The sequence below is a fragment of the Hemiscyllium ocellatum genome, chromosome 8 (genome assembly GCF_020745735.1).
Source record: "Hemiscyllium ocellatum isolate sHemOce1 chromosome 8, sHemOce1.pat.X.cur, whole genome shotgun sequence".
NCBI lineage: Eukaryota > Metazoa > Chordata > Chondrichthyes > Orectolobiformes > Hemiscylliidae > Hemiscyllium > Hemiscyllium ocellatum.
This window is the reverse complement of record NC_083408.1, coordinates 2,255,544-2,327,632: the sequence shown is the minus strand read 5'-3', so window position 1 is coordinate 2,327,632 and position 72,089 is coordinate 2,255,544.

Genomic DNA, 72,089 nt, shown 5'->3' with positions numbered 1-72,089 from the left:
GGTCTAATGCAGCTGCAACATCACTTCACGACTCTTGAATTCAATCCTTCTGTTAATGAACGCTAATACACCATAGGGCTTCTTACAAGCTCTATCCACTTGAGTGGCAACTTTCAAAGAGCTATGAACATCGACCCCAAGATCCCTCTGCTCCTCCAACTTACTATGTGTAATGTGTACTGTTGATGATTCAGGCCGGTCACTATCACATCCTCGCTACTGTTAGTCTTCCTGGTGAGTCTATCTTGTCCATTTATCATTTCTGTAAACCCACTGCAAACGCCATCACTATTTCTGTTGTCTATATTTGCAATGGTATAAATTATTGCATTCACTTTCAATCACAAATTCAATTCATATTCCATGAAAGTCATACTGCTCACTTACAACTATCTGAGAAGGAAAAGAAGTGTTCATAACCAAGACTACCCCATATTGTCCTGAGCTGAACTATATCTCAGTAATACCTCCATCACCAAATCTGTCCACTAAAACCTCCATAATATTCTCCGTCTTCAATTCTGCCTCAGTGTATCTTCTAAATTATCCATGGTACATGCCTTTCCAATTGCAGTTCTCTTCTGGCCTGCCTTCCAGTTACAAATATTTTGATCAAAATCTTATACCTACCTCTTCTTGGATGTATGCCATGTGTAAAGTGAAAACTCAGTTTGAGTCTAAACTGCAGTGATGATGTCTTTGTGTCATATCTTTCAGTATAACCTGCAACCTCACACTAGGAAGAGCATTATGTTCTCAGTGACCATGGACTGACAGTTCCATTCAACTATTTTGATTCTCGGCCTTTCCAACCAGGAATGGGTCCCAGGCTCTTCATCTCCCAAGTGCAGTGCTCCGCTGTTTTCACTCAGTGATGGAGGTTGTCACTGCCCACCATAATACTCCCACAGCCCCGCCAATTGAGTGGAATACCTTCGCTCTGTGTCCACAAAGGAAGATACAGAAAATCATCCGTAAATATTACGGGACAGAGTGACTGATGAAATTGAGAACCTGTGGTGGATCAAAACCAAAAATGATAAATTACTTAATAAGCTCATTGAGCTGACGTTTGGTAAGTGCCTTCATCATGTGAGCTTCATCCCAGAGTATTCAGGCAGGTGACAATAGAGCTAGTGAAAGAGTTACATGTCATTCTGCACAGAAATAGACCCTTCTGTGCAACCAGTCTATGATTAGCATAATCGCAAACTAACGTTGCACAACCTGCCGGCGCTTGAGCCATATCCCTCCAAAACTTTCTTATTCATGCCTTCTAAATGTTGTAACCACAAACAAAGAATATCCTTCAAATCCGTCTTGACTGAAAACTGTTTCCTGCACACTACAAATTATTTTAATATCACAAAATATCGAAATCGGGAGGGAGAGGGAATTCAAATAAAGTCTAAATAAGTTTGGGAGAAGATTTCTAGCTCGGGTGCTCGTTGTTGTGGTTCTGTTCGCCGAGCTGGGAGTTTTGTTGCAAACGTTTCGTCCCCTTTCTAGGTGACATCCTCAGTGCTTGGGAGCCTCCTGTGATGCGCTTCTGTGATGTTTCCTCCGGCATTTATAGTGGCTTGTCTCTGCCGCTTCCCGTTGCCAGATGCTGTCCGCTGCAACGGCCGGTATATTGGGTCCAGGTCGATATATTTGTTGATAGAATCTGTGGATGAGTGCCATGCCTCTAGAAATTCCCTGTATGTCCAGCAGGTTGGATATTGTTTCTCTGGCTGGGGTTTTGTCGATAGAGGTGAACAGTGCCGTTACATCGAATGAGACTATGGTTTCTTCCTTGTGTATGCGTTTATTTCTGATGATGTCCAAGAATTATTGTGTTGACTGTATAGAGTGCCTGGATCCGCTGATCAGGTGTTTCAGTTTCTACTGTAGCTCTTTAGCCAGTTTGTGTGATGGTGTCCCTGGTAGGGGTGCTATGAGTCTAAGTGGAATGTCTGGTTTGTGTACTTTAGGTAGTCCATAGAATCTGGGTGTGCTATTGCTTTCGGGTTTCATTCTTTGCGCGTCACACCTGGTTCTCTGTTTGGCTTGCCCTATAGTAGTAGTGTTGTCCCAATAGAATTCATGTTGTTTGTCATTTGCGTGTGTGGCTACTCAGGATAGCTGGTCGTGTCGTTTCGTGGCTAGTTGGTGTTCATGGATGCGGGTTGTTAGCTGTCTTCCTGTTTGTCCTATGTAGTGTTTTGTGCCGTCCTTGCATGGGATTTTGTACACTACGTTGGTTTTGCTGATGCTGGGTATCGGGTCCTTTGTCCCGCTGAGAGTTGTCTGAGAGTGGCTGTTAGTTTGTGTGCTGTTTTGATTCCGAGTGGTCGCAGCAGTCTGGCTGTCAGTTCGGAAATTCTCCTGATATATGGTAGTGTGGCTAGTCCTTTGGGTTGCAGCATGTTCTCGTTCCGTTGTCTTTCCCTTAGGCATCTGTTGATGGAATTGCGCGGGTATCGGTTTTTGGTGAATACCTTGTATAGGTGTTCTTCTTTCTCTTTTTGTAGTTCTGGTGTACTGCAGTGTGTTGTGGCCCTTTTGAAAAGTGCCCTGATGCAACTTCGTTTGTAAGTGTTGGGGTGGTTGCTTTCACAGTTCAGGACTTGGTCTGTGTGTGTGGCTTTCCTGTATACCTTTGTGCTGAATTCACCGTTCGGTGTTCTCTGTACCATCACGTCTAGGAATGGGAGCTGGTTGTCCTTTTCTTCCGCTCTCGTGAATCGGATTCCTGTGAGTGTGGCGTTGATGATCCGGTCTGTGTTCTCTATTTCTGTGTTTTTAATGATTACAAAGGTGTCGTCCACATATCTGACCCAGAGTTTGGATTGTATTTGCGGTAAAACTGTTAATTCTTACCTTTGCATTACTGCTTCTGCTATGAGTACAGAGATCGGTGAGCCCATGGGTGTTCCGCTGATTTGTTCGTATATCTGGATGTTGAATGTGATGTGTGTTGTGAGGCACAGGTCCAGTAGTTAATGTATGCCGTCTTTGTTAATAGTTTCAACGTCCTGTTGTCTGTTCTGTATATCCAGCAGCTTGGATATTGTTTCTCTGGCTGGGGTTTTGTCGATAGAGGTGAACAGTGCCGTTACATCGAATGAGACCACGGTTTCTTCCTTGTGTATGTGTATATTTCTGATGATGTCCAAGAATTATTGTGTTGATTGTATAGAGTGTCTGGATCCGCTGATCAGGTGTTTCAGTTTCTACTGTAGCTCTTTAGCCAGTTTGTGTGATGGTGTCCCTGGAAGTGTTACTATGAGTCTGAGTGGGATGTCTGGTTTGTGTACTTTAGGTAGTCCATAGAATCTGGGTGTGCTGTTGCTTTCCAGTTTCATTCTCTGCAGGTCAGACCTGGTAATCTGTCCGCTTTTTTTTTGTAGATTCCTCAGTGTGTTGTTTATCCTATTGGTGGGTTGTGGAGTGGGGTCAGACTCCCTCTTTTGATAAGTGTTGGTATCTGCAAGTAGTTGTTGTGCCTTTTGGATGTTCTCTGCTTTGTCCAGCATGACCGTCATTCTGCCTTTGTCTGCTGGTAGTATGGTATGTTCTTATCGTTTCTTAGTGGTTTTAGTGCTTCTTTCTACTTGGTGTTGAGGTTGTGTGTTTGTCTTTTCCTTGTTATTCATAAGGGCCACAATATACTGCAGCACACCAGAACTGCAAAAAGAGGAAGAAGAACACCTATACATGGTATTCGTCAAAAACGGATCCCGTGCAATTTCATCAACAGATGCCTAAGGGAAAGACAACGGAACGAGGACATGCCGCAACCCAAAAGACTAGCCACACTACCATACATCAGGAGCATTTCCGAACTGACAGCCAGACTGCTGCGACCACTAGGACTCATAACAGCACACAAACCAACAGCCACTCTCAGACAACAACTCACCAGGACAAAGGACCCGATACCCAGCATGAGCAAAACCAACGTAGTGGACAAAATCCCATGCAAGAACTGCACAAAACACTACATAGAACAAAAAAGAAGACAGCTAACAACCCGCATCCATGAACACCAACTAGCCACGAAACGACACGACCAGCTATCCTTAGTAGCCACACACGCAGATGACAAACAACATGAATTCTATTGGGACAACAGTACTATTATAGGGCAAGCCAAACACAGAACAGCCAGGGAATTCCTAGAGGCATGGCACTCATCCACAGATTTTATCAACAAACACATCAACCTGGACCCAATATACCGGCCATTGCAGCGGACAGCTACTGACAACCGGAAGCGGCAGAGACAAGCCACTATAAATGCCGGAGGAAACATCACAGAAGCGTTTCACAGGAGGCTCCCAAGCACTGATGATGTCACCTAGAAAGGGGACGAAACGTTTGCAACAAAAACTCCCAGCTCGGCGAACAGAACCATAACAAAGTCTAAATATTGGACAACTTGATGTCAGGTCTGAGGAAATTATTGGAATCTATTATAAGTAATGTGATAAATAGGTACGTGTGGAATCATTATGTGACTTGAAAGAGTTAGCTCGGCTTCAGGAAAGGGATATTATCTTTATGAAACCTGTGGAATTGGTGTTACATAAGGCATTGATAAATGAGAAGCCAGCAGCAGCGGAGTATCTGTATTAACAGAATACTTTTTAACGTGGTTGTTGACAGGTGAGTGAAAGCCAATGTGGAAGAGTGAATATACTATATGGACAGCGAATTCGGCAGTGGACACAGTACAATACCCGGTTTTGGACTGAAGGATCAATATTTGTACCACAGCAATTTGCAAGTTAGACACATGAATTTGGTGTGGGGAACAAAGAGCATTGATCTCATTTTGTATTGATTAAATGGAGTGAAGATGGGAAGTGCCGTTGTCTGAAAAGCCCTGTATGTTCTTGATCATGAGTCAGCAAACAGACTATATCCATGGGCCTTGGAGTCATTGAGTCTTACAGCACGCACACTGGTCCATGTCGACCTGTTGCGAAGCTGAAAGCATGTATGGTCACATGAAGGCAGAACGTATTTTGTTGAATTTCAAGGACAGCCACAGCTGCCAGGTTGTTTGGCTGATGTCAGGCGGTTCAACCTGTAACAATTGATTGTTAAATGGATACCTGAGTTTTGGTTGCTGTTTTGACAAAACTCCCAATTTCACCAATCAATTTCAATCATGCCCAGGATACCAGATGCCAGTGGAAGCAGAGGTTTATTATTTTAACACCTGGAAACCAATCAACTAATGAGTATTTAAATTGTAATGGGGAGTATATAAAACTAATCGTTTGAAAATTAGAGACATCTGCTGAAGAGCTGAAAGCAAACTGAACAAATTTGACAAGAAAGTTTAGAAAGACAGAGGAAAGGAATACATTTAGAATTAACAAGTAGTTTAGAATTTGGTTTAACCAGGGAAAAAAGTGAAGCTGAAATTGTAATGGAGTTCGTCAAGCACTTCAGTGTATCAGAGAAACAAACAGGTGCAGTCGAGTTAGAAAAAATAATTTGCAAATGCGGCAACTGGAGTTAAAAGATAAAGAAAGAGACAGAAAGAGAGAGAGAGAAGAACGAGAAAGAGATAGAGAAGAAAGCGAAAGAGAGAGAAAAAAGATTGAGAATTTCAACTTTGGAAGGTGCAGATATGGTCTGCAAAATCAACTTAACAGGATAGAAATTGAAATAGGAAATAGGGATTATACACATATGCAAAAAAATGCCATATTTCGAAAGGAAAAATTTGGATGCCTTTATTAATTAATTTAAAAAAATTGTCTAGGCAGATGGTGTCGTCAGAGAACCTGTGGGTAACAACTAGTTCAGACTAATCTGGAAGGCACAACGAGTGAGGCATGTGCAGCGCTGTCAGATTTGGGGCCCAATAGAGCATGAGAGGACAAAGTGGCTATGTTGAATGCTTATGAAGTGATAGCAGAAGCATATAGACAGCGGTTCAGAAACGTAATGATGGAACCAGGTCACATTTATGTTCAGTTTCAAAGAATTAAACGTAGTAATTTTGATAGATGGGCATGGGCATTAAAAATACACAAGACATATGATCATAATTCCTGCGAATAAACAGAAAGTTCAAGAAGGGAGAAGAGTGGCAGAGATGGGAGGTGAATATTCATTGGTGCATGAGATGTGATTAAACCTCTGGCAGGATTTTCATCCTGTGAGGGATAGAAATGGGAGAAGGGGAAATTCTACTCTACAAAATAGAAAGTAGAATACACTGTGAATATTTTTGGATAGGTGAAAAATAGAAGCTCAAGGGTGTTGAAAGGAGGTGAAAGGCCTCATATCTTTTCACAATACCGGAATGGAACATATAAAATTACAGTGCCAATGGCTTAAGAGAGGCACTGAATAAAGGTGTTTACACTGCCACAAGTTAGGACACACAGAGTCACAGTGCTGGTCGTTGAAGAAAGGCACTGTGGGAAATGGTGTGCTGAAAGAGGTTAAACCATTGTCATTAGTGGAATGAGTGAAGGAAACCCAAGAAAAGTCGAGGATCTGCAGAAGAGTGCACAGCCTATACAGTGGCTGGGCATGGAGTTAGTGACTGATCGCTACAAATATTTCGCCTCTGTGGGTGACGTTTTCTCAGAAAGGACATGACCTTCATCAGGAATGTGGCGGGGGGAGAATGTGGATGAATAGTAAATGGGAGGGTAGGAGTGGGGTGGTTGGAAGTCACCAGTAAGGGGATGGGAAAATGAAGTTGCCGGGGTTAGTGATAGGTGGGAGGGGAGGGGAGGGTGGATAGTTGAGAAGGAAGATGGGCAGTTAGAAGAGTTCAATACGGAGATGCTTAGTTGAAGGATTGCATCCAGGAAGAGATTGACGGAGGGGAGACTTGGAAATTGGCGAAGTCGACGTTGATGACATGTAGTTGGATGATCCTAGCTGTCTTACCATCTATTCACTTCACCCTCCCCTCCAACCAATCATCATAACTTCACACTGCATCTACCTATCGCTTTTCAGGCTACCTACAGCCAAGCTCCACTCCACCCTCCTCTTTATGTCTAATCTCCCTTCCCACTCACTCAATTTCCTGATGAAGGACTATACCCCAAACATCGATTCTCCTGCTCTTGAGATGCTACCTGACAGGCTGTGATTTTCCAGCGCCACACGTTTCAACTCTGAGCACCAGCATCTGTAGTGCTAACATTCTATCAGCTTCTAATAGTAAGAGATGAAAGTATTTGTACTGTTTCTAACATGTTCCCTCAGAGAGAGATAAGTTGTGGAAAGGGGCAGAAATTAAGCCTTCCCCTGTGTAAGATCAGGGTGGAGAGCCAAATCAAGATTGGGGAAATAATACGGGTTGTCAGTGTCAGTACCATGAATACAGTTTCTTCTTGGGCACGATTTAGCAGGATCGATAACCTTTCAGTTGGAGTAGTCGAAGGAAGATCAGGGGACAAAAAGTTAAAAGAAGAATACCCAGGAATATTTCCATACTGTGAAGTAACGAAATCGCATTTTCAAAAGTTACAACAAGAAGAAAACTCTAAATATAAAGACAAAGGAATGGAAATTTAATTAGATGATAGGCTGTTTGAAGTAATGGTGCAGGAAAAATCTGAACAGGCAGAGTGTCAGGCAGAGGTGTTTAGTCCTGAAAAGCTAATGGCCTTAGAACAAAAATATATATGTATGTTGATGCATACTCAGAAAATTAATCAGAATGTATTATCGAGTGTCATTGATTTAAATGTAAAATCCTAAAATGAAAATTAAGACCACGGCAGGTCAGTGCAGAGGACAAATGGATCGATGTGCAAGAGATTGCGTTGCCACTAGCGCACAGATAGGAAATGTTCCGGATAACACATGAAGGGGGTATGGAAGACTCATACTAAGGTACACAATCATTTGTGTTAGTCTAGAATGCGCAAAGACGAGGTTATGTTTTGTTGCTCGTATCATACATGTCAAATGGTAGGCAAACCACAGGCAGTAATAAACCGAGCATATTTGTTGCTAATTACTGCATTTAAAGAACATTTCATGCGAATTTGGTTTAATTGTGTTGGAAACCCTTCCTAAAGTAAAAGTGGGAAACAACATTTGCTAACCATAATGAATGTGTCTTCCAAATTCCATTATGGAGTGTTTTAGGAGTTGGCAGCTTTCTTTACATGGTATGGGCTACCCAGAGAGATTCAGTCATACCAAGGATCTAATTTTACCGCTCGGCTGTTAAATTAAGTCATGGATAGTATCGGCATACAGCACTTCAAATCAAACACGGACCATCCAGAATCCCAGGGAGCCTTGGAAAATAGGTATCAGACCCTCAAGACCATATTAACAGTGTACTATCAAGATTTCCCGAATGATTGGTATAAAGGTATCCCATTAAACTGTTTACCGTTAGATTTTCCCCAAATGAATCTACCCCTTTTTCTCCGTTTGAGTTAATATTTGGTCATGAAGTGAGGGGCCCTTTGATGTTAATTAAAGAGAATTTGTCAGGACCGAAGTCGGAGATCTCACATTTGAATAATGCATCTAAGATAAGGGAGAGGTGGTCGATACAAAAACAAAATGGTTTCAGGCATGCCATGTGAATATAATGAAACTTAACAACAATAGAAACAGGAAAATGGAGAAACAGATTTTAGTCACCGCCCTGTAGAGTCAAGAACTAAATCCAGATGTCATATAGGTTGATGTGCTTCCGAGTAATTTAAATAACAAGGAAGTCCTTGAGGAGTGAGATAAGATAGCAAGCTATCCGTCACAGAAGCAAAGTACCCAGTAGATTGTTTGTTGCAGCCGGATGAGGGCATATGCAGAAACAAGATGGGAGGACGAATACGATTGTACATGAGGAGGAAGTAGGAAATGTTGTTCCAATAAAACAACTCCACTGCAGAATTAATCCCCTCAAAGCCACAAACGTCCAGAAGGAAGTGAGTATGATGCTCAATGAAGATATCAGCGAACGGAGTCGGAGGGAGTAGAGTTTGCCCATTGTGTTATTTCCCAAACCTGACGGGACTCCAACAATTCTGTGAGGACTGTAGGAAAATCAATGCTGTAACAAAATCGGAATCCTATCTATCACCAAAATTGGAGGACAGCATACGTAACGTTTGACAGACCACACACATCATGACTTTATGCTTACTGCATGGTCACTGGCAAGAAACTTTATCAGAGAAAGTGACAGATGTTTCTGCATTTGTATCCCCAATGGGCTATATCAATTCAAATTGATGCTCTTTGGAATTAGTAATGTACTAGCCACATTCCAAAATCTCATGAACAGAGTTGTGGCCAGATTAACAGATTGTGCAGGTTAAATATTTGTTGCCGTGATCTTTAGCAATTATTGAAAAAAATCGCGTGGTATAGTTGGCAGAGCACATTCAATGATTACAAGACGTAAAACTAGCAACATAATTAAAGAAAACAGATTTCACGAAGTCACATGTGACTTTCTTTGCACATTACATTGGACATGGTAAGTTGACTGCTTGGAACATAAAGACGAAGTGCTGAGAGGAATTTCCACGACGATGGTCGAATGAAGAGGCCGTTTGATTTTTGGGAATGAAAGGATTCAATCACAAGTTTGTTCCGAACTACAGCAGTGCAGTGGCACAGTTGATGGATTTACCAAAGAAGTAAACAAAATTTTGGTGGACACAACAATGCCAGGAGGCGTGTGACAATTTAAAAGCAGTATTTATCAGGGCAACAATTTTATCTGCAACAGAAATTTTGAAACCTTGCAAATTTGTGATTGATGCTCGCAATATAGTATTGGAGATTTATTAATGCAGGAATATGATAATGGAATTGAATTACCAATTGACTACTTGTAAAAACAAGTCAATATTCGCCAGAAAAAACCTCCACTATTGAAAAGGAATTATTGAGTTTGGCACTGGCTTGACAACATTTTAATGATTATGTAACAAAAAAAATTGTCGGAAAAATGTGTCCAAACAAATCAATCGTCTTTTGGTTTTTGTAAGATTTAAAGTCTAAAATATGAGACGTATTATTGGAGTCTTATGTTGCCGACTTTTACTGCACAAAGTGTACATTTTGCGGGTCTCAGCAGACGTGTTATTGCAGATTTAAAGGAAAAAGTGTCAATAATATTTGACTTATTCCAATGCTACGTATGTGTGCAGAATTAATATGAAATGTAAAGCTTCGATTAATGACCTATTAGATGGAATTAGAGGAAAAGAAATGAAGCCAACGTTTAATTCTGATGGTTCTTTTTTTTTCTGAAGCGGGATGTGTTATGAAGCCGACTGCATGTCCGGTCACCTTAAGACAGAACGTGCCTTTGTCAATGTAAAGTATAGCCACAACTGCCAGCTAATGATCAGACGGTACCGAATAAAAGAATTGTTTTTTTTAATGGATACCTGAGCTTTGGTTGCTGTTTTGACAACAATTCAAATATCAAAATGTAGTTTAAATAATGCAATAGTGCTCAGGATAGCAGAAGCCAGTGGAATTTGAGTTTTATTGGTTTTACACGTGGACACCGAGCAAACTATGAGAATTTAATGTATCATAAGCAGTATATAAATCTGATATTTTGAACTTTAGACAGCGAGCAACTGCCATCCAACTACACCTGCTGTGGAGCCTGAATGCTAAATGGCCATCTAAATCACTCTATTTCAAAGATACTTTTTCAGGTAAAGCACACTTGTTGTTAAACAAAAAGAAAGAGGAAGACTCATGGATATCACAACAAGTAAGGAGAATAGAGAGGATAGAGATTGTGTGTTCTTGCGATTAAGTTAATGTAATATTTAGTAAGTGGGTTATGCGAACAGCATTTTTAATACACTTGGAGTCAGATAGCAAACAGTTAAAAAAAGGGGTCTTTTATTTGTGAATAGTTGTTGATTAGTGCTCACTCTTTGAGTTCAGAAAATGTTATTTGTCATTAAGTCGTGGAGTTGTCTGTCACTCATATTATAACCTGTTGAGACGAGATTAGCTTGCCTGGGTGTTTGCTTTAACTAACAGGAGAGTTCAATCTGCACGCCGTAAATGCCCATCCACACGAACTCAATTTCCCTGCAGTTAGTCCATATCCTTCTCTTTTCCTATTCACGTCTTTGTGCAAAAGACTTTTAAATGTTTTAAAGCACCCACCTCAACTACTTCCGCTTGCAGCACATTCCATATAAGTATCAGCCTGCATGTAAAAATGCTGCCCCTCAGGTACGCATTTATTCTTACCCCAGTAAACTTAAACCGATGCTCTCTAGTCCTCGACTCTCCAAACCTTGGATAAAGGCTAAAAGCATTCATCCTATCCATGTCTCGTATGATCTCATACACACCTATAAGAATACACACCCCAACCCACCCACCCCCACCAGTCTCCAAGTTCAAAGGAAAAAGACTTAGCTTGTCCAACCTCTCCCTGTAACACAGATCATTAAGTACAGTCAACATCCGTGAAAATTTCTTCTGCACTCTTTCCATTTTAATAACATCCTTCCGACAACAAGGTGAAAAGAAGTGAAGACAATACTCCCAGTACGGCCTCGCCAAAGTCCTGTATAACAGCAAAACAAGTTCCCAACTTTTATATTCAATACCCTGATTGATGAAGGCCAGTGTGTCACAAGCACGTTTTGCTGCCTTTTCTACCTTTGACTCCACTTTCATGGAAACGTGAACCTGAAATTCAAGGCCACTCTGTTCAACTACACCTCTTACGATCCTACCATTAATCACGAAACTCCTACCTTGACTTGACTTTCAAAATTGCAAGATCTTACACTTACCTGTATTGAACTCCATTTGCCATGTCTTGGACCACTTCTCCAGGTGCAATTTCTGATAACCTTCCTCACTGTTCACATTGCCACCTAGATATACGTCATCTGCAAACTTAGTAGGCATGCCACGTACATTCTCGTTCAAATCATTGATACAGATAATAAACAGCACCGACCCCTGACGGACTCCACTCGTTGCAGGCCTCCTTTTGAACAAGCTACCTTCCACAATTACAATCTGCTTCCTGCCATGAAGCCAATTGTGTATCTAATTGGACAGCTCCTCCTGGATTTCATGCGATCTAAACTTTTAAAGCAGCCTACCATGTGGAACATTATCAGAGGCCTTCCTAAAATCGATAGAGACTACGTCAACCATTCTGCCCTGGTCAACCTTCGTTTTAACTTCATCAAAGAAATTTCACAAATTTGTGAAGCATGATCTCCCACGCACAAAACAATGCTGACTGTTCTTAATTAAACACTGTTAAAGTAATGACAGCAGGAAATGGTATGTTGTTCGTCATTGTAAGACGATACAAGTACATAAGTAAAGTCATCTTTCTGCAATTGCAAAGCCTTGCCAGGAGAGTAGTTGGACACCATGTACTGATTTGATCTCCTTTGTAATGTATCATATCCTTACCACAAACACAGTTGTTGTAAAATAAAATGAGAGAGAAGAAAATGAGTGTTTAATCTTTTGAGCTGTGAGAGAATTGTAATGGTTACGTGATCACTTATTTCCAAAAGAGACAATGATGGGATGAGAAAATTCATATTTTACCTAGGATTGATTTATTCGCTTTATTGTAATGTGTACCTCACTACAGGAAAAAACGTTATTTGTGAACACTGGAGACAGATCATAGTAAGCATGGCCAGACAGATCATAGGGTGAAAATATGCCTGGACAGAGTAAGGCTTCCAGGTTACAACGCACAGGGCGTGCACTTGACAAGTTCAGTATGAACAAGATCAGCATTATTTGAACTTAGAGAGTCCATTCGTCCGTCTAATATGGCTTTCCTAATAGTTAATATGAATAATTGACACTCTCCACCTTTATGTGAAGTCGTAATATGACCCTGCACTGAATGTCATGTCGTTCACAGTCCCTGACAGCAGCCATAATACGGTTCTGCTGAAACAGTTAGCTTTCCCCACCAGCTTCTGCCCTCCAAACAGAACACCAGTCTGTCTTCTCGGAGATGTAAGTTGCCGTCTTGAGATTTTACAGAAAACATTTGGCTTCCGTCTTCACAGCTAGAAAACCACGGTAAAGTCCGACGATGTACCATGAGCAAAGGAGCCACGATGAACAACGTGGAGCAGTCTCTTTTTGCAGCCTCTGCTCCACTTGCTTTTTTTTTCATTTTAGAGAATCAATTACCTCATCCTGTCCATGTGTAAGTGACTCGAGGGGCTGAATGGCCTCTTCTTGTTCTGTGCAACTAAGTTGAGGGGCTGAATGGCCTCCTCCTTTTCCTCTGTTAGTGACTCAAGGGGCTGAATGGCCTCCTTTTTTCCTGTGCAACTGAATTGAGGGGCTGAATGGACTCCTACTGCTCCTGTGTAAATGGCTCAAGGGACTGACTGACTTCTTCATCGTCCAATTGGACAAGGACAAGAACATGATTGGTTTACCCTTGATTCCCGATTAACAGCTCGATGTGCTGACGGGAGTAGCAATACTGTAGCTTTAAGATGTTATTTTTTGTCCTGCTTTCTTTTAAGAGAGAGATTGAAGGATAATTAACAAGCTGGTTAGTTAAGACCATTTGAGTAAACAGCTTGGGAGGCACTGGGTTTATTTTAATGCCGACTGGATGGCATGGCCAGCTATCACAGAATAGGATTTTGGGATTTTGGTTTCTCAGTAAGATCTGAAACTATTTGGATCTCAACAATGTTGGAAGTTTTAGCGAATGTCTTATGGCTGCTACTCTCTTTGAACTTTCACTTGAGGTCGTTTTTTGCCTCCTGAGTTGGAGAAATATTTGTGATAACCTGTGGCTGTATTTTCCTTTTTGCCAAAGGGTGTTTTTTCGGGGAACTTCCTGTATTGGAACAGTTAGTTAGTAAACGTTCCTGGATCTATTATTATGTTAAGTTATCTAATAGAGTTGTTATTCTAAATTCCGCTTTCTTTGGTTTTATTTGATCTATAATGTTAAAATAAATTGTGTTTAGCTTAACATCGAGTAATTTGATTAATCACATTGCGTCTGGAACAGACACTTTGCACTTCCTTTAAAATAAGAAAACGTTACACTTTAGGCTACCACTTTAAATATTTTCGACGGATTCTGGTATGGTCCAGAACTCTAGAATCCTTCTCTTCCTTTGTAATAGGCTGGGGATACTGAATGGGTATCCCTGTTCTTCTCCAATAGTGTCAATGTGCTGAATGACTGTGAAACGAACGTGAGGTGCTGAATGAACTCTTCATTTTATTGTGGTAATGTGCCCAGCCTAACAGTACTGTCACATGAATTAAACACACGCTTTCACAGCACAAGCCTGAAAGGTGTCCATGCCTTGCTGCAAGTGAACACAGATTGGTTCAAGAGCTGATGGGGTGGTGTGGGGGCAAATTATTCTGAACATTTTGGAATTTTCAGTGATCACCTCCACTTCAGATCTTATGGTGGTGAGGGCGGGGGCGGGAAGATAGCGATGAAGCAGCTGAAGATGTTTGTGAAGAGAAAGCTACCCTGTGGATCTTCCACAGACTTGAATCAAGACTGAGATGACGAACATCCACGATCCACAAATATTTTCCTTTGTGGTTTGGTGGACTCCAAACATTGGAGAGTTTACTCTCATTTCTATTAAGTGTACTTTCATTAATGTCTTTGATGTCAACCTCAGTCAACCATTGCCTTGATATTAACGACAGTCACTCTTACCTGAACCTCTTTTGTTCATATTAATATTAATAGGCCATGGCAGAGGAGCAGGAAGAAATTTCTCCCAACAGAGGGGAGTGAATGCCAGGCGCTCTCTTTTCCAGAGTTTATGGGGAGCTAGATGGCTGAAAGCATTTAAAGAAGAGGTGGATGGATATTGATCTGTCAGGCAGTTAATGGTTATGAAGAATCGGGGATTAAAGAGAATTTGAGACCAAAAGCAGATTAGCTGCGATCTTAGTGAGGCGCAAAGTAGGCTTGACGGTTGAACGGCCTGCTGCTTTCTCTAATGTTCTCACATTCTGCTATTGCAAACTTAGAGGGTGTCATTTTCATGGAAGGTCTGTTATTGAATGTTGCAGAAATGGAGACCAGAGGATTTTATGAGCCAACTCTGGATGAAGCATGGAGGCCTGTATTCATAGTTAATCTGGTTCTGTATCATGACCAAAAAATGAAGCACAAGTTGCAGAGAAGAGAAGCTCTGTAAAGAGGGATAAGTTCATCCCTTAATACCTAGTTTGGGTTTTCCAATTACATTTTCCAAATCTTGCAAACCATGTGTGACAGTCTTGAGGGGCTGATTGGTTTCCACTCTTTCAGTGCGTTGGTGATACCAGGTAGTGACCTCCAACTGCTCCTGTCCGGCAGGTTTGAGGGGCTGACTGGATCACAGAAACGTGGGACTGAGTAGCAGAAGTGGTTCCTTCGAAACTTGGGGCCTTCTCCACCTGGCACTAAGATTGTGGCTGATCAGGGTGTGGTTTCAGCGCCACTTTCCTGTGTACCCCATTATCCGTGACTCACTTTTATGTCAAGTATTTAACTAAGTCAGCTTTGAATCAATGTAAGCATAGAGGCACAATAAACTTCCGGTGAAAAGAATTATCTCTCTCAAGGTTCTTTCAGAAACTTCTCGTCATCCCTGTTTTAGAATCAGAGAGTCATACAGCATGGAAACAGACACGTTAGTCCAATCTGTCCACTCTAACCTGATAACCAAATCTGATCTCGTCTCATTTGCGAGCATTTGGATAAAATCCCTCCTCTTTCAGACATTTTTAAATTGTCCGATTGTAACCATCTTCACCACATCGTCTGGCAGGACGTTCCATACACACAATGCTCTCCTTGTGAAACATTTAATCTAAGAATCCTTCTCAATCATTTTCCTCTCGTCTTCAACCTTTGCCCTCTTGTTTTGGACTCACATATCCTGGGACACAGACTGTGGTTGTTCAGACTATCCATGTCCCTGGCTGAAGAATTATATCAACCTCCACAATGCCACCCCTCAGCCTCTGACATTCCGGCGCGAAACACCTCAACCTATTCTGCTTCTCCTTAAAGATGACGCCCTCCAGTCCTGGACCATCCTTGTCAATATTTTCTGCAGCCAACCGAATTGTATGCAGTATACTTGAAGTGGCCTCACCAACATCCTGTACAGATGCAACATGCCACCGCCTCTCCTGTACCAAGTGCTTTGATTGATTAAGGCAAATGTGCCAAATGTGTTCTGTCCCAATTTTCTACCTGCCACTCTACTTTCAATGAACTATTCAGTTGCAGGCCTAGCTCCCTGTGTACCACAGCACTCGGCAGGACCTTACAATTAAGTGGATAATTTCAGCCCTGATTTTCCTTTCTAAAATTCAAAACCTCATACTTATCTAAACTAAAGTCATCTGTCACTCCTTGCCCCATTGGCCCATCGAATTGTGGTCTTGTTGTACTCTGAGGTAATCCACTAAATTAACTTTATGATGTCATCTGTAAAGTTACTACTAAGCCTCAGATGTTCACAACTAAATCCTTGATATAAATGATGAAATGCAGTGAAATCAGTACTGATTCCTGTTCCACTGTCCACCACTTCCTCTGCCAGCATATTCCATCCATGCACCTCCCTCTGCGTGAAAGGCTGCCCCTCAGGCCTCATGGAAATCTTGCACCTCTCACTTACAACACCCGCCCTCCAGCTTTGGGCTCCCCTACCATAGGGAAAAGCATGACAACACACCCTTTCCATTGCATTTATGATTTTAAAAATATCTACTACGGCGAAATTTTACTCCTGTTAACCCGAATGTCTGTGCATTCAGTCATCCTGGACCTAAATTCTGAATTTCAATTCCGGTAGTTTGTTTAGTCATATTATGAAACATCTCTGTGAGATTTGTACCAAGCCATTTGTGCCCGGAGGGAGAATATTATCACCACTCAGTACTCGTCGCTGCAACATAATTCTCCTGGGTTTTTGTTCATCAACCTGTTCTGACACACTTCTGCAGCAGGCAGGACTTGAATCCAGATTTTCTGGTCCAGCGCTATTGATAATACAACACATATTGAGGAATGGAATCAAATCCATATTTCTGGATCAGTGGCATGGGCATTGCACACTACACAAGATCTTAACCATGCCCAGACTTTGGGTCACATTTTAAGTGCCATCTTCCAGCTCCGAATGGACTTATTAAAATCTGGTTGGCATTACTGAAATACACGAAAAGGTTTTCATTGTCAAACAAGGTATTTGTCTCAACTGAAGGATGTTGAGTGTATGTGTTGTGCCAGGGAAATAAACTATGAACATCTTTAATTGGTATTATCTGTAGTCTACAATATTAGGGGAAGAAGTCCTGCAGACACACTCTGTACAATGAAGGGTCTCAAATAGATATTAACGACTGCACACAAGACACGAAGAAAGAGCATAATTCCTGCCCCTAAAACACCAATAACTATGTCCAGCCTCTAGCGTGTGACTGCCATCTTCTTAAAACCATGAAATGATACAAGGCCACGGATTACTGTCCAGCCTCTTCTCCCCAATGACAGTTTCTGAAATATGTCCCTCATCCCCACTACCCCCACAAGGCAAACCAAGCTCAGGGTCTTTGTGGAAATCAGGCCATAGTGTGCAGGCCTCCTGGAAAGACTGTGTGCGTATTTTTACATGAAAGTGGTCGTGTGAGGAGGTGGTAATATCACTCACTGGTCTGAGGAGTGGCAGACGGAGTTTAGTTCTCATTGATTGAAGGCATTGGAGTTGATTAAACAAAGAAGGGCAGGATCTATACAATTAAAAGTTGGGCCTTTGGCAATGTTGTGGAACGGAGACCTAGGCATTCAGATTTCATTCTTTAAAATTTGCATCACATACAGATAGCAGGGTTAAGAAGTTGTTTAGCAGACATGCTTACATCGCTCGGACCTTTCAGCATCGGAATTGGGACGTCATGTTGAGGTTGTACATTGGTGAGGCCCCTTCTGGAATACTGTATCCAGTCTGGTCGTCCTGCCTGAACATTCTGTATGGTCACCACCGTCTGAGTGAAAACATTGCCCCTTAGGTCGCATTTAAGTGTTTCCCCACTCACTTTCAAACTATGCCCTCTAGCTTTGGATACCCCTATTTTTCGAAAATGCCTTGACTATTCAGCATGATATTATTGATCTTGATATTATTAGGCGAGGGAGGGTTCAAAAGAGATTAACCTGAATGCTGCTGGGACTGGAGAGATTGAGCTATAAGGAGAGCCTGGAAAGGCTGGGACTTTTTAACTGACGAGTATGAAAATAAGGGGTAACATAACGGAAGTGTGTAAAATCATAAGGGCTACAGATAAGCTGAAGGGCAGATGTATTTTCCCTAGTGTGGGGGTTTCAGGACTGAGGGATATTTTAACTTGAGTTGAGAAAGATTTTCAAAAGTCATGAAAGGTAATTATTTTTGTCAGAAGCTGGCTTGTATATGGAATGAACTTGCAGAGCAAATGGTGAAAGCATGTACAGTTACAACGTTAGAAAGATATTTAGATCATGGATAATAAATCAGTTTTGGATGGTATTGTGAACACCTGCCCTCCACCTCTCCCTCTCTGAACGTATTGCTGTTGGTTTTTATCCTCTGCCAATGCCTGTGCAGTGGTGTGGGGAGGTTAACCAAGGGTGGCATTGTATTACTTTAAACACCACAGAGACAGTCAGACTTGTCCCACACGGAGACACACATATGCAATCACGGAAATGTTTAGGTCACGGCTTTGCGCACGTCCGGTAATTGAAAAAAAGGCTAGAAAACCTCAACTTGCCTCACAACCTCTTAAAATATGAGTGACAGAGAACTCACAAATTCGACTGTTTAAATAAAAATCATCATTTTGTAACCTCTGAAAGTGAGCATTAAACAACAATTATTCACAACTCTGAGCTCCCGTTCTCTTTAAAGTTTATTACCTCCCTCCAACTCAATAAACATATACTTGTTTCAATAAGAAAACTTACTAAAATTGCATCAAATTAATTTCAAAACTCGCAGTAGCTGACGTTGTTTTTCCACCTGAAGTTCTCTCTGGATCATCTTTCTTTTTAGTGCAAATATGTTTCATATTAAAAGGTACATTTGATAGAGAGTGTTTTCTAATTTCATGGATCTGTGTTTATGCCATTTGGTCCGTCTGCTAGTTTCAAAATTCCTGCATTTTTCTATCCCCAACAACGGATCGTCTCATTCGTTTGATGTTGGAAAATCCATGTATTCAAACTCGATTAGATTTTGGTATCATCGGGCATAATTTAAACTGTTTGGTTAAATTCGAATTGTTGGCAAAACAGAAACCAACTCATGTAACTATTTGAGAGCCAAACGCCACATATTTGCAATTTTACAGTACACTTTGGGACTACCATCTCATCCTATACACAGGTGCTTGTAAAATCTCGGTTCAAAATAACATTCACTCTTTATTAAAGGAACCGATCACGCCTTTAATTTCATAACATTAAAACACAAATAAATGTAGGTATGTCAAGCCTATCATGATTTGTCTTGCTGCATGGTTTGTCAATATTTCATTCACCCTGTCTGGTATGTGTTAGGACTTTTGTTGCTCCATTGAGGGCATATAGGTATTTGACTCACTCTGTGGGACTATATCAGTTTTTCACTTTCTCACACTAGTGAGTGTGGCAGGATTTTAGTTGTTCCTTGCGGACTGTGACGCTATGACAATCTCAATCCTAACAATTTCTGAGCAAATTTGAATCTCACGCTAATGATAAGTCTGTAAGGTATCTCGATGAGCTTGAAGGTGTGTTTTCAGACGTTTCATCACCATGTCTAGGTAACATCATCAGCGAGAGTCTCCGGTGAAGTGACTATGGCATGTCATCACCCACCACTCTATTTATAGGTCTTGGTTTCTTAAGGTGGGTGATTTCATTTCCGTTTCATTTGTGTAAAGGAAGGTGGATAGGATCTAAATCGATGTTTTTATTGATGGAGTTCTGATGAGAATGCCATGCCTCTAGGAATTCTAAAGCGTGTCTTTGTTTCACCTGTCCGAGGATGCGTGTTCTCTTCCAGTCAAGCTGCGTCCTTCTTTGTCTGTATGCATAGAAACATGTGATAGTGAGTCGTGTTGTTTAGTGGCTCGTTGGTGTTGATGTATCCTGGAGGTAAGTATCCTGTTAGTTTGTCCGATGTAGTTGTTCTTGACAGTTCTTACGTTGCATCTTGTAAATGATGTTAGACTTGCTCGTAATATCTAATGGATCCTGTAGGTTAATTAACCGCTGTTGAAGAGTGTTTGGAGATCTGTGAGCTACCACGATGGCAAAGGGTCTGAGTAGTCTGGAAGCCATTTCTACTGTGTCTTTGATGTAAGGCCATGTGACGATTGTTTTTGGTTGCATTATGTTTGCTTGTTTGCTTATGTTTTGGAGGAATTGGCGGATTTTGTTTATTGTGTACCCGTTTTTCTTGAAAACGTTTAATAGATATTTTTCTTTTGCTGTTTGTAGTTCTAGGGTGCTGCAGTGTGATGTAGTCAGTTGAAATAATGTCTTGATGCAGCTCCGTTTGTAGATATCACCAAAACTGGAGGAATTGTAAAGTGTCTGGAGGAAGTGTGGAACTCCAACAGACAGTGACGCGTTGATGTACTGTTCAGGTTTATGGCAGGTGAGGATCAAAGCAGAGCAGTGTGTGGTGATGCACTTTTCTAGGAAGAACATTGACAGACCATATAAAACACGCTGTACCGTTATAAAGGGGGACCTATATCCTGGCAGAGTGGGAAAGGTTATTGATCCTTGTCCTGTTTTGCTGCATATTTCTTCAGACCGCAGGCACTGCACAGAGCTAGGTGGTACGCTCAGATCAGGCTCGGGGGTCTGGTGGAGTGGCCCCGTCTGGGAAGAGAATGGTCCCCCTCTTAACTCGCCTATTCACCAGGACCTCCGTGCCCCGGTCAACAAACCGTGGTGTGATTGCCCCTTATCTGCCAGGCTCGGAGTAAACTGCAGGGCATCTCCAAACTGAGAAAGATAAACCATGTACTCATTGGCCTTTTAAAGGTGGCACTATTGTCAGGGGTCGCGGAATATCTGGGGCATCCGGGTGAAGATGAGTATCTCCAGTCATAATCAGTTGGTGAATCGAGCTGGCATTGAATGAGATGGCGTCGGATAGATAGTTAATGTGGTGAGTTCGATAAGCTCGCACCAGGAAAACAAAGTCGGACGCTTGCAGACGATCCCTCTGTCACACTTAATGAAAATGACACTGAAATAAATTACTGCTCGATTCAGTCCAATGAGTCGTAGATTCTGCTGAAACCACTCCCAGGTACAAAGCTGGAGAAAATAAAATGTTCATCCAAAACTCCACCCTCTGAACTCATACCATCATCCTGTTCACCCATCTTTCCTGGAAACACTGACTCATGTTACAGGATACTATCAAAATGTCTACGTTTCAGCACTTTGAAACCTGGGAGCACATCCTTTTCTGACACTGTCCTCCAGTCTCTCCATCTCTGTCCATGTCCCAAACAGCTCCCATTTGTTGATATTTAAACTGATACCACCGCAATCTCTCTCTGGCATCTGAGTTTCACACGCACAGCATCCCTTGACATGGCGCAATGGAGATATGGAGCTGTAAATGGATGGGAGCTGCACATCCTGTCACTTCCAGCAAGGGTTGCAAGTTGCCCCACGATGGGAAATGATCGAACACAGTGTTTCTGAGCAATGTACTGGGATGATGTACAGCGCTCTACACGCTGGGAGAGTAATTGGTCCATGTTTACAGACTAATTCACAAGTGATCGCTGCACAGCTCCCTGTAATGGTCAGAATACCGAGCTGAGTGTTATGTCTAATTCAATGATGTGGTTTGTGCAGCTCCTCATGCTGGATGGATATTTATTTCAGGTTTACTCGTCAGTGTCCTGCTCTGGTCTGCATAATTCCTGGTGGCTGGGCTGATATTTAACCAGGTTTAAAGATCTGCACGACTCCGAGTGCTGGACAGACCTCTAGTCCAGTTTTATTGATGAATGCACTGCTGTAGTCTGCACATCTCCTAGTGCTGGACAGATATCTATTCCGGGATTATAGAGCAATGCACTGCTATGGTCTGCACAAGCAAGAGGCTTCCACAGGCAATAGGCTAGGAGAACAGAGTAAGCCAGGGAACGTCAGGTGGTGTAGCTGTCGACTTTTCGAGTATCCCTTTGATATACAATTCAAAGCACTCTCCTTCACAATTCTCCACCACCAAGCAACCACATCAAACTATCCCATGTGTACTGAGAGCAATAGGCCCACTAGGAACATCAGGGAGCAGACCATCAGTGATGAAACAACACTTCCTACGTCTGAACGGATGAGAGTGAACCCTCCAGTACACACAGTATCACTAAGTCCTGCAATCTGTCTCGATTTATGCAATATACAGACTTTGATTTTTCCTGAAAAAAATCAGTTTCATAGTTACCGATGTTCCATTCTACTTACCAAATTTTGTCCATTGCTTATCCATTTATAAATTCCCTACCTCGTCTTGGTAACTTCAGTTCCTTAGCTTTCGTAGTGTCACTTTATATTTCGTGAGAACACGTTTCGTCCATTTCTGGAACCTTTGATATTGGTTGGAGGTAGTTGAGGCTCCTGTATTGGTCGCTGTGTCACTGAAGTCATTAATTTGTGTTAAACTGGCTGTACACAGGCATGAGGCTGGAACAACACAACAGGCCAGGCAGCATCAGGAGCTCGAACAACACAGCAATGCTGGGCAGCACCAGGAGCTGGAACAACACAGCAAAATGGGCAGCATCAGGAGCTCGAACAAAACAGCAAATAAGACAGCAGCAGAAGCTGGAACAACACAGCAAGCCAAACAGCACTCAGGAGCTGGAACAACATAGCAAGGTAGACACCACCAGGAGCTGGAATAACACAGGAAGCCGCGCAGCACCAGGAGCTGGAGCAACATAGCAAGGTAGGCAGCACCAGGAGGACGGAACATCAACGCAAGGCAGGCAGCATGAGGAGGCTGGGACAGCACAGCAAGACAGTCAGCACCAGGAGCTGGAAAAGCATAGAAATCCAGGCAGCATCAGGAGCTGAATAAACTCAGCAAATCAGACAGCACCAGGATCTGGAACTACACAGCAAGACCGGCAGCACCAGGGCCTGCAACAAAATAGCAAGTCAGGCAGCACCAGGAGTTTGGACAGCACAAGGACGCTGGAACAACGCAGCAAGGCAGACAACTACAGGATTCAGGAACAGCTCAGTAATCCAGACAGCATCAGGTGGCTGGCACAATATTGGAAGGCACGGACCACCACAGATTAGATATCACAGCAAGTCAGACAGAAACAGGAGCTGGAACAACACAGATAGGCAGGCACATCAGATGGCTGGAAAAACACAGCAAAACAGGTTGCATGAGGTTTGAGAAGTTAGTGTATCAGGTGTTCGCCTTCTTCAGGAACGGGGTGGCTTTGGGGGGCAGCTGCAGATAAAGGGGGTGGTGGGAGCTGGCTGGTGAAGTGGGGATATCTGAGCACAGGGAGAGGGTTTTTGTCTCTCACCAAGTTTGTTCCACTGCGAAGTCTTCAAAGGTGCCCATTCTGAGGAAGTTCTCTGCCTGGCTCAGAACCCAGCCACTCCCTTTCCTTTGCATTTCTCCCTGTCACCAACCGGATTCATGCCTCCTGCTGACCAACCAGGTGCCTTCTCCATGTCTTCACCAATCCCCACTTCACCATCCTGCCCCAGCCATCCTCTTATCTACAGTTTCCCCAAAACCACCCCTAGCTCTGAAGAAGGGATACATCTGCAATTCCGAATTCTCCATCTCCTGCTGCAGCGTGGCTTACTGTTTTCTTCAAGCCTCCGGCCTGTCTACCACTTCTTCCAAGCAGCGTTTCAAAGTGCTTGCCTGAAGCGTTGATTATTTTCCTTACTCACTTTAGAACTTCAGCATCTACATCAGGGCTGTTCCTCTCAAGAAGTATTTTCAAGCTAATAGTGAGTGCATAATTGTCTCAAGAAGCAAAATGACGTCCTTCTGTGCCTGTATAACATGTTCAAGAAGCAATGGCCTCTTCCTGTCCCTCTGTAACAGGCACGATGGGGATGAATTTTCTATTCCTGTCCTTCTGTCACAGATACGAAGGGGCTGTACGGTCATCTCCATTCCCTCTTTAACTTGTTCGAGAGGCTGAATAGCCTTCTCCAGTCGATCTGAAATAACCCCGATAAACTGTTGATCTCCTCCTGTCCCTCTGTAACAAGATCGAGACGTTGAACGGCTCCCTTTTAATGTGATTTGAAAAGTGTTGTAAAGTAGTGAACTGAAACTGTTTGTTCTGCGACTGTGATTAATGTCAGTCTCCATGGATTCTAATTATCCCAGGGTAACGTTGCCATCTTTCAATAATAAATGCCCTCCATTCAATGCATTATCCCTTAGTACGAGCGGGAGCATCATTGACAACACTAACAGGGAACAGTAGCTCCAGAGAGAGGCAGAGGAGCCAACAGAAGCTGAGAGCATTAGACTGGCATGTTCCAACAATGGATCATAATCTGAGAACATTAAATTGGAATATTCCATCAATGGATCAGAATCTGAGACATTAGGCTGGAATGTTCAAACAATGGATCAGAATCTGAGAACATTACACTGGAATGTTCCAAGAATGGACAGGACATTATAATGGGATGGTTGGCATCTTTCTACATATTATAATCTATGGTCATTATCACTTCAGCTCTTATATGCACTTTATTTATTTATTTTATTAGCCAATCCTGGCTATTATGTTATCCCTGGTAAGTCTCCCTGTTCAGTCGTTAATTCTATCAACTGTGCTTGACTGTAATGCTGTTCTTTAATTGACCAACTCTCCTTGCTACATTTATTGTTCCTGCTGAGACTCTGAATCAAGGCATCTATAGACCATTACTAACAGCATCAGAGAACTTGTTTATTTACTCTCTTCCCTTTGTTTCTGGCAGTGTCCCTCGTAGATCTCGATGTTGAGCTCCTCAATTTCAGCTGTGAACCACAATATCACTGCCTTTATTGCTAAAGTATTGAGAGCACGGAGATCACCATCTTTTTTTCTAGTTATGTACTCCATTTCTGTCCTCCGACTCCATCCCTGGCCAAGATCTAACTCTGAAACAGAGCAGTCACAACTGTAGTGATCCCTTTGGCCATGAGCTGATCCCTGACACCATCCACTGAACATTTCCATTTTCAACTACTAATACTTCCAGAATATACTTCACTGGCTCATCCAACCTGTTATCTGAACCTTGACGTACGAAATTCAGCCTTAAAGAAGCCAATAATCTGTTGTTGACTATGCCAGCTTCAAATCTGCAAAAGCACATCTGTGTCGATACTCCATGGCTCAGACCTGAACTCACACCAAAATCCCATTTACCTGTCTATCCTGTGCGCTTGCATCTATATTGTTCTTTAGTCTGGCAATGTCTTTACTTTCATATTCTCAAGCACTGTAACACATCAGTCCATGAACCAGTACTCTGTCTCTATTTCCGTTAACCCAATTCCTGTCAGTTGTACAACTTTAAACTGATTCTCTCCATGTGTGTTATCTCTCAGGCAATGAATTTCACATCTACCACTGCCCAAGACACACACACACACACACACACACACACACACACACACACACACAAACACACACACACACAAACTCACACGCACACACATGAAACCCTATGTCATGAGCTGATGCATGGAGATACAAATACTTTAATTTGAGGAAGCGACATTTATTGTCACTTGCAGTATGGGCTGGAAGGTTTTTCCTGTTTGGCAGATATTCAGTGCCAGTGGAGCAGCAATATACTGGCAAATGTTTGAAATGCTCTACATGCTGGGCAGTTAGATTAGCTTACTAAGCAATGCGCTAATATAATGTGCACAGGTCTGCATGTTGGGCTGTTAGCTTGTCCCAGTTTATTGTGTCTGGTCTGGTTCTGTGGAGGAGATTCAGAATTAGATGTAACAAACCATTTCAACTCATTTTACAGTGCTTTTGTTCTTGTTCTCATTCTTGTGATTAGACCCATCAATGTCTAACTCCTCCAGTTAGTCTGAGCCCCCTGTTTTTTTTTCCCTTCTCTCATGTTTCCACATAATGTTCTGAGTTAGTGAAATGTCTGATTCTATCTCTCATGTGAACCTCCCACTGTATCATTCCCTGGCCTTGGTGTTTTGGCTCTGTGATGTGTCGACTGTTCGCATTGTGTAGATCAGAAGCAATGAAATGGTGTTTGTCTGGCGATTGTTCACTTCCCGGTCTGTTCCATATGGTGCTCCATGTTGGACAGGAGCGTTGCAGCAGCTTTGTTTCACGTCTTTGTCTGTGCCTGTCCAATAAACGCCTGTGTTTGTTCCTCTCAGCTGATCGTTTGTTCAGTAACACGAGGAAGCCCCTTGAGTATGATTGTAAATGACCAGGAATCGAACTTGTAGCTGAGAGGCTTCTGACTGTCTCCTGTTATTGAAAAGTTAATGCAACTGTTGGGAATGGTGTGCTGAAGGTTGTGCTATGAGTTACCTCAGAGATTCAGGAAGATCTGAGGCTTTGGTGATCCAAATCTTGGTCAACCCAAATCTAGACTAGTTACAGCATCTGGGGAAAGCTCTGATACAAATGAGTGAGTGTGTGGGAGGAAAAGAATCTGCTGTAGCTCTCTGGGTCTTCATTTGGACACACTCTCTCTCACACTCACAGTATTTCACTCTCTCTCCTCGGCACCCCGACACACACAGTCTCTCACTCACTCCCTTACACACACCCACATTCACAGTCTCTCTTTCTCTCACCAAGCCTCCAAAAATCACATATTCCCCCGACTCACACGAACATACGCACTCAGATATACATTTGAAGTTTGAATTTTAGTTTGCAGATTTGTATATGGGGATACATTCTGTTTTGATCAAAATGCACACAATTTGTCAACAGTCAGACAATGTGCTAATTTATAAACTTTTAATTTGTAAAGGAAGCCAGTCTTACTCCAGTTGAAGACACAGACCGTCTCCAAACAAGATCTCACGCTGAAAGTATATTGTCTGATCGGAGGCGTCACTTCCTTTCCATCGATAATGCCTAAAGTTATCTCCCGGCAGTGCTTGAAAGAAATTCTGGAATTTGCATATTAATCAATCAAAACCTCCATCTCCATTTTAACTGAGTAACGATTTAAAAGCCAAGTTAGGTGTGTACAATTCATGCACCATGAGTGTGCAACCCTTTGAACACTTCCTTATAAATTCTTTGTCTAAGTTCTTCCTCGCCGTCTTACACCTAATGAAGGAGCAGGGCTCCAAAAGCTAATGGTTCCAAATAGACCCATTAGTGTAGAATGATTTTTTGACCTGGTGTCCAACCCAGTCCAACACTGGCACCTCCACATCATGGCTTTTCCTAACCCCATGTGCTCTTGCCTTCCATATTAAACTTTTATGAGGCACGTCATGCAATGTACCTTTGGAAGTCCAGATATAATACATCTGTAGGATCCACTTTATCCACCTTGTTTGTCACATTGAAAATACTCAGGCAAATAATTCAAACACAATTTATCCTTCAGACATACATGTTGACTGTGATGGATTGTGGATTGACTTTGATAATCTTCTTTTATTATTTCCTTACGAACAGAAAGTAAAAAGTTACATTCAAACCCAACAGTTTACTTGCTACTTTCCATTCGCTAGTAAATGAGGTTATTCTTAGGTCTTCCCTTTCATAAACTCTATGTTCCCTTTCAATTCTTGTGTAACAGGCACAAGAACGTGAAAGATCTGAGCCACTTGCTGTGTAAAAGGCATGAGTGATTGAATGGACTAATTCTGTTCCAGGTTTACACCGTGGATGGCCTGAAAGCTGTCTTTGGTGTTCCTAGATTAGGCTCACGTTCGGCTGAATGTGCTCCTGGTAATCCTACATTATAGACTTTATGGGCTGAATGACCTCCTCGTCTTCCTGCATTATAGTCTCGATGGGCTGAACGTCCTGCTCCTATGGCTGACGAAGGCGCTCAAGATGTGAAGTTCTGCTCCTGTTGCTGTAAAGGGGTTTGGGGATTTTTGGAAACTTCGAGCTCTAGCGCAACATTTCGAGGAGCTGAAGTGTCTCCTGATATCTCTCCATAGTAGGCTGGAGATACTGAACAATCTCCTCCTTTATGCCCTAAATGGGATCGGAGAGGTGATTGATCTCGTGGTAGTGACCACAGTTCGGCTCTGTTTATTTTAGCGATGAAAGGGACAGGTATATAAAGATGGGCAATAATTATTGCTGGGGGAAGGGTAATTATGATGCGATTAGGCAGGACTCGGGATTCATAGGATGAGGAAGGAAACTGCAGAGGGTGGGCAACACTGAAATATGGAGCTTAATCAAGGACCAGCTAATGTGGGTCCTTTATAAGTATGCACTGATCAGGCAGGGCAGATGTGGTCAACCAAAGGAGACGTGGTTTACAAAAGAGGTTGATTCTGTTGTCAAGAGGAAGAGGGAGGCTTATGCCAAGATGAGACGTGAAGGAGCAGTTAGGGGACTTGAAAGTTAGAATTTAGCCAGGAAAGACCTAAATTTAGAGAGAAGGGGTGCCAGTAGAGAACATGATAAGTTGATGGCGGATAAGATCAAGGAAACCCCAAGGCGTAATACATGTATATCAGTAATAACAGAATGACTAGCGAAAGATTAAGGTCAATCAAGTGTGGAGATTGGAAGTTGTGCAAGGAGTCCAACGAGATTGGGAAAGGGTTGAATGGATATTTTGTTCATAATTCACATTGGACAAATACACCTTTCTGGGGATAATACTGAGATATTGGCTACAAGACTAGATGGAATTGAGGTTCACAAAGAGGAGGTCTGAACAATTCTGGAAATTGTGAAAATAAATAAGTCCCTTGGGCTGGATCGGATTTATCCTAGCATTCTGTCGTGGAAGTTAAATCGACTCGACTCAAATGCTAGCAATAGCAAAGAAAATACTTTCTTGTAACCTCTGCGGGGGCGGGGGGTGGGGGGCAATAGACTTGGAAAAACGCCTTGTGTAAGGACCCTGAACAACTTTCACACATTCTCCTTAGTCTACATTTCACTTATCCATATCGCACGCACAAGGACAACAATTGAGGACATTCTATCTTCATTCCACGTATGGCATTGTTTTTTTTCTCATTCCTTTGCTGTTCATATGACTGCTTAGTGCCCTTATGTTTTCTCTGACTATTGCTGAATGTGACTGTTTTTGACCAACAAGCTATCTGATTTCAGAATCCATGAAAGTCAGGTTGTCTGCTTAACATTTTAGTTAGCTTTAGCAAAGTGTTAGATTTAGCAGAGTACTCTCTTTCAGACTTGACAGTAAATGTTTATTGTATTCATTTTCTATTTCACCTCCCCCTATTTTGGAATTTTATGATAATAATGACAAAAACAACAAAAAAATGTAAGAAGCCAGACAGCTATACATCAAAATTGCTTAGGGACCTCCTGGCCCTTTCTCAGACACCGCCTATCTGTAACACAGCTTCGTGGTGGTAATGTCACTTGCTCTGGTGTGCCATGTACATAGTACATTTTCACACATCACACTCATCAATGTGACGGTATGGTGGGGTTCAGACAATCGGATCCTCCTGCAATGGGGCCACTGATTGTTTTACCATTTCCTCGTGCCGTCAAGGGGTCTGGGAGTGTACACCCATTCCAATGCCGTGGGATGTGCCTTCGTATTCGCCCATTACTGGCCTTCAGAATGAACAATGTTGTGCCATTGGACAGTATTTCGGGGTAGAAGCACCCTTTACATCCCAGGGGAAAGTGGTGATACCTCTTCTCTACACGGGCCCATATTATACTCGCCATCATGGTCTCATTATTGATAAAGGAACAAGCAATGATAATCATGATACCATTTGAGAAGGACGCTGACCAAGAGTCATTGTTCAAGTTCAGCATCGTATTACACTGGGAGATCCCCAAATGGAGTCTCCCCTGATTGTTGCAAATATACGTTTCTCCCTGCCTTCCACAATATGGAACGCTGCGGTCGGAAGCGTGTCAGCCTTGGGACTGCCTTTTGCCTTGAGTTCGGTGAGTGGCGCGAGAATTGCCCGAATTACTCCCCCTATCAGGTTCAGGGTAGTCGATGCGCAAGGAAGCAGACAGCTAGCATTCTCCCCAGGATATTTGTAATTGGTTGGGCAGTCAACGTTGGACAGTGTGCAAACATATCCAACAATATTAGTCAATACCTAACCACCGGGGTTATATTACGGCCAAATCACACGTCCTGCTCCCTTCACATTTAGCGACTGCCCTTCGCACCTCCCAACATACTGGCCTCGCAGTTACGCCATTTAACTCCTGAAGGGCCAACTCCAATAACGGGTTAGACTCTCTCTCAAGCCCGGCCCGACCCCATCCGGGTTCGGGCGGGACATTAATGCCCACTGTCCCGCTTCAGTTTAGGTCCATGATCTGGTTTGGTTGAGTGTCATGCCCTTGCTCTGCTATCTTCCGTAGGACTTTCTGCATTGCATCTCGAGGGAGGGGGAGGGGGAGGGGGGCACGGCACCACCATATTCATCTGTCTATTGATGTTGGAGAAGGGTTTATCTATTCCACACCACCAGACATCCTCATCACTCTTCTGTGTCTTTGATATTATCACCCGTGCCCTGGCACCTCCTTCCATGAAAATAGAATGCTATTTCCTTTGTCAGGTGTACTTGAAGCAGCGGTAGAAACTATTCAGTGACAATCACTGGTGCTGCACCATCGGAAGTGCCTTTATCCATTTCACCCCTACTTCCTTACAACATTTTGTCAATTTATTTTTAGGGGACCGTTTTCATTTTCCACTGCCCCACCACTCGCTGATTGGTAGGCACAGTGTTGTCTCATGTTTATTCCAAATAATCACTAATTAACTGTAGGGCAATACTGACGAATGGCATCCCATTATCACTACAAAGCCTTTCAGTGATACCCCATCTCGGAATTTTTTCAGTTGGCAAAGCCTTGGCTATTGAACTGGCATCCTGTTTAGACGTGGGGAACACTTCCACCCATTTGAAAAACATACCAACTAATATCAGTCAATACATTTTCCCTTCGCTGGGCATTAGTTCAATTAAATCCATTTGTAAATGTTCAATTGCTCTTTGGGTTTGGGGGTTTGCTGCCTGAACCATCTGTATTCCCCTCCCCACATTATTGGTGGCACAGATAAGACAATATTTCTGAGAGTAATGAGTACATGCCTTCGTGTACCAGTGTGGGGAAATACTATCATACATCCCCTGTTTTGACACATCACCTTTACCGTGTGTCATTTTGGCATTGAATGGAAATAATGATCGTGGTAGATAAGGTTTACCAGTTGGGCGACACAATCCCCTTCTCGCACACTGCACTCTGCTTTCGTCTACTCATGCTTTTCTTCAGGCATGGCCTGCGACTGTAACGCTCGCACATCTGTGCTGGGGTAAAATTTTTGTCATACACATGTCAAACTGATCACTTGGCAGCGGCTGCTCTGCCGTCCTTGCCACTGCGTCCGCCCTCGCATTGCCTTGAAAAATAGAATCATAATTTTTCGCGTGAGCTTCACATTTACACACAGCAATTAATTTAGGAAACAGGACCGTTTCCAGGAGGTCAGAAATGAGGCCACGATAGGTTTTCCGGTGTAGGTCAAGATGACCCTGTGTTTCCACAGAGTTCAAACATCATGTACACCCCCAAATGTGTATCTCCTATAGTTGCAAACGTTCACTGTCTTTCCGTTAGCCAATTTACATGCCTCAGTCAGGGCAATCCGCTCAGGTGCTTGCGCAGACAGATGACCAGTGAGTGATCCCGCTTTGACTACCTCATGGGTAGTCAGTACAGCATATCCAACACAATTCTGGCCTGTCTCCTTGCTCCTGAATGCTGACCCATCCACAAAAATCTCTATATCTGTCTTATGAAGTCGTGAATCCTGCAAGTCTGGTCTAGGGCTGCAAAGTTCATCAATTAAAGAGACACCATTCATGTGGGTCTCTGTCACCTTCTGTGGGGAGAAGACTTGCCGTATTAATGATGTTACATAGCTTTGATGTAATGTTAGGCATCTGCAGTAACACAGTATTGTAACTGAGCCACAGTGCTGCCAGCATATGCGCTTTCGTTTGCTCGGAAAGCAGTAAGGATACTGCATGTGGGAACAATTGGGTCAATTCACCAAAGCTAACTATGTCCCTGGATGCTACATCAGCCTTTTCAGCTGCAGCCACGGCTCGCAGACATTTAGGCAATCCTGCCGCTACGGGGTCTAACTTAGCCGAAAAAGAAGCTATCTGTCTCAATTTTCCCCCATTATCCTGCAACAGCATAGATGTCGTGCAGCCACGCTTCTCATCTACCATTTGTACAAAAGGCTTATTTGGATTTTGAATCCCCAGTGTCGCTGTAGTTTGGAGCACCTTTTTGAATTCAACAAACGCAGTATCGGCTTCTCGAGTTCATTGCAATGGACTCTGGCTCTACAACGCTTTCCCATTGGCTGTGTCACTTAGAGGCACTGCAAGTGTTGCGTCATATGGCATAAACATTCTACAGTAGGAGCGCATGCCTAAAACAGATAGTAATTGCTTCTTCGTGTGACGCTTTGGAATTTGCTGGATTGTTTGAACTCTGCATTGAGCACTTGCCTTCCCTTGCCCAGATATTAAGCGACAGAAGAACTTCAACTGTTGTTACACGAATTGTAGCTTTGTGTGAAGTGCTTGGTGCCCTTCTCTCACTCGGCGGCACAGCAACGCAAGGGTATCTTTCTCACATTGTTTATCTTTCGGTGCTGCTATGAAGGATTCGTCAACATACTGCAGAAGCGCTGATCCCGCAGTTAAAACAAAAGTCGTCAGACTTCTGCGTAGAGCCTCACTATATATGGTGGGGGACTCATGGTAATCTTGACAAAGTGGGGTGATTTCCCTTTGAATGAAAATTCGAACCAGAATTGATGATCGAGATATAGTGGTACACAAAAGAATGCATTTGCTCAAACCACAACAGTGAAACATTTACTGTCCGGTGGAATTTGAGTTAATATAATATAGGGGTTGGGAACATTTGGGGCGCGCAGGAAATCTGCGGTATTGTCTCTGCCTACAGGCCTTGAACAAACCTCCTCCGGTTAACCTGGAATGTTTGCCTCTTTGACCAGCAAAATGGGGTTCTTACCGGTGAGTTTTCACAGGGAGTATCACTCCAGCCTTTAGGAGGGATTCAAAGAGTGGAGTAATCCCGTCTATGGCCTCGGGTTTTAACGGATATTGTGCTCTGTAAGGACTATATTCAGAATTCTTGGTTATTCTTACAAGTTCACAGTCATATGTTTGCCTTTTGGCCACAACTCAGTCGGGACTATTTTTAATCTTGGGTCTGAGACTTCTATCTTAGGGAAACGCCAGCCCACCCTCCTAGGCTCTTCAGGGATTGGCGGGGCGGAGGGGAGCGGGCTACCTGAACTGTCCGATCTGCCTCACTTATCCAACTCAGTTTCTTCTTATATGTCTGCATATTTCAATGAACCAGACACCCACATCGCCCCTGAAGAACAAACCTTTTCTTCTTTGTGCCATTTCCACCCATGGTGCCAAATCCTGCTACCTGTCGCTGGACGCCTACACCAGTGTCACGTGAGGAGCGTCAAAAAGACAGGGTCTGCTTGCCGTTACACATGCTTTAGATAAGTTCACACTGACTGCACATCTGTGATCAACGGCCTGGTGACCCTGTGCATCGTAGTAAGCTGAGCTTTATGTGTTTGCTGTTCCATCTTTAGACTCTGCTTATCCTTCTCTTGGGCCAGCAATTTTTCAGCATGTATCATATGTTGTTCCAACAAATTTAGCTTTCCAATGTCCCAGGTAATACACGTGTCTATTTCCTTTTTCGCTATTTCGTCCTTCATTCCATTGATGAAGGTGTGCTTCATATGGCGTGATTTCTGCAATCGTTCTGTCCTCGGGTGATCTGAGTCCACTATGGGCGCTATGGACTTCAGTGAGGAACGTAAGGTACTAGAACACTGTCTTTCCCTCCTTTTGTTCACACATTGCAATTTTGGTCATGTCCATTCGCATTGGGAATGTCTCCCTACGGCCAGCTACCAGCGCTGCAACAAAAGCATAAAAGTCTCTGCTCTCTTCCACTTGCGGATCGTTTGATCTGGCATGAACCTTTATGGCTGGCCATGTACACTTGATTTTGGTGACATCAGCAACCAGTTTACATCCCAGGAGATATATCATATCATGTCATATAGGACAGAACACGACGCAGAAAATTTTCACGTCTTCAGCAAACTTATTACATCTAAACTCGTGTGTGTCAGGCAACTGCCCATAGGCACTTTCCAAATCCTTCATGATCCATGGTCTGTGGGCCAGCATTGGCGCCCTTCTAGACGTGCAAACACAACTATTGCTGTTTGCTGAACAACCTGTTTTGATGATCATACGTCAGTACTCCCACTGTCTGACCCATCATCACGTCGTGGGGGTGACCGTGGACAAACCCTGGATACCTTTCTGTCTTGGAGTGTCCATACTTCTTATGGGCTTCTTGCTTCAATTGGTTGCGGGTATAGCGTGCTATTGGTGATTCAGCAGATCCTGAGGCGGCAGCCGCTGACTTGGAATCTTAGCCAGGCTGCTCTCATATTGGGGCTGTAGGTCTCAGAGGGCAGTCATCAAGGTCAGGATCTGGAACAGACTTAAGACACTGTACAGCTTCATTAAGTTGTTTTCTCGTGCATCTGCATGTGTGCTAGTGTTTGTACATGGACGTGATCGATCTTATCCTTGAGATTTCCTGTCTCTGATATCAGCCTCAGCCTTCCACCTGTTAAATGCACATAAATTGACAGGTTCTTTTTTTCCCTTTCTGTTTCTCCTTCTCTCTCCTCCAACCTGGACCTCAATATTTTCAACTGCCTTTTGCGAAAATTTCCTCCTCCAGAAAACCACATTCCTTGATCTGCAATTCAAACCGCTGTGCAGATTCTGGCCGTAATTATTTTGCATGTATTCTATTTTTGGTTTTGTCATTCTTTTTGTTTGCTCTTGCTGGAACCCATTTTCAGCGTTTCTAGAAAAGTGTACAGCTCTCTCTCTCTCTCTCTCTCACTCTCTCGCTCTCTCTCTTCCCTTTGACATGCTTTTTCCTCCGGCGTTTCCCTCTTGCACTGGGCGTGTCCGCCTCAATGCCCTGGTGTTCGTAAACCAAGAAACCACGTACTGAGTACGTCTTTGGCGAGTCCAACTTAGCCAGTGGTGGTTCAAAGTCTAAAACCAGACTTAAACTTGTTGTCAGTTAAGCACTATAGAGGCGGCAATCCCTTCCCTTGAGTTTTGCTCAAATCCTGCGTGAGAGTTCACTGAACCCTCTTTCTGATTCATTTATTCTCTCAGAATGAGTCTCTATGTAGAATTAATTATACCACGACTCTTACCCCGACCCTGTTCGATTCGAACCCTACCGCTGGGGTGACCCACAGATTCCGAGTCCTTTCACGCAAAGGGTCCAATTCAGTGCTCGGGATGATGTGAAAGATCTTCAATGCACTGCGCCTGCGTCTCCTGTAAATCTTCAGAAAATCATCCAGTCGTGGGGTCCCGGGCGCGGCCCCAAGTTCACTGTCGTTGAAATTAAGTCGACTCGACTCGAAAGCTAGCGATAGCAAAGAAAAAGGTTTATTGTAAACTCTGCAGGTGTCCAATACACTTGGCAAATACGCTTTGTCTAAGGGCCCTGAACAACTTTCACACATTCTCTTTGTACTACATTTTGATTATCCTTAACACACAGTCAAGAAAAAGAATTGAGAACATTTTACCTTCCTTCCACACATGGCGTTTTTTTTTCTCCTTCCTTTGCTGTTGATATAATTGCTTACTGCCCATATGTTTACCCTGATTCTTGCTGAATTTGACTGTTGCAAGGACAATCTGTCTGCTTGCAGAACGCAGGAACGTCAGGTTGTCTGCTTAAAATTTAGCAGGGTATTTATTTCAGATTTCACAGTGAATGTTAGTTTTGTTAATGTTCTATTATAAATTCCATGGAAAGTCAATGAGGATATTGAAGAGCCTCTGGATTGGATCTTCATGTCATCATTGTTATCAGGAATAGTGCCATAAGACTGGAGGATAGCAAATGTTGTTCCCATGTTCAAGAAGGGGTGTAGGGACAATCCTGATAATTATAGACCAAAGAGGCTTACTTTGATTGTGGGTGAAGTGTTGAAAAAGTTTATATGAGATTGGATTTATAAATATCAAGAGAGGACTATGTTGATTATGGATAGTCAAAATGTTTTATGACGGGTACGTCATGCCTCACAAACCTCGTTGAGTTCTTAGAGAAGGTGATCAAAAGGCTGGATGAAGGTAAAGCGAACAATGGAGTGTATATGGATTTCAGTAAAACGTTTTCTAAGGCTTCGCATGGTAGGCTATATCACAACTTACGGAGGCAAGGCATTGAGGGTATCTTAGCGGTTTGGATCAGAAATTGGCTAGCTGAAAGACGACAGAGAGTGGAGGCTTTTGGGAAGCGTTCATCCTGGAGGTCAGTTACTAGTGATGTACCACAAGGATCTCTTTGTCATTTTTACAAACCAAATAGTTGAGGCATAGAAAGATAGGTTAGTAAATTTTCAGATGACGCTAAAGTTGGTGGAGACGTAGATAGTGCTGCAGGATGCTGCAGGTTACAGAGGACAAATATAATCTGCAAAGCTGAGCTAAGAGGTGGCAAATGGGATTTAATGACGAATCGTGTAAGATGATTCACTTTGAAAGAAGCAATAGGAATACAGAGTACTTGTTTAATTGTAAGATCCTTGATACTGTAGATGACCATAGCGATCTCGCTGCCCATGAACAGAGACCCTGAAAGTTGCCACCCAGATTGTTAGGATTGTAAAGAAGCATTCGGTCTGTTAGCTTTTAGTGGCAGAGGGATATATTTTTGGAGCCACAAGGTCATGTGCAGTTGTACAAAAAGATTTGGCGAGACTGCACTTGGAGTATTGTGTACATTTATGGTCACCGCACGATAGGAGGATTGTAGAAGCTTTGGAAAGGGTGCAGTGGACATTTATTCGGATGTCGCCTGGTTTGGATTGAAGATCGTGTAAGGAACGTGAGGTATTTCCGTTGGAGAGAAGAAGGTTGAGAGGTGATTTAATTGAGCCATATACAATTATCAGCTGATTAGATCATATTACTGACAGTGTGGAAGCAGGCCCTTCAGCTCAACAAGTCCACACTGAAGCGCAACCCAACCAGACCCATTCCCTATATTTACCCCTTTACCTAACACCACGGGCAATTTAGAATGGCCAATTCGCCTAACCTGCACATTTTTGGACACCCACGTAGACACGGGGAGGATGTGCAAACTCCACACAGTCAGTCGCCTGAGGTGGAAAGGGAACCCAAGTCTCTGACGCTGTAAGGTAGCAGTTCTAACCACTGTGCCACTGTGCTACCCACGGATTTTGCAGGGTGGACAGTGAGAGCATTTACCTTGGATGGTGATAGCTAGCACGAGGGGAAATTGCTTAACACTGTGGGGTGATAGATACAGGACTGATGTCAGAGACACTTTTTTTACTCAGAGTAGCAGGCACGTGGAACACACTGCCTGCAACAGTAATAGTTTCACCAATTTTAAGTAAATTTAAATGATCACTGGATAAACATATGGATGAAAATAGAATAGTGTCGCATAGTGTTATGAAAAGTCCAGACCACTCAAAATATTCTTAAGCCCGCATCCCAAACCATATTTTTGCAAGTTGTTTCAGTAAGTGTATCGTGAAAATTACCCAGAGTGAGTTAGCTAGGTTGACTACTAGATGTTAAATCAGACAAAAGTTTATTCACAAAATTACACAAAGAAATACAACGGACAGAATAAAGAACACCTACAGAACTCAGTCTATCTAAACTAGACTTAATTATGCTGTTCCAAATCTACGCATCAGTCCCTTTACAAACCAGTATAAATGGAACACATCCTTACAGAGCAGAAGTTGAAGGGCAGATAGAGAGACAGAATTTCCACACAGAGCACTTTTGAACTACCAAACATTTCAGGACTGAACTAAACTGCTCTACTAGAGAGTTGAACACTCCCCTTTCATTATACTGATCACTACTAAAACATGATTTCTTTGGCCTGAAATCTCATCTGTTTACATGTAAACAACTGGCTTTTCAAAATCCTTTTCTTCTCTGTACCAAACCAGAGTTTTTGGATCCCGACCTGGTTTATTTCCCTTCTGAAAAAAAAAATCAAGAACATAGTCTGGTTGAGCCAAGTAACAGCTATATAGGCAAAAAAAGGACTAGCGTTGTCACAATAGGTCGGCTTCAGATTGGTTAAAAAGGTCGGCGCAACATCGAGGGCTGAAGGGCCCGTACTGCGCTGTACTGTTCTATATTAACCATTCTGCAGTTCCCATACACCAGAAACATGAGCAAATTACCTCCTCGTTTTCACATGAGAACATCCCAAAAGGTTTTGCGTCCTTCTCCTGTTCTGCAACAGACTCAGTGGGCTGAATTGTCTCATCCTTGTGTAACAATTTCCACTCACTTTGTTCATTTTCCAGTTCTTGTATTGAGGCATTGAGAATTCTGAATGGTTTGATCCTGTTGTTATGTAACAGGATACAGGTAATGCATGGTCTATTATTGGTCCTGTGTTGTCGTGTGAAGGAGCTGACTGACCTCTGCCTGAAAATGTATATCAGGTTCTCGAAACTAAAAGGACTGCTTATCCTTTGCTGCAACAGGGTTAAAGTATCTACTTCTGCCCTTCCTTTGTCCAGGTTCGAGCAGTGGACAAACCCCTCAATGTGTGATTGCTGTGTGATTGCCTTCTTTTGCTGAGCCTTAAAACAAAATCATGTGTCATTTCTGTAAACTTTTATAGTTATTGAATCACCCTGCTTATACCTCCCTCATCCGTAACGGTGTGGCTTAGTTGGTTAAAGTGCCTATCTAATAATCCGGTCAACTTGAGTTCAAACGCTTGTAGCACTGCGTGGTGTCGTGGCCGAGTAGGCTACGGTACAGTGGTTAGATAGCAGTGTGTCCGAATCCTCCTACTAAAACTTGTGCTGTTTGCATGTTATGCTGAGTCTTGGTGCAATTGATTTAAAATGAAAACGACAAAATGTCATGTGTTTATTGCAAAGTGATCTCTGATGCGATACACAACAGAAACTTCAGTGGGTCAACAGCCACGATGTGTTTCTTTAGTGTAGTGGCTATCAAGTTCACCTCGCATGTGGAAGAAATAAGGCTGTGCTGCTGCTTCCTTGCAGATGCAAGTTGTGTTGCCCACACGGGCAGTGTCTAGCACTGCTGTTTCATATTATCAAGTATGCTGATTTTATTCCAGCCTCAGATGACTGCCTGTGTGGAGTTGCACATTCTCCCCGTGTCCGCAAGGATTTCTGCCTGGTATCTCAGTTTCCTGCCAAAGTCCCAAGATGTGCAGGTTAGGTAGTTTGGCCAAGTGAGTTCACATCACTCGGACTCCAAAGAATTTAGCAAGATGTAGCATACAAAGAGTAACGATGAGCAAACATTGATGAGAGTTAAATATCAACGTCAAAATTGTGATACAAATTTTGCGTATCTAACACAACAGGAAATCAGAAACGCAAGCTTTTATTTACTGCGGTAATTATAGAGAAATTCAAGTTGCATCCAAACTTTTTGGGAAGAGTAATTCTACATTACGTCTGAATAAACACCAGTACTTTTTTTCTTAAGTTACGAGTACATACCAAAATTGTGCACGTCAAGAAGGTATGAGGAACAAGTTGGATTCAGCAAATTTGAAAAGTACATGAGAAAGAGTTAATGGAAGGTAGACAATGTCTGTTATTTATAGAAACTCTGTAAGGTGTACAGAATACATATACATATATGCATGCATATATAGCAAAAACGTAAAATCATTGTTAATAAAAGAAGTTAAACATTTTATTAGATCACGGAAACTGGCTCAAAATAATGCCCTATATTGTGGATTCAATGCAACAAAGAAGGACGAAGAAACTGATAAGAAATTTAAAAAGAGATCAATAATCCAAACTACCAAGCAACATTAAGGTTGATGAACATCTTCTATCAATATTTAAACGGAAAATGAATGCAAGGTCAAATGTGTAACCCTGAATGTGTGGCCAGGATAATATGTTGTAGAGAATAGACAAATGACAGTGAAACTAATCAGTTACATTTTGTCTGTCTTCATGGAGGAAGAGACAGAACATCTCCCAGAAATACAAAGTAACCAAGGGACTTGTGAAAATAAAGACGAAAATCATTCATGTTTGTAACTAGGTCGTACTTGAAAACATAACTGGATTGAGAATTGGTTTGTTCAACGGACCAGATGTACTTCGTAATGCAATTTCAGAGAAATCCGCAACGCACAGATTGATTTCACGATGGAACACTCTATTTTTCCACATTCAATTTGGAAGGTTTATAAATGCATTACAAGGATTCAAGAAGGGAAGAGTAGGGAGAGTGAAGAATTACAGGGCAGTTAATTTGACATCCACGGTCGGGACTACTGGTCTCCAGGCACATAACCAGCCTTGTACCACCATCCTCTGTCTCTGGCACTGAGACAATTTCGGTTAAAACTGGCCAGGTTACCTTTGATAACCTGGTCTCAACTTTTACGTGATTGATCTGTTTCCCAGATGGGGCCTTTTCAAAGGACATGCTGAGAAACTATATCAATTAACTCGTTAATAAAAATCCGCAAAATTTATGAGGCTTGACTTCCCTCTGATAAAGCCATGTTGATTATCCCTCATCAAACATTGCTTCGTCTTGGGGCGGCATGGTGGCACAGTGGTTTTCAGTGCTGGAGACACAGGTTCAGTTCCAACCACAGACGACAGACTGCATGGATTTTTTCCGGGTGCTCCGGTTTCCTCCCACAGTCCAACAATGTGCAGGTTAGGTGAATTGGCCATGCTAAATTGCCCGTAGTATTCGGTGGGGGCGGGTTGGTGTGGACTTGTTGGGCTGAAGGGCGTGTTTCCACACTGTAAGTAATCTAATTGGAATGCATTTTAACATTGTAGCTTTGGTCATTTAGAAAGTAATTTCAAACTTGAAGATAATATTCAAGTTTGTGTTAAATTTCAATCATTTTGCCTCAAGATATCTATTGTAGAAATAAACAATGGAGTGGGTGTAATATCGTTGGATATTCTGGAATTCTTTTTTTTAAATCACACGTTAAGTTATTGGGAAAAAAATGCAGCAACGGGTATTGACAGGAACCTGTGCAAATGGGAAGGTAAATGTATGGTCTCTCTTCGTTTAAAGGGAATCAGAAAGCAGATGATGAAGAGTCATCAAGACTGGAAACGTTAGCTTGCTCTCTTTCCATGGATGCTGTCTGACCCGCACTGATCACCAGTATTTGCTGTTTTCAGTCCAGATTCCATCATCTGCAGTAATTTACACCTACTGAATGTAAATGTGCTAAACATCACATTCACAGATCATTTGTGAGACTCTACTTGGAGCATTGAGTACAATTTTGATGCCCTGATCGAAGGAAGAATACGTTGACAACATCTACTGATTGGAGATTCTCCAGAATAATCCGTCAGATGACAAAATTGTCTGATGAGGGATCTCAGCCTTTGTTTCCTAGCGTTTCAACAAATGAGAATTAATCTCAAAGAAACCGAGAAAAAAGACACAGAGGAGAATGCCTAACAAAGAGATATGGAAAAGCGGGAGCAAGCAAGATTAATGATAATCGCAAGATATTCCACAAATACATTGAGCAGAATAATATAGCAGTGTACAATTAAAACCCATTAGAAACCTAGGTGATTATCAGTATGTGAAGCTGGAGAATATTGATAGATTGTTACATGAGAGCTTCACATCTCTTTTACTTCGCAGAAAGAGGAGAAAGGTACAAAATTCGAGAAGATGGAAAGTCTTTAGCAGATTGATATCAGATGTGAGCGGGAATTGATGGTTTTGCCTGGTGTCAAATTGTAGAAATGGTCCGTGTGAGTTTTATCTCAGGCTGCTGTTGGGGACAATGCAGGAAAACCCTGATCAATTTGGAAATAAGTATCTGGTGACAGGAGAGATGCCAGAGGACCGATGTGGTTCCCCTTTACAGGAAGGGTGATGCAGGTAGACCAGGGAACTCTAGACCGATGAGCATTGGTTCATTGTTCGGGAAACTATTGGAGAAAATACGGACAGAGAAAATCTATCTCTATATGAGAGGCAATGTTTGATGAGGGATAGTAAACATGGCTTTATCAGAGGGAAGTCAAGCCTCATAAATTTTACTGAAATTTGTCAACGAGTTAATTGATATAGTTTCTCAGCAAGTCCTTTGACAAGGCCCCATCTGGGAAACTGATCAATCACGTAAAAGCTGATGGTATCAAAAGTAACCTGCCCAGTTCTATCCGAAATTGTCTCAGTGCCAGGGACAGAGGATGATGGTACAAGGCTGTTTATGTGTCTGGAGACCAATATCCCCTGGTGTACCACTGGGATCAGTTCTATGTCCCTTATTATTTATGGTAATTATAAATGATGCAGGTGCAAATGTTGAGGGAGGTGGATTGATTTTGATAAATAAGGTTTTGTTTGGCAGAAAGATTGGCCAGGCATTTAACAGTGAGGAGGCAAAGTAATGGGCTAGTTAAGAAGGCATTGTGGACAGTAAAAATAGCCTTTATTCATTGATCCACATATTACAAGAGTTATACAGGACTTTGGTTAGGCCAAGATGAAATATTGTGTGCACTGCTGGAATCCACATTACAGGAAGGATATGATTGCACTGGAGGGGATGCAGAGGAGATAAACCAGGATGTTCCCTGGAATCAAGCATATCAGCAATGAAGAGAGGGTGGATAAAATCGAATTGTTTACTGAGGAGCAGAGAAAGCCGGGGGGGGGGGGGTTGTGGATCAGAAACATAAGATTACTAGGGGCATGGGCAGTTTGGATGGACAGCAGCTGTTCCTTTATTTGTCAAGGGTCAAGAACAAGGAAGTACACTTTTAAAGTGAAGGGTTTGAAATTTAGAGAGGATTTGAAGATTGTTTTTCACCCAGAGAGTGTTGGCGTCTGGAAGGTACTTCCTGACAGGAAAGTTGTCACGGCTAACCTCACAACCGTTAGAAAGTACTTGTATAGCATCTGAAGTGTCATATCATTTCCGGCTACAAGTGTTGTGTAGGAAAGTGGGACGAATGTAGATCGTGCTGTATTTATGACAGTACATAGTATGTGCTTCTGTGAATGTATGATTGTGGAAGGTTAATCACGGAGAATCATAAGACAGGAATTGATGAGTTTCCGAAGCTTATAGTACCAGGAGTTATCTGATTGACCTGACAATGGGAAAGGTTAGAAGAAACAGCTGCTGCTTCCGAACAGTCTGAAACCAGAGAATGGAGAATAGGGAAATAGCAGAACAATGATGCAAATATTTCAGTTCTGTCGTCACAGATGAAAACAAACCAAAAAAAGTTATTCCCAGCAAGACTAGGAAACCTAAGCCAGGAGTGAAAAAGGGCATAGAATGAATTTAGAAAATCAACGTTTGCGAGAAACTATTAGCTCAGCACGAAATGGGTATAACAATGCCAACATCGATTTATGAAATAGGAATCACCTTTGAGAAACGAAATATCCGATACGTCATGGAGCGACAACGTATGCAGTGCATTTGTGCTTTCAGAAAGATTTTGATAAAGCCCCAAGCATAATGTGAAAATGAAAACTTGTTGGAATGGGGCTAATGCATGAACATAGTTTTATAACGGGAGAGCTGACAGGAAACGGTGTATTGGATTAAAAGATAGTTTTTTTTGGAGACGAAGTATCATGGGATATCACCGAGATTGATACACGGGACTCAGTTATTCCCAGTACATCTCAAACATTTGGTTGAAGGAATTAAATGCAAAATTCTTAAACCTGTTGTTGCACAAAACGATGTTGGATTGTCAGTGGGTGAGGAAAATGTCAAAAGAAAAAGCTTCAAGGCGATTGAGATAGTGGAGTGAATGGGCAAATAAATAGGAGGAGGAGAGCAATGGGGGTAGACATGACGTTGTTTACGTTTGTGGGAAAATGAGAACGGCAGCTGACCATTTGAAAATGGATTGTTTGAAACATGTTGATCGATAAAGGGACTGATGCTCCTTGTTTTGTTTCCTTCTGTGCAGACCTCCAAGTTCTATGCAGCAGTGAGCTTTGAAGGCAGAAGTCAATCCTGGGAATGGAATTGACACACTGCGCAGTGTATATAGACCCACCAAGTGGGTAGCTATAACATTGAAATTGATCTGGACCTCGCTGTACACCAGTCACTGAAAGCAATATTGCAAGAATAGTACGCAGTTAGGAAGCGAAAATGTATGTTGACTTTTGTCAGAGGGATTTAAGTACAGATGTAAGGGTGTCTCACTGCAGCTGTACAGGGCTTTGGTGAGGTCCCATCTCGAACATTGTGCAGTACTGTGTGCAGTTTTGGTTTCCTTACCTAATAAAAGACAAACTTCACTGTGATTGGAATGCAGCGAAGGGTAACCAGACTGATCTCTGGAATGACAGACTTGTGGGAGGAGAGTTAGCACCGACTGTACCTATATTCCATTGGGTTTAGGAAAACGAGTGGAGATCTCAGTTAAATACATAAAACTCTCCGAGGGCGAGACACACCAGAATTAGGAGTGATACTTCCCCTGGTTCAGATGTCTAAACCAAAGTGCCACAGTATTATGTACAGGCAGGCCATACTGCATTGAGATAAGAATAAATATCTGCACTCAGAGACTGGTGAACCTGGGAATTCTATCCCAGATAAGGCAGTGGAACGCAGGACCCAGTATATAAATAAGGATTTCCAGACGCTAAAGGGATAGGGGGAGATCAGACGTCTGGTGTGGAGATACAATATCACTCATCATTTCTGGAACTTGATGGAAAACTCAAAGGACCAAAGAGATGAATGTATTTTCTACTTCATTTTTTTTGTCTCGAAGGCTACTCATGTTGAATGATAGTAGGTATAGTGCATTGAAGCGTTATTTTGATATGAGCTCTAATGTAACTCTGTAAATGTTATCACAAGCGATCAGATGTTAGGAAGGAGGCCTCTACAGTGTCGAAGGGATGTTGTTTCCCGTTCCCTTTTCCGATAGTGAAACTGTTGTTGGGTGTTCCATCCGGCTTTATTCTTTAAGGCATCGGATCATTTTGATACAATAGAGCGCCTTGATTGATCATTACAGAGTCCATTGAGGAGTTTTTCACATGACTGTTTGTCGGGAGTGACTTCTAGCCACCAGGAAAGCACGGGAGATTCACTTCCTGAAAGTACATTGAGGAAGCAAATTGATGTTCACAATTGACATTTACTTCAGGGTCATTGTTACTTGCACCAGATTTTAGATCTCCGTGTATTATTCATTGTTTGTAACTTCCACCCGCTGCCAGAGCATTCGCCTGAGCTGGATTAGTAATCCAGGGACATTTCCACAACAGCACCATCTCCAGATGGGGACCTATCGGAAAGAACACTGTGCATGTTATTTCTGTGCTGATGGTAACTCTGTCAAAAGTCACTCCCAACAATTTGACTATTCTGATGGGAGTGGTGGTGTACTAATTGTTCAGATTGCAATTATTCTCCTCTTAGGGGACTTATATCGTTGAGTAATTTTTCAAAGAGCCAGATGTCAGAATTGGGGTTCGAATGAAACAGCTTCCCCGGGGAGCCGGCTTGTTGTGCAGCACAAATCTTCAGTCCTTTTGCTGGAATGGTGCCAGGGCCCATTGTCTGTGCTGTATCTACTGTGTTCAGCTGACTCTTCATGTTACGTGGAGCGAATCGAATTGCTTGAAGACTGGTATCAATGATAATGTGGTCATCATTGTTAGGTTGAGGTGGATCATCCACTCAAAACTTCTGGCTGAGGATAGTTTACATCCTTGACATTACCAAATTTACAGGGATGTTCCATTATTTCGGATAGGGATATTTGTGGAGTTGTTTAACCGTCCATCGCCATTCAAGACTGATTGTGGCAGGATTGTTGGTCTGTTGGGCTTGGGATCACTGCACCCTGTCTGTCAGATGTTAGTTCTGTTGTTTGAAATGCCAGCAGTCATAGCAGTAGTTTTCACGGGTTGTCATCAGGTTTAGGTACACATAATTATAACTCTGGCATGTTCACCCACACTCATCACGGAACCATATATCCAGTTGACGGTAATCATAGGATGAGGGATTATTCCAGAATACAATTCTGCTGCTCCTGCTGCTGTGGTCTAAAGCACCACATCAATGTCATGAATTCTCTTTTTAAGAAGGTTCAGAGAGCTAAATCATTGAAAGTATTTTCTGAGGATTTCCGACTTGGAAATGAATTGACTGCAATGACGAATTAGTGATGAAAGACGGGTTATAGAGTCATAGACTCTTAGAGTTATGGAAACAGACCCTTCTGCACAATTCTTCAATGCTTACCAGGTTTTCTGAACTGAACTATTTCTATTTTTCTTCCTTTGGCACAGACTTCGTCAAACCTTTCCTATTCAGGTACACATCCATTGTCTTTTAAATGTTGTAATTGTACTCACCACGACCACCTCATCTGACAGTTCCCTACATATACACCCCCCTCCCCCCGTGTGAAACAGCAGCTCCTTAAATCTCTTTCAAACCTACTTTCCCTGTTGTTAGTCTCCCCCACTCTGGGGAAATGATCTTGGCTATACGTCCTATCAATGTCCTTCATGATTTTACAAACCTCGGTGACCTCACCCCTCAGCCTCCTACCCAAAGGGAACAAAATCCCATCTCCCCATATATCTCAAAACTTCCCGTCTCCGTCACATCATGTCAAACACTTTTGTCCCCTTTCCAAGTTATGACATTCTTCCTCTCGCTGGGAGACCACCAGAGTACTCAATGCTCCAAATGCATCCTCTTGCACAGACGCAACATAATGCCCTAATTCCGTTAATCAGTGCTCTGACGGATGAAGACAAACGTGCCTAATATCTTCTTCATTGCCCTGTCTCACTGCGAATCCACTTTCAAGGAATTGTGTACCTCGACCCCGGCTCTCTCCGCTCGACAAAATTCCCCAGGGCCCTGCCATCAATTGTGTACATCCTGCCTTGTTTTGTCTAAAAAGGTGCAATACCTCACATTTATCTGCATGAAGCTTCATCTGCCAATCATCGGCCCACTAGCCCTGTACATCAGGATCTCATTGTTCTCTTAGATAACTGTCTTGACTATCTACTATAACACCAATTTTGGCGGTTTCAACTACAAACTTATTATCTACGGTTTCTGAATTCTCGTCCAAATCATTTACAAAAACAATGAACAAAAGTATCCTGATCCTTGTGGCGCACTGCTGGTAAGAGTCCGCCAAGTGAAACAACAAATCTCTCCGAACGCTGTCTGTCACTGACAGTCAAACTAATTCTGTATCTAATTGACTAACTCTCCCTGTTCCCGTGTGATCTAACCTCATTAACCAGGCTACCAAGAGGAATTTTTTTGGTCTTCCCTAACGTTCGCATCGACAACGTATGCTGCTTTTCCTTCATCTATCTTGTTGGTCACCTTCAAAAGCTGCAATCTAGTTTGGAGACAACTTTTTCCCTCAAAGAAAGCAATGCTGTGTATCTCTAATCAGTCCTTCCCTTTCCAAATGAATGTAAATCCTGCCCCTCAGAATCTCCTGCAAACACTTACCAATCTCTGACATCAGACTCACTGCTGTGAGGTTCCTTGGCTTTGTCTTGCAGTCTTTTGAAAAATAATGTTACGCATTAGCTGCCTTCCAGTCCTCGAGCACATCGTCCGTGCCTGTCAATGATACAAAGAAAAAGTTTAAATAAATGTGGATGATGGAAGTCAGTATCGAGGACAGAAGGTGTTGGGAAAGCCTATCAGGTCTGGCAGCATCTGTGCAGAGAAATCAGAGTTAATGTTTCGGATCCGGTGAGCATTCCTCAGAACTCTAAGGAATGATAGGAATAATTCAGCAAGATCCGTCACAGTTTCTTATCCAGTTTCCAACAATGACCTTCGATACACATGAACAGGTCAAGTGTATTTGTCTTCGGTTATGAATTTTAAGATCTCCAGCACATGCTCTTCTGTCATGTGGCCTCATTTAAAAACATCACCACATGGATTTATTTCCCCGAGTTCCCTCGATTCAATGTCTTTCCCCACAGTAAATAATGACGTGACATATTCATGTAGGATCTCACCCATTGAGCAAACACAGGCTCGAAGGCAGCGGAGTTGGCGAAGATGGAGTCCTTGTGTAGAGTGTGACCTCAGCATGGTCAGGCGCTTATGGACTGTGTTGTTGAACTGGTAACTGCGTTTCTGTGTTTTTCCACTTTAACAGAAAGAGTTATAGAATTTCATACTTTAAATTTGTTTTCTTCGTTTTTCTCTGTTGTACCAAGGTTCTGTTCGCAGGGAGAGGGGGGAGGTGGCGGAAGGGAGGGGAGCTTAGTTCCTAAGACTGCGTCACATCTGGGGACTTGCAAACTTTTCTCTGTCCTCATGTGAGTACAGGTTACAATAATTCTCATAAACCTAATTCATCTACTGAGGAGCCAAACATAGACGGCTGCTTGTTTTTTTTTATGGAATCCTGCTCTCTCTGGTTTCTCTTTTGCCCTTAATATATTTGTATAATCTCTTTCTAGTTTCCTTAATATTATCAGGCAAAGATATCTCACGTACCCATTTTGACCTTCTTATTTGCCTAGTAAGTGTACTCCGACATCCCGTTAACTCAAGGGATTCTCTTGATCCCAGTTGCCTATACATAACATATACCTTCTTCTTTTTAATTGACCAGCGCCACAATAAACACTGTAATGTCCCGTTCCCTACTCCTGCCAGTATTGCCCTTCACAATAACAAGAACACACTGTCCCTGAAATCTCAACTGTCTCGCCTTTGAAAGATTCCCACTTGCCAGAAGTTCCTTTACCTATGAACAGCTTCCCCCGATAATCTTCTGATTGTTCCTGCCTAAAACATCAGAATGGGTCTTGGACAAATTTATAGCATTAACTTGTCGACCAAGCCTATCCTTTTCCAGAACTATTTTCAAACTAATAGAATTATGGTCATTGATCCTAATGTGCTCCCAAACTAAGTGCCCTAAACAGGACAGTCACTTGCTCTACCTTATATCCTGATATCACAAGAGGGAATAACGTTGACGCCTAGATCACATCAGCCATGACCTTACAGAATGGCAAGGCAGGCATGAAGGGCAGAAACACTGCATACACCTGTGTGTTTCAGGTTTTGTGTGTGTGTGTGTGTGTGTGTGTGTTTGTGTGTGTGTGTGTGTGTGTGTGTGTGTCTGTGTGTGTCTGTGTGTGTGTCTGTGTGAGACTGTTACTGCGCTTTAGTGAATTAATGTATGTTTCTCTGCATCTGCGTCTCTAAACATTTGGGGTTCTGTTGTTTTGGAAGTTAACCCATTGAAATGCGGATGTGCCTCCTTTCTCTCTCTCTCTCTCTCTCTCTCTTTCTTTCTCTCTCTCTCTCTCTTTCTCTCTCTCTCTCTCTGTCTCTCCATCTTGTGTTATAAGTGATGAAATACCACCCTCTGCTGGACGCCTCACGGCACTGCAGAGGGTGCAGCCTTGTCGGGAAAGGTATCAAATACAAATTCTGTCAGATTTGACTGAATTTTGTCCTTGCTATGTGCACTCGAATGGGGTTTGCAATGCTTTCGCTTATGGCACTAACCTTAGTTGCAAGACACCAGGCACTGTGCCAGGCACTGTCTCCAGACTGTTCTTGCCCAGTCTCCAGATACTGGCGGGGCTAGCATCCAACAATGCCGGACCGTGTTTTCAGGATGTGTGGGCATCAGTCTCTAGACGGCTACAGGCCTAGTCTCCAGGCCACTCTAGGCACATTCTCGAGACAATTCTGACCCCAGCCCCCAGGCCGTGCCAGGCCCAGTCTAGAGAATGCACCAGAACCAATCTCCAAGTTACACTGAGCACACTCTCCAGGCTGTGCCGTCCCAGTCAAAGGCCATGCTGGGTCCATTCTCGATACTAGGCTGAGCCCAGTCCCCAGACGGCAGTGGGCCCAGCCTCCAGACTACACCAGGACCAGTCCCCAGGCCGCACCGGGCCCAGATTCCAGACTATGCCAGACCCAGTCTCCAGGCTGCGCTGGGGTCAGATGCCAGGCTGTGCCAAGCCTAGTCTCTAGGCCGTGCCAGGCCCAGTCTCCATGCAGTGCTTGGCCCGTCTCCAGGCTACACCGAGCCCAGTATCCAGATTGCAGAGGGTCTAGTCTCCAGACGACACAGAGCGCAATCTCCTGATAGTTCCAGACCCAGATTCCAGCCAATGCCAGGACTAGTCTCGAGGTTGTACCTGCCCAATCTCCAGACTGCACAGGACAGAGTCTCCAGGCAAGACTGACCACGAGTCGCCAATCCGCGGTGGACCCAATATTCAGGCCACACTGGGCCCAGTCTCCAAGCTGAGCCAGACCCAACGTCCAGACTGCGCCAGACCCAGTATCCAAGGTTGCACCAGAATCAGTCTCCAGATGGCACAATTCACTGTCTGCTGACAACACCAGGCCCTGTCTCCAAGCCACGCCAGGCCCAGTATCCAAGATGTGCCAGACACTTCTCCAGGCTGTCAAAGGCCCAGTCTACAGGCCCCACAAGGCCCAGTCATTATCCGCACATGGGCCCAGTCTCCTGACAGCTCTGGGCTCAGTCTTTCAACAACATTGGACCCATTCTCCAGACCACGCCAAGCCCAGTCTCTAGACTGCGCCAATTCCAGTCTCCAGATCATGCCAGCCACAGTCTCTGCACCACACCATGGCCCAGTATCCAAAACATGTCGGTCCCAATCTTCAAGTTACGCCAATCGTATTCCCAGACCATGTCTCCAAACAGCCCCGAGCCCAATCACCAGACTGTGCTCGGGACAGTGTTTAACCACGCTGGGCCCAGTCTCCAGACTGCATCAGGACCAGTGTCAAGCAATGCCATGGCCAGTGTACAAGCTGCATTGGGCAAGTCTCCAGTCTACGCCGAGACAAGTATTCAGGCTGGACCATGTCCAGTCTCCAGGACGTGCCAGGCCCAGTCTCCACACTACACTGTGCTTTAAATCACGAGGTCTCCCTTCCAATCTGAGACTCACTCCCACCATTCCCATCAGAATAACTTTGAAATGTTAAAAGTCTGGAAACGGAAAACCCTCCAGGAAACAGAATAAAAATGATGAGCACAAAGAATGTTTGGAGCAGATGAGTTTTACCTGGAACATTCCGAGCCTGCCGCCATCTTTAGGAAATTTTGTCTTTCAAAAAATGACATTGGAGACTCAACGTTGAAAGTGTGTTGCTTGAAAAGCACAGTAGGGCAGCCAGCATCCCAGGAGCTGGAGAATGGACGTTTCGGGCATAAGCCCTTCATATAGCATGAGGCTGTCAGCCGACTGGGTGTAGAGATAAATGGGAGTGAATTGGGCTGTGGGGTGGTGGATTGAAAATGCAATAAGTAGATGAAGATGGGGGAGAAAGTGATAGGTCAGAGGAGGGTGTGACGGTCAGGTCTCGAGTGCAGTGCATAGTTGGAGGTTTGGGACTGTGCTAATGTGGGAGAAGTGGAAAGGCAGAAGCTGTTGCAATCCACTGTGACTGCGTGTACTGGCAGGGTCCCAAGGCGGAATATAAGCTACCTTTCACCCGACATCGAGTGGTTACCGTTTGGCGGTGGAGGTAGCCGAGGACAGAGTCAGAGGGGAAGCTGAAGTGTTGAGCCACAGGGCAGTGTGGTGATTGGGTGTTGGTATCACATAGAAGTACTATGAAAGGATCTGCAACAATGTAGCGGAGGAAAAGATGGGGAATGGTGTAAGTGTAACTGTGAAACATTCCCGTGAACATTATGTCCCCAACATTCTATAACTGTCATCCCTCGGAGCGTTCTGTACCCAACATTCTATAGCAGACATTCCCAGAAACATTCTGTACCAAACATTGCATAACTGACATTACCCGGAATATTCTGTATCCAACATTCTATAACTGACATTCCCCGGAACATTCTATAATCAACATTCCAGAAGTGATATTCCCTGCAATATTCTGTACCAAATATTCTATGACTGACATTCTCCAGAACATTCCATTCCAAAAATTCTATAACTGATATTCTCCAGAACATTCTATCGTTGACATTATTTGTGAAAGGCCGGACGTCAGTGAGTTGAACAAACGAGAAGGTCCTGAGGGAAGAGATCCCATTGCAGCGAGAAGTAGACGCTGTTCCAAAGTCCCTGACGCAGTTAAACGCGTGAATACGTTTTCCCTGCGTTTACATTTATTCAAAACATAGCTGTGACCACAACTGAGACCAGAAGACAGAATTTTTCAAAGTCTGTCTGTCATCAGGAAACTGGGAGGGAATCGTTCAGGACAGCAAGTTTTCACTGTCTGTAGTACGAAATGGAAAGACGTGACCTGTGTCTGCTCTCGACTGATCAATTGCGTGAGAATGTTTGAGAAACCATCTGTTCATATGGATGTGTGTCTCTGCGTTTGGGGCGGGAGGGGTTCTTTTGTTTTCTGACAACTTTTTGTCAGTAATTCAGACGTTCCAATTTGTTTTTCCAGCTCCAAATATTTTAATAAATCTCTGAAGACAGTGGCACATTTGAAAATCTCACTGGGTCCCCACTCAAACAGGCCACTTTGCCTCCAGGCTGATGGGTAATGTGTTTGCTTTCTTTCCTCACAGTTAATGCAGTGACTATCTACGTCCTTCTTTATAAAGCTTGTGGATTGTCTCCATGTGTCAGACGTTACCTGGCGGCCATGGCAGCGGCGGATCTACTGGTCATTATCCTCGACCTGATACTGAGACACATCCCCATTGTATATCCAGAGCAGTTTTATTTCTTGATTTACTCCGTCCGCGTGTGTAACATCCACGCCGTCCTTCTTTATGCAGCCACTGACTGCTCTGTCTGGTTCACTGTCGCTTTCACCTTTGATCGATTTGTGGCCATTTGTTGCCAGAAGCTGAAAAGTAAATATTGCAGTGAGAAAACGGCGGCTGTGGTTCTGGGAGCAGTGACTGTGCTGAGCTGTTTGAAGAACATTTTCTGGTATTTTATGCTCAGACCTTGGTATCGGCTGGAGAACACTCCGTGGTTTTGTGGGTTATCACTCTCTGTTTATGTCTCCCGTCTCTGGAGCACGATCGAGTTCCTCCACCACATTCTAAATCCGACTCTCCCATTTTGTCTGATTCTGCTGCTCAATGTTTTCACCGTCAGATACATTTTAGTTACTAGCAGAGCCCGCAAGCGATTCCGTGCTCATACCAATGCGGAGGTGCAGTCTGACACAGAAATGAGAAGCCGAAAAAAAAACATCATCTTGCTGTTTATGATCTCGGCCAATTTCATCCTGTTATGGTCAACATTAATTGTGTATTTCATGTGGAACCGGATGTGGGGAATTGGGTATAGATTTGTGTTTCTCCATCCCTTTATGCGGGAATTGGGCTTCATGCTGCAGCTCCTCAGTTGCTGCACAAACACCGCGATTTATGCCGTGACCCAGACTAAGTTCAGGCAGCAGCTGAAGAATGTGCTGAAAGATCTCTTTACACAAATTCATCAAACAATCAAATTCGCTCATTAATCAATCCATCCGGGATTTTCTTATTTCAGTTCAGTTTCTCAGAAATGAGGCAACCAGTCGCTATGGTTGCAGACTGAGGGTTGTGCTGGAGTGTTCAACCTTTTCTCAAGGGGTGGGACGTTTACAGGGACATATTTCACTTTTTCTCACAACTCAGGGAGCAGTCAGAAATGGCAGCATCCCCCTGTTTGCATCCAACACTTCAATTTGTGAAAGCATGAAAGCAAATAAATTCTGAGAAGCAACAGAGTGAACGATAAACTGGTGTGTCTTTCTCTAGAGGGTGGGGAGTGTGTGGGGGAAGAGAGTGTGGTGTGGAGGAGTGTACAGGGGAGGCAGCATGACGGTGGGGGCCCGTGTGAGGAAATGACCATGATGGCGGGTGTATGTGATGGAGTGAGCGTAATGGAAGGGATGTCACCAGGAGAGTGAGTGTGACGGTAGCAGAGTGTGCAGGGGAGTGAGAATGACGGTGGAGCATCGTATGAGGGAGCGAGCGTGACGGCGAGTGTGTGTGAGAGGAGGGAGTTCGATGGAGAGATGTTGCTGAGGAGTGAGTACGTTGTTGCAGTAGCGTGCAGTACAGTGAGCATAGCGATGAGGTGTGGGCTGGGGAGTGAGTGTGTCCATGGTGGTATGTGCAAGGGAGTGAGTGTGACTCCAGGGTCATGTGTTGGAACGTGATAGTGACGTTGGTGGATGAGTGAGCAGGGTGGGGAGAGTGACAGTGGGGCGTGTGCGGGACAGTGTGTGCGATAGCGGAAATGTGTGCAGGGGAGTGAACATGATGGTGGGATCGTGTGAGGGAGAGTGAGTATGACGGTGAGTATGTGTGCAGGGGAGTAAGTGTAACGGTGTGGTTTTGTGTGGTGGAGAGAGTGTGACTGTGTGGATGAATGTGGGGGAGTGAGTGTGACAACGGATGTGTGTCCAGTTGACTGAACGTGACGGTAGGGTCGGGTGAGGAAGAGTGAGCATCACAATAGAGGTGCCTGTGGGCAAGTGATTACGAAGGTGGGGTGCATGCTTAGGAGTGATTGAGACGGTGGTGGAGTGTGTAGGGGAGTGAGTGTGACTGTGGGGGAGTGCGTGGGTGAGTGAGTGCGATGGTGTGCCAGTGGGTGATGGAGTGAGTGTGAGTTCTGGGAGAGTGTAGCGGATTTACTGGGAAGCTGAGGGGGTTTACGGGTGATTGAACGTGATGGTGGAGGAGTGTGTGATGGAGTGTGTGACACTGGGGGGGAAGTGAACATGTAAGTGTGGGAATTAACAGGGTAGGGAGAATGATGGTGGGGAGAGTGATGTAGAGTAAGTGTCACGGTGAGGTAGTGTGCAGGAGAGTAAGAGTGACGTTGAGGGGAGTGTGAGGGAGTGAGCGTGATGATGTGAGTGCGTGGGGGAGTGAGTGCTATGGTAGCAGTGTCAGTGGAATGAATGCGACGGTGGTGTTGTGTGCGGAAGAGTGAGTGAGGCCTGCGTGGTAGAGATTGGGCGTGTGAATTTGACACTGGGGACGAGTGTTTCGAGATTAGAGTGGTGCTGAAAAAGCAGAGTAGGTCAGGCAGCATCCGAGAAGCACGAAAATCGACGTTTTGGGCAAAAGCACTTCATCAGGAATAGAGGCAGGATGCCTGCAGAGCGGAAAGTTAAATGAGAGGGTTTGGGGGCGGGGAGAAGGTGTTATAGACTACAATAGGTGAAAAGGGTGGGGATGAAGGTTATAGTTCAGAGAGGAAGGTGGGGAAGGTAGCAAAGAATACAACGGGTGAATGGGGGTATGGATGAAGGTGATTGGTCGGAGAGGCGCGTGGAGTGGATAGGTGGAAAGGGTGATAGGCAAGTCGGACAGATGATCATGGCGGTGGTGAGCTGGAAGCCTGGAGCTGGGGTGAGGTGGGGAAGGGGAAATGAGGAAACTGGTGAAATCCACATTGATGCCATGGTGTTGAATTTTTCTGAGGCAGAAGATGAGGCGTGCTTCCTCCAGGCGTTGGGTGGTGTGGGAGCAACGGTGAAGGAAGCCCAGGGTCTGCATGTCCTCGGCAGCCTGTTAGGAGAAGTTGAAATGTTGGACTACAGAGCGGTGGGTTTGATTGGTGTTGGTGTCTCGGAGAGGATCCCTAAAGTGTTCTGCTGGGAGACGTCCAGTCTCCCTAATGTAGAGGAGACCGCATCGGGAGCAGGGGATACAATAAATGGTAGTTTTGAATGTGCAGGTAGATCTTTGATGGATGTGGAAGTCTCCTTTGGGGCCTTGGATGGAGGTGAGGGAGGAGGTGTGGGCGCAGGGTTTGCAATTTCTGCGGTGACAGGAGAGGGTGCCAGGAAGGGAGGTTGGGTTGTTGGTGGGCGTAGACCTGACCAGATAGTCACGGAGGGAATGGTCTTTGCGGAAAACGGAAATGAGTGGGGAGGGAAATATATCGCTGGTGGTGGGGTCCGTTTGGAGGTGACTGAAAAGTTGTTGGGTGTAGTGGTTTATGTGAAGGTTGGTCGGGTGGAAGGTGAGCACCGGGCGAGTTCTGTCCCTGTTATGGTTGGAGGGGTGGGGTTTGAGGGCGGAGGGGTGGGGTGTGGACGGGATGCGTTGGAGGGCATCTTTAACCACATGGGAAGGGAAATTGCATTTCTCTAAAGAAGGAGGAAATCTGGCGTGCTCTGTGGTGGAATATGGTGGTGGTTGTGTGTGTGGAGGAGTGAGGAAATGGTTGATGTTTTGTGCAAGGGAGTAAGCCTGACGGTGCAAGAATGTGTGGGGTAGTAAGCTTAATGGTGGACTGGCATGTGGGAGAGTGAACGTAGAATTGGTGAGTGTGCGGGGAGTAAGCCTGACTGTAGTCGAGTGTGGTGGGAGTGAAATTCGTGTTAGGGGATGATGCGGGGTAGGGAGTGTGAATGCATGTGAATGTGTGTGGGAATAAGATAATATTGGTGGATTAATTGGGAGTAACTATACCATAATTGAAAAATGTGGGGCTGGAAAAACACAGCAGACCAGGAAGCATCCAAGAGCAGGAGAATCCACATTTCGGGCAAAAGCCCTTTGGATGCTCATTGGGTGAGGCCTAGCCTATGTGTTTTTCCAGCACCACATTTTCCAATCCTGGTCTCCAGTATCTGCAGTCCTCACTTTCTCCTCCAGAGAAACTTTACGGTAGTCGAGTGCACGGTGGAGTTCGCATGACAGTTGGGGAGCTTGCGGGGGAATGAGCATGACGCTTGGGAAGGGGTCAGGAAATTAATCATGATAGTGGGGAAGAGAGTAGGGAATTAAACATGATCGTAGGAGAATGTGTGGGGGAGTGGGTAATATGGTTCGGAAGTGTGTGGGGGAGTGAGAATGGCAGTTGGAGAGTGTGTGGGGATAGTGAGCGTGACTTTGAAGGATTGTGCTGACAAGTGAGTGTGGCCTTGGGGGAGGACTCTGCTGTTTACCGTGATGGTAAAGTGTGGGGAAGTGAGCATGCGATAAGAGGAGTGACAGATTGAGTGTGATGGTTGGTAAATGTACGGGTTAGTGAGAGTCATGGTCAGGAAGTGTGATGGAGAATGAGAGTGATGGCGGGGGAGTGTATGGGGAAGTGAAATTGACAGTGGCGAGACAACGTGACGGAAGGAAGTGTGCGTGGGAGGTAGTATGACAGTGGGAGATTGGGTGTGGTTGGGTGCGTGATGGCGCGGACGTATGTGGGGGATTGAGCGTACCTGGGGTGTATGAAAATGATAGTGTGAAGTGTACATGGGAGTGAGCACAAATTTGGGGAAATGTGTGGGTAGATGAGTGTGATGGTGGGGGACTAAGCGTGACATTGGTTGGGTAAGTGGTAGGAGGTGACTGTGCAAAGGACTGAGCGTAACAGTGGGCGATTGTGAGTTGGAGTGAGCATGATGGAGGGGGAGTTTGCAGGGGAGTGAGGTTGACGTTGTCGGAGTGTGCATGGGGAGTGAGCGTGATGCCAGAAGATGAAGTGGAAGAGTGAACTTGATGGTGCAGGAGTTCACGGGAGAGTGAGAGTGACGGAGGGAATTGTGCAGGGGAGAGCGTGTGACAGTGGGGAAATGACGGGGGATTGACTATGAGGGATGGGAATGTGAGGGGGAGTGAGCAAGGGGTTGGCGTGGCGTGTCGGGGAATGAGCGTGAATTAGCAGGGGAGTGAGAATGGTGGGACGTTTGTGGGGATGTGAACATGACCATTGGGGAGGGTGCGGTGTTGAGCTTCACAGTGGAGCATTTGCAATAGAGTGATCATGGTGTTGGGGCAGGTTGTAGGGTAGTGAGCGTAATAGTGTTTGAGTTAGCAGGGGATGTGTCCTTGGTGGTGGCAGAATATATAGGGGAGTGAGCATAGCGTGAGTGGAGTGTCAGTGGAGTGAGCACAATGATGGTGGAATTTGCGATGGATGAGGTTTATGGTGGGGGTGTATGCAGAAAGGGAGCGTGACAGTGACAGTGTGTGCTGGGGTGTGGGAGTGGCAAATACTGAGCGTGATGGTGATGCAGGGTGCAGAGGCGTGAGGGTGTGCTGGCGCAGTGAGCCAGGAAGTGACTGTGCAGTTGTGGGATGTTGTGTGAGGGTGTGAGTGTGTAAGCGTGACGATGGGGGCGTGTGTCGTACAGTGAGCAGGGCGATGGGGAGAGTGCAAGTGAGTTAGTGGGATGGTGTGTGTGTGAGTAGGGGAGTGACTTTGAGGATAAAGGATTATGCAGAGGAATGTTAGCTTGTTGGTGGGTGAGTGTGCTGGGGAGTGAGTGGCGATAGAAGAGGATTGTTCAGGAGACTGAGCATGAGTGTGGGTGAGTACATGGGGAGTGAGTCTGATGGTAGAGAAGTGTGTGGTTGAATGAGCATGGGGAGAGTGCAAATGAGAGTGTGATGTTGGACGAGTGTGCTGATTGTGATTTTATGGTGAGGGGAGTGAGCATCCATGAGGGGGAATGTGTGGGATAGTGAGTGTGACTGTTGGGGAGCGTGCGAGGGAGACAGTGTGACAGGTGTGCAGTGTGCAGGTGAGTTGCCACTTCATTGGGGCAGAGTGAAGTAAAGTGAAGGTCGCGGTGTATAGTGTGCTGGGAAGTGATCATGATGGTGAATCATTATGCGGGACAGTGACTGCGATGAAAGGGAAGTATTCGGGGGAGTGAGTGTAACGCTGGGGGTGGGGGTTAGAGGAGAACGAACGTGCCCATGGGTACGTATGGTGGGTATTGAGCATGATGGTGAGAGCGTGTGATGGCGAGCGAGCGTCACGGCGGGGAAATGTAATGTGGAATGAGCGTGATGGTCAGAGAGTGAGGTGTCATGCGCGTGGCATTGCGGTAGTATGTGATTATGTTGGTGGGGGTCTGTGTGGGGCAATGAGCGTGACAGTGGGCGAGTGTGCATGAGTGTGAGTGTGTCAGTGAGATTGAGTACGGGAGAGAGCATGTTGGCGAAAGAGCGTGCGTGACAGTGAGGGTGATGCTGAGAGACTGTGTGCTGGAATTAAGCGTGATGGTGGTGGAATGTACTGGGAGGTGAGGGTGATGGTGGTGGAGTGTACTGCGGAATGAGGGTGATGGTGAGGTACAGTGCAAAAATGTGAGCATGACTGTAGGTGAGAGTGTTTCGATGTGAACCTGAAAGTAGGGGAGAGTGGGGAGTCGTGAAGTTGACGGTTGTGGAGTGTGTGCATCAGCGAGTGTGATGGTGGAGAAGAGTGTGAAAGTGTTTGTGATGGTGGGGGAGTGTGGGTAGAGTGTGTGAGAGATGGCGTTGGAGTGTGCACAGGTGTAAGTGCGATGACAGAGGAATGTGCAGGGGTGAGTGAATGTGTCGGTGGGGTAATGTGCACGGAGTGAGCATGATGGTTGCTCTGTGAGTGTGATGGTGGCTAATATAGAGGGGAGTGGGCGTGAATGTGGGTGAGTGCGTGGGCAGTGAGATCAACGGTGGAGGAGCTTGTGGCGAGTGACCGTGAGGGTGGGGATGTGTTTGTGGGGTTGTCAGGGAGATGTTGGTTCAGTGTTCGTTAGTAAGCGTGATGGTGGGAGAATATGCGGGAGAATGAGTGTGATGATGGGGGAGTGTGTAGCGAATGAGCATGATGATAGTGCAGTACGTGGGATGCTATGGGATGGAGGATGTGTGTGGGGAGTGAGCTGGATCGTGGGGGAGAGAATGGGGAGCGAGCATGATGGTGGGGGAGTGTGTGGGGAGTGAGGGTCATATGGGTGCAGTGTGCTTTGGAATGAGGGGGATGGTGGGGGCAAAGCGGGAATGTGAGCATGACGGTGGGCGAGAGTGGGGTGATGTGTAAATGAAAGTATTGACTGGGCTCACTATAGTACTAGTACTATAGATGGTCAGTTTTTGTCCAGTGTGTGCAGGAGGGCTTCCTCATACAGTATGTATACAGACCAAGAAGTGGCGAAGCCATATTAGATTTGACATTAGGTAATGAGCCCGGCCAGGTGTTAGATTTGGAAGTAGGTGAGCACTTTGTTGATAGCGATCACAATTCTGTTATGTTTACTTTAGTGATATAAAGGGATAGTAGTATACCACTGGGCAAGAATTATAGCTTGGGGAAAGACAATTACCATGCGATTAGGCAAAATTTAGGAAGCATGGGATGGGGAAGGAAACTGCAGGGGATGGGCAGAATAGAAATGTGGAGCTTATTTAAGGATAAGCTCCTCTGTCCTAGATAAGTATGTACCTGTCAGGCAGGGAGGAAGCTATAGAGTGCGAGAGCCATGATTTACGAAGGAAGTGGAATCTCTGGTCAAGAGGAAGAAGAAGGCTTATTTTAGAATGAGATGTGAAGGCTCAGTTCGGGCGCTTGAGGGTTACATGGTAGCCAGGGAAAATCTAAAGAGAGAGCTCAGAAGAGCCAAGAGGAGACATGAGAAGTTGTAGGCGGATAGGATCAGGGAAATCCAAAGGCTTTCTATAGCTATTTAAGGAATAAAAGAATGACGAGAGTAAGATTAGGGCCAATCAAAGATAGTAGTGTGAGGTTGTGTGTGAAGTCAGTGGAGGTAGGGGAAGCACGTAATGAATGTTTTTCGACAGTATTCACTCGAGAGAACGACAATGTTGTCGAGAAGAATACTGAGATACAGACTAATGATTAGGTGTTATTGAGGTTCACGAGGAAGAGGAATTAGAAATCTTACGGAGTGTGAAAATAGATAAGTCCCCTGGAACGGACGGGATTTATCCTAGGATCCTCTGGGAAGCCAGGGAGGAGATTGCTGAGCCTTTGGCTTTCATCTTTAATTCGTCATTGTTGACAGGAATAGTGCCAGTAGACTGGAGGATAGAAAATGTGATTCCCATGGTCAAGAATGGCAACAGAGACAACACAGGTATTTATAGACCAACGAGCCTTACTTCAGTTGTTGGTAAAGTGTTGGAAAAGATTATAAGAGATAGGATTTATAATCGTCTAGAAAAGAATAGCTTGACTAGGGATAGTCAGCAACGTTTTGTGAAGGGTAGATCGAACCTCGCATACTTTATTGCGTTGTTTGAGAAGGTGACCAAACAGGTAGATGAGAGTAAACCGGTTGACGTGGCGTACATGGATTTCAGCAAGGCGTTCGGTAAGGTTCCCCACAGTAAGCTATTGTACAAAACGTGGAAGAATGGGATTGTGGGAAATATAGCAGTTTGGATCAGTAATTGGTTTGCTAAAAGTTGACAGAGGGTGGTGGTGAATGGAAAATGTTATTCCTGGATTCCAGTTACCAGTGGTGAACCGCAACAGTCGGCGTCGGGTGCACTGTTGTTCGTCAGTTTTATAAATGACCTGGATCACAGCGTAGAAGGGTGGATTCGAAAATTTGCAGACGACACTAAGTTTGGTGGAGTTGTGAATTGTACCAACGGATATTGTAGGTTACAGAGAGACATAGATAAGCTGCAGAGCTGGGCTGAGAGGTGGATAGTGGAGTTTAATTCGGAGAAGTGTGAGGTGATTCACTTTGGTCGGAGGAACCGGAATGCAAAGTACTGGGCTAATGGTAAGATCCTTGATAGTGTCGTTGAACAGACAGATCTCGGTGTCCAGGTACACAGATCCTTGAAAGTTGCCACCCAGGTTGATAGGTTTGTTAAGAAGTGTTGGGACAGATCTTCTGTCCCCGTGTTCGTTTGGAGGAGAGAGACACCGGGTCTGATTAAAAGTATAAACAGGTTTGAATGAGAGAGAATCGTACACAGTACAGTGAGGTGTCTAGCTCACTGGAGAAGGCGCGTTCTGCCTATATTTTAATTTGTCTATCCTTTTTTTCTCTCACATTCCAGAGTTACATCCTTATTTGGTAAAATGCAGAATTTTGGTATGTCATTGGTTCTCACCTGATAACATTCTATTACCTCAGTTTGAGCTACGTGCATTTTGACACGGCTCCAATGTCCTGTTATCTCTCACCCTCCCTGGGGCCTCTTCAGGCTATGCCATCAGCTTTTCAGTCTGATCTTAGTGTAACATAATGGCTTACTGTTGTCTAGTGAAGCTCCGGTTTCCTCCCACAGTCCAAAGATGTGCGGGTCAGGTGAATTGGCCATGCTAAATTGCCCGTAGTGTTAGGTAAGGGTAAATGTAGGGGTATGGGTGGGTTGCGCTTCGGCGGGTCAGTGTGGACTTCTTGGGCCGAAGGGCCTGTTTGCACACTGTAAGTCTAATCTAAAAAAAAATCTAACAAGTCCCAGACTTGGTAATACTATCTTACGTGAGCACTACCTAACAATAAAGTTTCTTACACTACCTAACCTTAATAATGGATCCCAACACTCCCTCCCTTGGCCTCGAAAGAGGCCACACAAAATACAGCAGTTCGCGTGCAGCAGTCAGGACCCGGATGGTTGGTGAGCGTCCCTCCGTCGCTCCTTTGCAAGACCCTCCAATTAGCTTAACCCGGCTTGTCTGACTCTAGGGAGACATAGTTATGGGGGATAGGAGTCCCTAAGTAGCATACAACTTCACAAAGCAATCCGCATCGCAACAAATCCCTACTCTAGGCGCCTCTCCAGTTCGCATACAATCGTTAAGGCACGAGAAGCAGTGAAATAATACATAACAGACATAAGCACTCAAAAGTCGTAACATGGGGGTGGGAGGTCCCCCTCCATCTCAAATTCGGCCATGCCAAGTGTCGCACAGGGAGCGCCTGCGCATTCCTGCTGTACAGCTTGATAAGGTGGGGGCGAAGAAAGGTTGTCATCCTTGCCTGTAAGGGCTCGGTCGATAGTTCGAGTTACAAGGGCCCTGAGACAGGGGATACAACAACAGCCACAAATAATAAAAATAGCAACAGAAATGCTCAGGCCCAGGGCCAACTGCCCCAGCATATTTCCCCACTTCCCGAATGTTTTACTCAACCAATCTATAACAGGATTACTGACCCCAGACTGCCACTTCAGTTCAGTGGCCAGAGCACGTAGTTTCCTTAAGGGTCTAGTGAGTTTCCCATCTGGGCCCGTATTGTTTGCTATTGAAGTACAACACATTGCGCCAAACATCGCGCACAGACCCCTCCTTTCTCTGCTAAGAGCATATCCAAGGCCTGGCTGTTCTGTAGGGCCATTAGCGAGGTCTGAGCGAGCTGTTCGTGGATCGCGTCTACCGCATCCCCGGTTAAGTTGGCCAGCCTCTGGACATTGTAGTGGATGAGATTGATTCTGTTCACATTTTTATTTGTAGTGACGGGGAAGATAGCTGTGAAAAGGGGGAAGCTCTCAAAACCGGAGACTATCTCATCGGCCAGTTTATATTCATCTGGAATATTCCTAGCCTGTCCGATGGCGTCGATCCAGACCCCATGCGGATTTTTTAAATCCACTGTACCTGTAGCCAGATTAATCCAGGTACTGGGACCACTGACGGCTCGTCTATATCGAACGTAGGCATCAAGTCCCTGGGGCGGCTGCCGGATGGTGTAATCCCCGGGTGCTCTTGGTGACAAGAAAAGCGGAGCATTCAGGGTCACGAGGACACAACTCCCTTCCCAATTCAGAGGAAGCCAATTGTACAGGGTTTTAGCACCACAATACCACCACAGGTCCGCTCGACTCACGGTCAACTTGGCGGCCCCGTCTTTGGTGAGCTCCCAGCTCCTGTTACAGCTAGATGCATCCACCGAACCGACCCTGTATCCCCGCGCAAGTGACCGGGGGTTGGTGAAGGAGGTGAAATTTACCAATGGGTGTATAACAAAGTCGGGTGGGGTAACGGTTGGCGGGGCCATTGGAAAAAACTGTTCCCAGGCTCTGCATTTTACTGAGGGGTTGGTCTTGGACATTAACTCAACAGCACAATCCATGTGCCCTTCCTCGAACGGGGTCCTACTCATAATCAGTCCCGGCCTCCCTTTTGCACAGACCCAACAGTTGTCTTGGTCTGCCTGCTTGAAAACTGGATGATCCGGTCAATCCAGGCGTTCGCCTCCGTGTACCCTGTGGCTAGCGCAAGCCGGCTCCTGGGGCCGGCCAACTTATCAGTTTCAAAAGTTTGGACAACATCAGGTTTGGCTTGTGGGCGGGCTGCATTGTTATTCCCTAGGTTGATCCTAATATTCCCCACTGGGTCCTTCCCGGTGATGGCAACCCCTACAGCCAGATACAGTAATTTGGCCCTTTCTGAGTCATAGTACGGGCTACCATACCGGCTCCTACCGGCTCCATACCTGCAGGTTTTGCTGGACCACCCGGCCATATATAGGGGATTAGAGAGTCCCGGCTCGGTCCTGAGGACCAAGGGGTTCTTCCTCCTTTGTGCTGTCGCGATCTGTCCCCTCCCCAATGAGATCTTCCGTTGCAAATCCCGATACTCAGTTCGCTTCGGGGTGCTGGTATATGTTTGCCCCCACCACACGTCACTCCAAACACGGCATGGCCCAACATTAACCCAGACTTGTGGATAACCAGCACATGCATCGGAGAGGTGAGGGTGACATGCACAGGGGCACATATACACATCATAACCGTTCCATGCCCCTTCAGCCCCCCCACCACAGTCTATCACATCACAGAGGTCGAACTGAAAGGTCTGCTTTATTCCGGGGTCAACTTCCAATATTACCTTTGCCTCACATGGATCCTTTGTTACCTGCACGGAGAATCGTACCGCAAAGCACAGACCCAGCCCTATGAGAAGATGACCAGTCCACCATGGTTCAGACATCATCACCACCACTCTCCGTCTCCTCTCCGGGAGCGCCCTCCGCCAGTGATTGTCCTTTTGGAGATCTGGAACAGTGTGAAAAGTGGTGCCAGTTATTGTCCCCCTCCATGTCCACCCTCAGGGTGTTGTTATCCACTTCGGTGACTCGGAATGGCCCTTGCCACCTCTGCTCACTCCAGGATGTCCTGCCTGGGTGCCGGAGGTAAACTTCCTCCCCCACCGAGAGCGGTGCCGTTGAACCAGCCTCCTTTTCCCGAGCATCGATCACCTGTTGCCTGACTAGCTTCACCATCTCGTGTAAGACCTGCATGTACTGGGTCATGTACTGGGTCATGCCCTGGTTCATGAAGTCCCAGGTGTCCTCCCACCGGGGTGATAAGCGAGGACCGTGCATGGGTCTACCGGTCAGAATCTCATGCGGGGAAAGGAAGGTGTCTCCGCACTTCTCCTGGCGCATGGGCATAAGAGCCAGGGGCAGTGCTTGTACCCAAGTCATGGAGGTCCCCGCCAGGACCTTCGCTATCTTGTCCTTCAGGTTCCTATTCGCCAGCTCAACTAAGCCCTGGCTTTCCGGATGGTATACACTGCCAAACCTATGGCTCATTCCCAGCGCCGCCTCCACACGGGCTAGGTGTTCGTTCTTAAAGTGGGTGCCGTTATCGGTACAAACGAGTCTGGGCACCCCATGTCTGGGGATCAACTCATTTCGCAGCCAGTTGGCCACTACCTCCCCATCCTCCTTCTTTGTTGGCGTCGCCTCCACCCACCGGGTAAAACGGTCCACAATCACCAGGAGGAACCTGTAGTGGTCTGGCGTGCGCCACTTGGCTCCCATGTCAGTGAAGTCCATGCAGATTTCCTGCCACGGTCCGAGGGGCGTTGGGAAAGTAAGTAGTGGGTGAGGAAGAGCTTTGCGAGCGTTATGCTCATTGCAAATCTTACACTTTGCTCTCAGATTTTCCAATTGTTCCCGTAGCTTGGGAGCCCACCAATGAACCCGCACTGCCAGGAGGACCTTAGTCAGTGCCTCATGCGTCGGCCCATGGAATTCAGCAAATAGTGTAGGGAGCAGGGACCGGGGCGCCACTACCTCTCCGCCTGCCGATCTCCATAGTCGATGCTGCGACGTCCCCACACAAATCGTCTGGGCCACCGCCCCCTTGCTCTCCCACTCACCTTTCTCGGCCGCACTTGCGCGGTCTTGTAACTCAATAAGGTGAATAATGGCATCCTCCCGGCTGACCGGGTTGCCCACATCACGTTCATTCCCATGTGGTGTCCCCTGTCCATCCGTTATCCCTTCTTCCGTGGCCCCTCCAACACTGCCTCCCTGTGTGCGGTTCCCTGAGCATAGGTTCAAAGCCTGAATGACCCCCTTCGCTGCCTCATCAGCCGCAGAATTCCCCCTACCCTCCTCTGTGTCCGGTCCCGAGTGCCCCTGTACCTTGACGACTGCTACCTCTGTTGGAAGGAGGGCAGCTCTGAGAAGCCGCCGAAGGCTGGTTTCATGTTTTACCGGTCGTCCCGCTGTTGTTTGAAACCCCCGACGTATCCAAGATGTGCCCTTTACATGTACCGCCCCGCAGGCATAACTAGAATCTGTGTATATGTTTACCCTCATCCCACTACTCAGCTCAAGTGCTCTCGTCAGACCTGCGATCTCCGCCAATTGGGCAGAGGCTGGCTGACATAACTCTTTAGCCTCTAGTGTTATGTACCCGCTCCCTTCAGCCTGCACTACAGCATAAGAAGCCTGAACACAGGTCCACGGCAACTGCTACCGTCAGTGTAGAGTGACCAGTCTGGGTCGGGGAGCGGTTCTGTGTGGAGGTCCCTCCTCAGTCTTTTTTCCTCCGCTACTCTCGCTACACAGTCATGGGGCTGGAGTGTACCGCCGTTCACCCCCGCTACCATGCTTCGACCCTCTCCTTTGATTGGGTGGAAGGATACATGCGGGGCCAAAAGGGAAGTCTCGAGCCTCATCTGGCGATTAGTAGAGAAGTTGAAAGAACTCGAGGCCAGAAAAGCACTCACGCTGTGTTCAGTATGGATTAACAGGGGGTGGCACAGTACTAAATGCGCTGTGTTTTTTACTGCCTTAGCGACTGCCGCGGCGAAACGGGCACACCCGGGAGACCCTTTTCAACGGGATCCAATTTACAGCTATAGTAACACAGAACCTTTCTGTCACCCCTGTCCTTCTGATAGAGGACGGCATTACACATCCCATCCTTTACCGCCACATCCAGATGGAAGTCCTTGCCATAATCAGGGTGTGCCAATGACGCGGCCGCGCCCAACGCATGTTTCATTTCCCTAAAGGCTCTTTCCCTATCCATTGACCACCTGAGAGTGCTCTTCAATTTCTTCGCTCCCACCTCTGTTATCATAGCCCTAAGGGGTTCAGTAAGTCCGACATAGTCAGGGATGTATGTACGGGAGTACCCGCAGAGGCCGAGGAAGGCCATCATGTCCTGCACAGTAACCGGGGTGCCATAGGAGAGAATGGCCTCTCGATGAGCATGGGATAGTGTCGTCCCACCTCTCCCTACTATTCTTCCCATAAAGGTGACCGACGTTCGCGTTATTTGGCACTTCTCCTTTTTAACTTTGAACCCTGCACGTAACAACACTCCCAGGAGGTCCCGTACCGTCTGGAGGTTCTGGCTGTCCGTTGTGCTGGCCACCAAAAGGTCATCCACATACTGCACAATAACTGTGGCCTCGGGAAGACAGACTGATTTTAAGATGGGGAGAAGGGCCGCGCTGAACAGTCCGGGCGAGTCCTAATAACCCTGAGGCAAACGATTATAGGTATATCTCTGTCCTTCATAAGTGAACGCGAACCATGGTTGACAGTCCGGGTGGAGGGGTAGACAGAAAAAAGCGTTGGCCAGGTCTACCACAGAGTAATACTGCAAGTCAGGGCTCAAGGCCTGGAGGGCCATGTAAGGGTCCGGTACTTTTAGGTTAAGTGTCTCAGTGGCTTCATTAATCCTACGTAAGTCGTGGACCATGCACCACCCTTTCCCCAATCCTTTGGGAACCGGGAGAATGGGGGTATTCCATCCTCCACCTCGTATCTTCCTCAAAACCCCCACCCCAACTAGCCCTTCCACTGTTGTTCGTATGCCTTCAATCTGTTCCGTGGAAAGGGGGTATTGCGGTACCCAAATGCAGCTGTTAACACTGTCCTTCAGGGATAGTTTGACCAGCCCACTCTGTTTCCCTGTGTCAAAAGGGTGCGTTGTCCAAAGTGCAGGGCGGCCGCATCATCGTGGTCTTTCGTGTCCAGTAAGAGCGTCCTTTCTAACTCCAGCTTCTCATACTTGGCGACCTCCTTCGCCATGATGGACTTTTTCTGAAAACGCCCATCTGGAGACACTTCAGTCCCATCACTATCACTAACAGGGATGTATGTACTCTGCAATGCCTGCTTGACCATAGGTCCCAGGTTACGAGCTTCGTACCCTGGGGCAATGGCCAAGGTAATGTGAGGAACTACCTTCTCCCCGAGGCAGAACCACTCTTCCTGATCCTCATCTAAGCGGACAATTCCTGCAATGCCTTCTTCGCCTGCTACTAGCCCCACAACCTCAATGACGGTAGTTGTACCATTCACATGAGCCATGAATCGGTCATTATAGACTTGGTCCTGTACTGGGACGTAGTTGAGTGTAACATGCCAGGGGTCCCGAGGGGGATGGTAGGTCTGTGAATCAGGGATCTTGGGGAGCCACTCTGTGAACTCTGCTTTTAGTCCCTGGTCCGGGAGTGCGTACAGCAACCGGAGCCAGTAGACGTCAATTTCCTGTGTTCCCGACTCTGCCTGCACGGGATTGAACACAAATTGTCCCCCTGTGGGGGGATTATCCCCCGCCCAGAGCAGGCGGAGGCCCTCCTCAGAACAGTGTATGCGTGCCCCGAGGCGAGTGAGGGCATCCCTAGCTAGGAAGTTGACCGGGCAACGTGGGGTGTAAAGTAAAGGGATTGTGGTGACCTGATCTCCGATTGAAATCGTTACGGGTTTCGTGTAGACTTGCCTCTCAATTTTCCCTGAGAAGCCCACAGTATCCAGAGTTTTATCAGACAAGGCAAGGTCCCTAGGCAGTCGAGAAATAGTTGACGCGAACGCCCCAGTGTCCGCCATAAACGAGCGCTCCTCACCACACAGGCGCACCCGAACCATGGGGGGTAAATGTGACGGTGTAGCCTCGACTGCCTGGAGACTGTGGGACTTCCCCGGGCCCCGTCAATACTTTGGGGAGAACCTCCCTTCATATTCCTCGTCTGTTTCCAGAGGCGGTACATCCACAACTCCCTGCATGGAGTCCGATATCACTCTCCATCCCCCTCTCTCCCCTCGCATTCTGGGGCTCTCTTCTGCTTACCAGTTCTCTGTCTCGCAGGCCCTCCCTACAATTCCCCATTATCCCCGCTCTCTCACAACTAGCCTTGCCCGCAGGATGTCCCAGCCTGTCCATTTCCCCCTGACTGGGCCCCACCGGGCACTCTCTGGCGAAATGTCCGACATTCCCGCAATTCCAACACGTCAGTGGGCGGTATTGTCCCGGATCACTGTAAAATCTGGGATAGCGCGGAGTATTGTTACGTGGACCTCTCTGACTCGGGGTGGTAGCGTACATCTGGGGCACAGCTTTGGCTGCTACTATGTCCTGGGCTGTAGCCTTTGCAGCCACTTGCTCAATGACCTTTCCTAACTGTTCTATTATTCGCGTAGACAGTTTGGAAGACTGAGCCTCCGTTTTCATCTTCTCAGACGATCGGTAATGCCTAATGTGGTGGGCCAGTTGTTTATTCCATTGGTCTGATGGCAAAGAGTCAAAATCCGCGACATGATCCTGAATCTTTCCCCTCAAGGGGGTGGGGGCAAGCCATTAAGTACCCCTCTTCTAAAATGTGCTGTAGCCAACGGGGAACTATCTGGTCTCTCCCCAGTGCCCTCCTCCCACAGGTCCCATGCCCTTTTGAGGTACTCATGTGTGTCCTCCGTGTCTTTAAGGTCTAGGCTAGCCAGGGCGTCGAGGGAGAACCTAGTCGGGAAGGTTTCCCTGAGGGAGTCATAAATCCTGTTCCTGTATAGATCAAATGATGCAGTTTTGGATATTCCGCCACACTTTGCAGCCTTCTGGGCCCTGGTCAGAGGCTCAGAGGCCCTGATCCGGACCATTATGGTCCGAAAGTCAGCTAATGCCAGCTTTTCATGGCAAGTTTCTCGTTCAAACATCTTTATCCAGGCTGAGGCACCATTCTCTATCGGGGGATGTCTCTTCACCAGGGACTCCAGATCTGTTCTAGACCAAGGGACATATTTATCATTTCCAATACTCGTGGCGAGTAGGGGCATGGCGTGTTGGAGTCCGCCGGACGTCTCCCCGTCCTCAGCCTCAGACTCCACTCCCACCTCTGTCCCCCTATGATTCGCCGCCGCAGTAATAGTGCCTCTCAAGTTCCTCCCTACTACTACTAAAGTATCATCTTCGTCACTGTCTGAGCTGGTCCCAGCGGACACCACTCCCTCTTTTAGTTTCTTAAACAGGGTCAACCGCTCATGTCTCCCCCATTTTCCTCCCTTTAGGGACTCACGCGAGCTTTTGTTCGACACCGAGTCCGTCTCCTCGTGCATCCTGCCGTCAGCGAGCTTCCCTCTCAAATCAGAAATGTCATCCTCTACTCGTCTCTTTCGCAACTCTAAGACTTGGCTGCCAGATCATCAATCTGTTCCCGATGCATATTGAGTTTGTCTGCTATCATACCCCTGCCGGGGTCTCGGACTTCAAAGGTTCCACTGGTCACTTCTATTATCGGAGCCTGTAAGGTTGGGGTCTCTCTGCTTTCAGAGGGTGCCGAAGGTGCCGTTGTGTACGGCGGTGGGGGCAGTGGGGCACCTGCGGGAACTGCTGTTGTGAAATAACCCGGTGATCTAGCGCCGTCCCCTCATAAGGGGACGGAAAAGGGGGATACGTCCGGGCGTGGTCTGAGACCCAATCCGACTCGTCTGCCTCCCTCTGGGTGGAAGTCTGGGGAACAGACTTAGTGATCTGACTAGCGAAACGGCTGAGGAACTCCCGAAGGTAGACCTCATCATTTTCAGTCTTCCTCACTGCCTTGCCTTTTAGAAACAATCTTTTCTGGGCTGATCTCTTGTCGGCGACCACACTATCAGCCACCCTTGTTTTCAGAGTCTTCAACTCAGAGTCCGATAAAAACACCCTGTCATCCTCCGGGAACCACCCCTTTAATCTCCAGTCTGTAATGGATTTCTGTAGGGCCGATAGCTTGTTTTTCACCTCCTTTGTTGTATTATTCTGCTCGATAAGGGTCTGAATAGATTTTATAACTTCACCCGACTTGGGACTCCCTGCGGACGAGACCAGGGCGACTGGTACTGGTGTAGGCGGCTGAAACTCAGCCTTAGGCGGGAAAGAAAGGGACGCGGCCAATCCGGTTAGGATCGTACAGTCCTGAGCCGGGTGGGCAGTTCCCAAAAAACTCACCGAGGACAGTGAGGGTCCCCCCTGGCCAGAGGTGTCCGGGACAACATTCTTCCCCTCCCACCTCTCCTTCTCCCAGAGTGGGTGAAAGGTGATGAGGAAGAAGGTTCTCCACGACAGGGACCCACTTTTTTCCCCTTTCCACTCTGTGGGTGGTTTCCCCAATTTTACTCTCTGCTTGGCCGTGCTCCTGGGATACTCACAAAGGGAGTCCAGGGTTTTGATCATTACCGAGGGGTCGGTGAGAGTCTCACTAAGCCTCTCTAGTACTTCGGACCTCTGATTCGGGGCTTGTTCGAGCGTCTGAAGGAGATTACTCCTCCCTAGTGTCACACAGTCGAGAAGTAGTTGTTTAGTGAGGGCCGAATTTGTGGACAAACTCAGGCGCCACCACGGTACTCCGGGGTGCCGAGTACGCAGACCTACTAGCTTGGCCGGTCCGTAATTAAATAATTCCATTATATCACGGGACGTTATGTTC